General features: G+C 35.1%; 3 protein-coding genes and 1 long non-coding RNA gene across 5 annotated transcripts; 1 reads left to right on the top strand and 3 right to left on the bottom strand.

The window, feature by feature from the left end:
* Positions 1-14,838: 14,838 nt before the first annotated feature.
* On the top strand, positions 14,839-20,350 carry LOC136206458 (phosphoglycolate phosphatase 2-like). Of its 2 annotated transcripts, none has more exons than XM_065997513.1 (11): positions 14,839-15,021; positions 15,119-15,186; positions 15,259-15,351; positions 15,447-15,518; positions 15,671-15,742; positions 18,313-18,372; positions 18,472-18,524; positions 19,056-19,153; positions 19,231-19,330; positions 19,762-19,865; positions 20,069-20,350. In XM_065997513.1, exons 1-11 carry the CDS (start codon positions 14,943-14,945, stop codon positions 20,167-20,169), a joined length of 900 nt encoding a protein of 299 aa, XP_065853585.1. In that variant the 5' UTR covers positions 14,839-14,942; the 3' UTR covers positions 20,170-20,350. The 2 variants fall into 2 exon arrangements, with proteins under 2 accessions (XP_065853585.1, XP_065853584.1); XM_065997512.1 differs by having other exon boundaries at positions 15,447-15,572.
* Positions 20,351-23,155: 2,805 nt separating this feature from the next.
* LOC136205827 (uncharacterized) lies at positions 23,156-26,444 on the bottom strand. The gene is made up of 2 exons (XR_010676095.1): positions 25,438-26,444; positions 23,156-25,355 (listed from the first exon to the last, which is right to left on the bottom strand). It is a non-coding gene; the product is annotated as an uncharacterized lncRNA (long non-coding RNA).
* Positions 26,445-34,731: 8,287 nt separating this feature from the next.
* On the bottom strand, positions 34,732-40,006 carry LOC136206582 (oligopeptide transporter 1-like). Its single transcript, XM_065997691.1, has 7 exons — positions 39,647-40,006; positions 38,608-39,053; positions 38,417-38,514; positions 36,943-37,515; positions 36,601-36,859; positions 36,332-36,514; positions 34,732-35,489 (listed from the first exon to the last, which is right to left on the bottom strand). Exons 1-7 carry the CDS (start codon positions 39,714-39,716, stop codon positions 34,866-34,868), a joined length of 2,253 nt encoding a protein of 750 aa, XP_065853763.1. The 5' UTR covers positions 39,717-40,006; the 3' UTR covers positions 34,732-34,865.
* Positions 40,007-48,690: 8,684 nt separating this feature from the next.
* LOC136206747 (uncharacterized) lies at positions 48,691-56,767 on the bottom strand. The gene is made up of 11 exons (XM_065997896.1): positions 56,085-56,767; positions 55,906-55,983; positions 54,873-54,914; positions 54,691-54,793; positions 54,330-54,394; positions 54,201-54,245; positions 54,017-54,124; positions 53,824-53,911; positions 52,785-52,831; positions 49,520-49,642; positions 48,691-49,235 (listed from the first exon to the last, which is right to left on the bottom strand). Exons 1-10 carry the CDS (start codon positions 56,664-56,666, stop codon positions 49,556-49,558), a joined length of 1,245 nt encoding a protein of 414 aa, XP_065853968.1. The 5' UTR covers positions 56,667-56,767; the 3' UTR covers positions 48,691-49,235; positions 49,520-49,555.
* Positions 56,768-72,089: the final 15,322 nt, after the last annotated feature.

The raw sequence follows: 72,089 nt of genomic DNA, 5'->3' as shown, positions 1-72,089 counted from the left end.
CATGGTATTTGGTCTAAACAATGTGAAGGTGTATCGAAGTTTGAGGCCAAAAAGCATGCCTCTTATGGAAGGAAGAAAACTTGAGTCTGTCTACATAATGTCAGCATATGTAGACAAAGATAGAAAGAATGAGCCAACCAATCTATGGCATGCACGCTTGGGGCACGTGAGCTATCATAAGTTGAAGGTAATGATGAAAAAGTCGATGCTCAATGGACTTTCACAAATTGATGTTCGAGATGACATAGTATGTGCTAGATGCCAGTTCGAGAAAGCACACCAGTTGTCGTATGAAGATTCTCAGTATCGAGCAAAGGAGCCACTCGAGTTGGTACATTCTGATGTATTTGGTCGTGTGAAGCAGTCAGTGGTCATCAATATATGATAACTTTTATTGATGATTTCTCAAGGTACGTGTGGGTGTACTTTATGAAAAACAAATCAGAAGCATTTAGCAAGTTCCAAGAGTTCAAAGAGAAGGTGGAGAAGGAACTTGATCGGAAGATCTAATGCCTTCGCACTAACAATGGAGGAGAGTATACTTCGCACGAATTCTCAAGGTACTTATAAGACTGCAAGATTCGACGCCAACTGACTTGTCCTAATACTCCATAACAAAACGGGGTAGCAGAATGGAAAAATAGACACCTTGCAGAGATATGCAGAAGTATGTTACATGTGAAAAACGTTCCACCTCGATTCTGGGCTGAGTGTATGAATACGGCTGCAGATGTTACCAACAAACTACCACAAGCATCACTTGGATTCATTTCACCCTTCGAGAAATTGTGGAAGATCAAACCCACTATAAGTCACTTTCGAGTATTTGGTTGTGTATGTTATGTTTTCGTTCCTAATCATTTACTCGGCAAATTTGATAAGAAAGCTATAAGATGCATCTTCGTGAGTTATGATAATCAAAGAAATGGGTGGAAGTGTTGTGACCCAACAACAGGAAGGTGTTATACGTCAAGAAATGTGGTGTTTTACGAAGCTTCATCCTGGTGGTCCTCTCATGAAGTTGTACTACCCGATTAAAAAGAAATCAAGGAGAAATTACAAGAAAAACGTGAAAGGGACGAGGCGGCTGAAGAAATCATTCAAAAAGTGGAAACGGTAGAAGAAAACCTCGGGAGCAAGTCACCTGAAAAGACTTAATCTCCATGGCGTACAGGAGTACATCAAACACCTGAAGAAGAACGACCAAGTCAACTCGAGGAGATCATTGCTGATGATAAAACAATAGAAGAACAACAATAACCGGTACGGAGGTCAACAAGAAAAAGGAGACCAAATCCTAAGTATGCTAATGCAGCAGTGATTGAAGAACCAGTTAAGGAGCCTGAGATGTACGAAGAAGCATCCTTAAGTAAGGAGTGGAGAAAGGCTATGCAGGAAGAAATAGATGCCTTGAAGCAGAACGAGACTTGGGATTTAGTTCCCAGACCTAAAGATGTGAAGCCTATTTCCTGCAAATGGGTTTATAAAGTAAAGCAACACCCTATTGGATCAATCGAAAGGTACAAAGCTCGATTGGTGGCTCGAGGATTCTCACAAAAGTATGGTCTGGACTATAAGACATTTATTCCAGTTGCAAAGATCACTACAGTACATATTCTACTAGCACTTGCAGCTAGTAAAGATTGGAAGCTCTGGCAGATGGATGTTGTTTGTCCCTTGTGTTACAAGAATAAGTTCCTAGGGGGAGGGGGGGTTAAAGGAACTATTTAAAATTTTGCTTTATTAGGTTGACTTGTCTCAGTTATAACTTAAGATTTTTTCACTTAATTCTTAGCACAGTGATATTGGGTAAGGTCAGAGGCAGCTTTAATTGACCAATGACTAAAGCTGCTTCTAACATTGAGTCAGGAAATAGTACTTGTGAATCTATTCCCGAGCTCATCACCGAATCACACAACTCATTATTCGTTCAGTTAAGCATTTACTAGACAAAATAAAAAGCAAACAGATAAATGAGTTAATGGATAGAAAAAGGTTACTCAGCAGTTTTATCCTGGTTCGGCCTCCTACCTACATCCAATCCCCGGAATCCTTCTGAGCTTTAATCCACTACTGAGCTCTTTTGGGTAGAGTACAAACCCCTTACAATAGTCAGCAAGTATACAGAGTACCGTCCTCTATATCCCATACTCAACACTGTCTACCTCTAAGTGCTAAATGAAGGAAAATAGACAAGCCTAGGCGTAGCTGAATAATAAAATTTTATCTATTTTATCTATTTCCCTTTTCCAAGATTTGTTAATTGTTATTTCATATAAAGAGGGATAGAAAATAATACCTTTGGTGAAGAACTATCTACCGTTGCAAATGAAGTGCCCACAACTTCTTATTATCAACTCGTGAGCAACGAACGTTTTTATTCAACACAGAAAAACAAAACTAATCAGTAATCAACCTTTAAAGTATAGCAATCACAATGATTTCCTCTAACGGAAATCGATACGAGATCAAAGAGGGAGTAAAAAATAAAGTAAATTAGCCGAGACGAAAGACGGAACGATTCCTCTCCTCCTGTTCTGTGTGTGTCGAAATTTATGGGGTTAGGGAGTCTATTTATAGACTTCTCTAAACCCTAATCCCAGTTGTGTTAGGTAATTAAATAATTGGAATTTTATTCGGAATAGGATTCCTAATTAGATAATTAAATAAACACTTTACTATTATCTAAATAATAACTAATTATATCTAGATAATTATTATTAATCAAATTAATAATTAATTAATGTTAGGGATAATTAATTAGAGTTTCAATCACATAAAAACTTCTAATTAATATTATCAGATAATCTTTTAATTTAATTGATAACCATAATCAAATTATAATTATTAATCAAATTAATTTATCCCTAAATTAATACAAATTTCGGCCCATATATGTATGTCCCACTAATTATATTTTCGTCCTCCGATTCCAAGTCCCATATGCGACCCATTAGGTTCTTTATTGCCACTAGCCGTATATATCCTTTGAAATTATTCATCACGATTAATTCCAACATATATATAACGGACTACCGTCGCGAGCTGTTACTAGCAGAACCTATGATATTCCCCCAGAGCAATTAAGAAGTCAGGTTGATAACTGACGTTAACCTTTCTGCATTAGGTACAGTATGATACGATCCTTCATCAACTATATACTGTCGGTCAATTCCTTATAACCATGGAACGTGTCAAGGTTACATATAACGAAGAGTCTGGTTTTACTTGTACATGTTGAATTCACTCTGAAAATATAAGTTAAGTGAAATGTTCATTTCTACTCTTAACTGTATCACCTTGCAAGGATTTCAGTTAATTCACCATAAGCGGCAATTTGGATATATCTCCCACTTATCGGGAGTGACGAATGCTCATTCTGACATTAACTATTCTGCAATTACTTTGTGTGATACCCAACCCTGCTCTCACACACCCCAGGCTCTCACCAGTTGGATCGTGCTTGCACAGAATCAAAGTATCAGACTACATAATCCAGAATCACTAATTAACGAATGTTTGAGTCTGAGGATTAGTTATACCTACTAATACCAATGATATGAACAGTTTACACATTAGATAAATCAATCCATTCTGTTATCTCAAGTCGGGTCCCAATCCTAATGAACTCCTTCACCGGATCCATGTAACTGTCTAGATATCTGAATATCTAAAGCTTGTGAGATCAGCTTTCTGTCTCGACAGAAAACACTGTTACATGCAAGTCTCAACAGTAATATGCCAACCCCTATAACATATTACTTGACTTGGGTTTACTTTAAGTCTATTGGTTCTATTATAAAGTACAGTCTCACTTCATGCTTGTATGAACACTTTATAACTACTTAAATAAACTTAGGGTTACTTTCTTTATGAAAGATTTGTGCCTTTATATATAGTTACATTTTAATGCTATATATCTGATTAAATAAATGATCAAATAAACAATTTATTCATTAATATTAATATCCTAAAACAATTGTCTTTAGGACACTAAACTCCAACATTCTCCCACTTGGACTAAAGCCAATTGTTTCTGAAACTAATACTAGAAGAACTAAGATGTTTATCGTGAGCTCTTTATGGTAATAGCTTGGTCAACGGATCTGCAACGTTGTCCTCAGTAGGCACCTTTTCTATTCTCACATCTCCCCTGGCTATGATCTCCCTAATGAGATGATATCGCTTGAGATAATGTTTGGATGCATTATGAGACTGTGGTTCCTTTGTTTGTGCAATGGCTCCACTGTTATCACAGTACAGAGTAATGGGATTCACAATGTCAGGCACCACTCCTAGTTCTGTTATGAACTTCCTAATCCAAATAGCCTCCTTTGCCGCTTCTGCAGCTGCGATGTACTCTGATTCAGTCGATGAGAAAGCAACACTTCCTTGCTTGGAACTCTTCCAACTAACTGAACCTCCATTCCGGATAAACTGGTATCCTGATTGGGATCTATAATCATTTTCATCAGTCAGATGACTAGCATCTGAATATCCTTCAATTTTCAATTCTCCGTGTCCATATATGAGGAACATGTCTTTAGTTCTTCTAAGATACTTAAGAATGTTCTTGACAGCAATCTAGTGATCAAATCCTGGATTCCCTTGATATCGGCTCGTCATACTCAATGCGAACGCCACATTAGGTCTAATGCAAAGCATGGCATACATGATCGAACCAACCGCACTGGAGTAAGGAATTACAGCCGTGTGATTCTTATCACTGTCCGTTTTAGGACATTGATCATTTGATAACTTGACACCATGGACCATTGGTAAGTTACCTCTTTTCGATTCATGCATGTCAAAACGCTTTAGGACTTTGTCAATATATGTAGACTGGGATAGTCCGAGCAGTCTCTTCGATCTATCCCGATAGATCTTAATCCCTAAGATATAGGCTGCTTCTCCCAAGTCTTTCATGGAGAAATTACCCGATAACCAAACTTTTACTGTTTGCAACATTGCAACATCGTTTCCCATAAGTAGTATATCATCAACATATAGTACTAAGAAAATGACTGAGCTCTCACTTGTCTTCTTGTAAACACAAGCCTCTTCAAAGTTTTGCTCGAAACCAAATTGTTTTATGGTTTCATCAAAATGCTTGTTCCAGCTTCTAGATGCTTGCTTGAGTCCATAAATGGACCTTTGAAGTTTGCAAACCTTGGTTGCATCCTTCGACGTGAAACCTTCAGGTTGCATCATGTATACATCCTCAAGCAGGTTTCCATTTAGGAAAGCTGTTTTCACATCCATTTGCCAAATCTCATAGTCAAAATGAGCGGCAATTGCAAGCAATATTCTAATGGATTTGAACATGGCTATTGGAGAGAAAGTCTCGTCATAGTCAATTCCTTGCTTTTGACGATATCCTTTCGCTACTAACCTAGCTTTGTAGGTACTAACCTTTCCATCCATGTCCGTCTTCTTCTTGAAGATCCACCTGCACCCAATGGGTTTTATCCCTTCGGGTGGATCAACCAAAGTCCACACTTGGTTAGTATACATGGAGTCCATTTCAGAATTCATGGCTTTAAGCCATGCTTTAGATTTTGGACTAGCAAGAGCTTCTTCGTAGGTTTCGGGTTCATCGTCTAACACGGGAACCAGTTCATTATCTCCCACTAGAAAACCATATCTAACTGGGAGTTCACGAATTCTTTGAGACCTATGAGCGGGATATGACACTTGTGTTTCATCTAATGAAACGGGTTCGGGTTCAACTTCTTCCGCGTTTTCAACATGTGATTCCTCTTGAACTTCCTCAAGTTCAATTACGCTTCCATTTTGTGTCTCTTCCATAAACTCTTTCTGTAGAAACACTGCGTGTTTGGATACTATTACTTTCTGGTCATTTTGATGATAAAAGTAATATCCCACAGTTTCCTTTTGGTATCCAATGAAGAAACACTTGTCAGATTTGGGATCTAATTTTTCTGACACAATACGTTTGACGTATGCTGAACATCCCCATATTCTTATGAAATAGAAGATGGGTTTTCTACCAACGAACAGTTCGAATGGTGTGGAACTGGCGGATTTGGTTGGAACTCGGTTTAAGGTAAATAGGGCAGTTTCTAAGGCATAGCCCCAGAATGATTTTGGAAGAGAAGCGGTGCTCATCATGGATCGTACCATATCTAGTAAGGTGTGATTTCTCCTTTCTGATACACCATTGTGTTGTGGTGTATAAGGAGGCGTCCATTGTGAGCATATTCCACATTCATTTAGATAATTCATAAATTCTTCAGAAAGATATTCTCCACCTCGATCAAATCGAAGTATCTTAATAGTCTTTCCGGTTTGATTCTCAACTTCATTCTTAAAGCATTTGAATTTCTCAAAAGCTTCTGACTTGTGCTTCATCAAATAGATATAACCATATCTAGTATGATCATCTATGAAGCTAATGAAGTATCTGAATCCTCCTCTTGCTTAGACTGACATAGGACCACATACATCTGAATGTAATAATCCTAGAGTGTCTGATACACGCTGACCTTTATTGCTAAAGGGTGTCTTTGTCATTTTTCCTTTTAAACATGACTCACATGTTCCCATTGATTCACAATCAATTGAGTCTATAAGCCCATCTTGATGTAGCTTAAGCATACATCTCTGGTTTATATGGCCTAAACGACAATGCCACAAGTAAGTTGAATTATCTAATCTAAGTCTTTTGGTATCAATTGTGAAAGCAGAAACTTTATCATTCAAAATATAAATCCCATTTAATGATATTCCTGAAAAATAGAAAATATTATTTCTATAAAATTCACAACCATTGTTCTTAATTGAAACATGAAAGCCATCATCAACTAGACATCTAATAGAAATAATGTTACGAGACATCTCTGGAACATACAAACAGTTTCTTAATTCTATTACAAGCCCAGATGGCAAACTCAAAGTATAATCTCCAATTGCGAGGGCGGCAACTCTTGCTCCATTTCCTACTCGCAAGTTTATGTCTCCTTTCTTTAATTCCCTAGTCTGCTTTAGTTCCTGCATATTTATACAAATATGAGATCCACATCCGGTATCCAATACCCAAGATTCAGACTGAGAAATTGAGTTTATTTCAATATAAAACATACCAGAAGTTGAAGCACCGTTCTTTCCCTTCTTGAGAGAAGCTAGGTACTCCTTGCAATTTCTCCTCCAATGCCCATCTTTACCACAAAAGTGGCATTCCCCTTTGGGCTTCTTGACTTGCTTTCCTTTGGCCTGGGCTGGCTTGCCTCCCTTGTTCTTCTTGGGATATTTCGGATTGGGAAAATTCCCCTTCCTCTTCTTTGATCCCTCAATCACAAGAGCAGGTACCACCTTATCTTTCTTCAGGTTGGGCTCAACAGTCTTGAGCATATTGGCAAGCTCTTCAAGAGAGGTATGTAAGTCATTCATTTGGTAGTTCATGGTGAACTGTGAATAACTTTCTGGGAGGGATGTAAGAAGTATGTCGACACTTAGTTCATGATCCATCGCAAAGCCAATACTAGAAAGTTTGGTGATATAGCCAATCATCTTGACACAATGTGTCATAACAGATGTGCCCTCTTGCATCCTGCAGCGAAACAACAGTTTTGATATCTCAAAACGTTCACAACGAGTCTGTTTCCCAAACAGCTCTTTCAAGTGCATGACAATAGAATAGGCATCCATCTCCTCATGTTGCCTTTGTAGATCTGGTGTCATCGATGCAAGTATGATGCACCCAGCGTGTTCATCATCGGATTTATGCTTCTGATAGGCATCAATCTCTTCAATGGGTGCATCATTGGCCGGAAGAGCGGGTATTGATATATCCAGTACATACCCTATCTTTTCGAACTTCAAAACAATTTTGAGATTATGAAACCAGTCGGCGAAGTTTGAACCATTCAACTTGTTATCGGTAAGGATATTTCTTAGATCGGTTTTCGACATGATTGTTTTTAGAGTACGATTTGTTAATAACCTGAGAGTGAGAAAAGTGACGGACATTATTCATTTGTTTAATTCATTTACAATTTAAATACGTTGGACTTTTATGTTTTTAAATTGCTCCCACTATTTTACCAAATTAATAACCCTCTATATTAATTCGAAGGATATTCACAAATCCCTTAGTGAGCTAGAATCCTAACCCCTGAAATTTCACCTTGAGTTTGCTCAACAAGCTAGTTTCATTCATTAGGTAGATTCATGTAATCAATCACATCAAGCATGTGACTTCTAGGTTGTTGGGTTACTAACCACATTAGTAACTGATATGTGTTGTCTATCAATCCCAACCATATTGCCCATTAGGTTAGAACAACATGAGTTTGCTCATCCAATTATTCTAGCCTAATTTAAGCATTACCCCATATTCGTGAAAAACGATTGTTCGATAATTCAGGTGTTACCATAAGACCCTGAGCTTGAGTTTGCTCAACAACCCAAAGGCCCTCAGTACTGCCGGCTGAACTATAATATTAGGGAGGGGCAACCGATTTTAATAACTTGCTTATTTACTTAACTTTTGATTAGTGAGAGATTTTATTTAAGTCACATAATCTAACCTAGTCTTGATTTGCTTTAGCATATATCAAACATTCATACATTCAACATTGACAATTATGGACATATCTCTAAGTTTATTCCGTTGAGCCAGAAACGGAATAAAGGGTCACCCTAGGGAAATACTAACTATTGCATATTTCTCTTGGGGTCCTCCGTCTTCTCTTTGGCGCCTTGAATTACAACAATATTTAATTTCTAAGAAACTTCAATTTTCTTGAACGGATTTGGATGAGAAGAGAAATACAATAGAGAGTAAGAGAAGGCAGGACGCGCAGGTCCTATTTAAAATACCAAAAGACTGAATAACTATTATAGAGGGTCTAATATGTCCATAACGCCAAACATGTAAAGACTCAATCAAATTAAATTTAATTGGTTGATCACACAAACTGTTTGTGTTATATTTTTAGTTAATCAAATTAACAACTTAATTAATTTTACATCCAATTTTATTCTTATCAATTTTGTATCCTTTATATTTAATCAAATTGTAGCAAGTACATATTAGATTAATATAACATGTACAAAATCAGTATTATGCATACCCTAATTAATTCGTATAATTCATTTAATGCTTTGAATTACTTATATCAAATATTTAGGTAAAACAAACTTTTAAATAAATTGATTTTGATAATCAAAACAAATTATTATATTCTGAAACATATATATATATATATGTATATTTAAAACGGGTCCTTTTTTTAAAACACTTTAAAAACCGGTACCACTTATCGGGTCGGGCCGATTTAATCGGCCTGACCCCTTCCTAGCAACAGTTGCTGCCGTAGGGCAGCAGCAAGCAGCAAGGCGCTGCTGCCTCAGCGGCAGCAGCGTCCCGCCGCTGCTGGTTGCTGCAGCAAGGCAGCAACCAGCCGCAATAGCGGTTCGGGGTTGCTGCCTCGCGGCAGCGACCCCGAACAGCTATTCGTATATATATATATATATTTTTTAAATTATATATATATATAATTGTTTTAAAACAGTTTCAAAACAATTTTCAGAATATTAGAAAACAGTTTTATCTTTTAGATTTAATAAAACAAAAACGTTTTAATTATCTAACTATAAAACCTTTAGATTTTGTTTAAATGATTATCAACCGAAATAATCAGGAACTATGCATAATCAGTTTTAATTAACAAGTAATCAAAACTTATTTATCTTTAGATTAATTAAACTAACTGATTAATTAATTAACCTAACTATAAATTTATTCAATCTAATTGAAAAACTCTTTTATTTACATATATGAAATAACAGATTAACATAGGCTCTGATACCAATGAAGGAAAATAGACAAGCCTAGGCGTAGCGGAATAATAAAATTTTATCTATTTTATCTATTTCCCTTTTCCAAGATCTGTTAATTGTTATTTCATATAAAGAGGGATATAAAGTAATACCTTTGGTGAAGAACTATCTACCGTTGCAAACGAAGTGCCCACAACTTCTTATTATCAACTCGTGAGCAACGAACGTTTTTATTCAACACAGAAAAACAAAACTAATCAGTAATCAACCTTTAAAGTATAGCAATCGCAATGATTGCCTCTAACGAAAATCGATACGAGATCAAAGAGGGAGTAAGAAATAAAGTAAATTAGCCGAGACGAAAGACGGAACGATTCCTCTCCTCATGTTCTGTGTGTGTAGAAATTTATGGGGTTAGGGAGTCTATTTATAGACTTCTCTAAACCCTAATCCCAGTTGTGTTAGGTAATTAAATAATTGGAATCTTATTCGGAATAGGATTCCTAATTAGATAATTAAATAAACACTTTACTATTATTAACTAGAGTTTCAATCACATAAAAACTTCTAATTAATATTATCAGATAATCTTTTAATTTAATTGATAACCATAATCAAATTATAATTATTAATCAAATTAATTTATCCCTAAATTAATACAAATTTTGGCCCATATATGTATGTCCCACTAATTACATTTTCGTCCTCCGATTCCAAGTCCCATATGCGACCCATTAGGTTCTTTATTGCCACTAGCCGTATATATCCTTTGAAATTATTCATCACGATTAATTCCAACATATATATAACGGAATACCGTCGTGAGCTGTTACTAGCAGAACCTATGATATTCCCCCAGAGCAATTAAAAAGTCAGGTTGATAACTGACGTTAACCTTTCTGCATTAGGTACAGTATAATACGATCTTTCATCAACTATATCTTGTCGGTCAATTCCTTATAACCATGGAACGTGTCAAGATTACATATAACGAAGAGTCTGGTTTTACTTGTACAGGTTGAATTCACTCTGAAAAGATAAGTTAAGTGAAATGTTCATTTCTACTCTTAACTGTATCACCTTGAAAGGATTTCAGTTAATTCACCACAAGCGGTCATTTGGATATATCTCCCACTTATCAGGAGTGACGAATGCTCAATCTGACATTAACTATTCTGCAATTACTTTGTGTGATACCCAACCCTGCTCTCACACACCCCAGGCTCTCACCTGTTGGATCGTGCTCGCACAGAATCAAAGTATCAGACTCCATAATCCAGAATCACTAATTAACGAATGTTTGAGTCTGAGGATTAGTTATACCTACTAATACCAATGAGATGAACAGTTGACACATTAGATAAATCAATCCATTCTGTTATCTCAAGTCGGGTCCCAATCCTAATGAACTCCTTCACCGGATCCATGTAACTGTCTAGATATCTGAATATCTAAAGCTTGTGAGATCAGCTTTCTGTCTCGACAGAAAACACTGTTACATGCAAGTCTCAACAGTAATATGCCAACCCCTATAACATATTACTTGACTTGGGTTTACTTTAAGTCTATTGGTTCTATTCTAAAGTACAGTCTCACTTCATGGTTGTATGAACACTTTATATCTACTTAAATAAACTTAGGGTTACTTTCTTTATGAAAGATTTGTGCCTTTATATATAGTTACATTTTAATGATATATATCTGATTAAACAAATGATCAAATAAACAACTTATTCATTAATATTAATATCCTAAAACAATTGTCTTTAGGACACTAAACTCCAACACTAAATACCAAGCAACTCAGAGTCTCCTAACAATTTGATAATTGATAAGGTTTTTGTTCTAATAACAAAGAACTCTTTGAAAGATCTAAACTAATCTTTTACACAAAAATGAGAGTTGGTGTAACATTGCTTTACTTTGCTTTTGCACAGAACTTTAAGAGAGAATTTGGTCAGCGTTTTGACTTGTTAAAGAACTGCATCGATTGAAGCAAATGAGAGGTCTATTTATAGTGACACTTGAAGCCATCGGTCATTTCGAAATAACTGTTGGAGGAAAACAGCTCTGCTGTCCCTTTCATCCTCAGTGCTCAGTGTCGCGACCAATAGAAACGTAGTCTTCTCTATCTTGATCAGTGATTCAGTTGCTTTTGGTCAGTAAGCGTCAGATTGTCTCTCCATTTTCGGTAAAAATTCCTAGACAGCTTCTCTATTGCGTCTGAACCTTTCCTCATTTGGATAGCCTTTGTGCCCAAGTTTATCAAGTCAACTTCTGCTTTGTCTTCTTGTCCGTTGAGCTCAGCGGCTTCGTTGTGAAGGAGTTAACCAATCTTCTGGATCCTTCTACTTGTTGGGCTGAGTTGAATCATAAGCCTTTGATCTGTTTGACTTTGATTGGGCCTTGACCTTGCTTATTGGGCTTTGGGCTTTATCTTAATGTCTTTTGCACTTGTAAATTTAAATACTCCAAAAATACTCAACAAACACATTAGTAACAAATAAATCAAAGCACTTAAATTTAATGTGTTGGAATTTTATCTTAGGGATCTAATTCTAATTTAAATAGATTTGTCAAATCAAAATCAGTGTGGAAATGTGTTTCAACAGATGTGAAGAATGCTTTCTTACATGGCGGATTGGATCGAGAGATGTACATGGACCAGCCTCAAGGGTTCGAGAGCAAGGCTCAGCCAAACTATGTATGCAAGCTGAAGAAAGCATTGCATGGATTGAAGTAAGCACCAAGAGCATGGTACGAGAAAATAGTGGAGTTTCTGGTTCAAAGTGGCTACATGATGGCACCAGCTGATTCGATCTTGTTCGTGAAAGCCCAAGGTGAGAAGTTGGCTATAGTATTAGTTTATGTAGATGATCTCATCATCACAAGTGATGTTGCTGCTGAGATAAATCAAGTTAGAGCCAACTTATCGGTACGGTTTCAAATGAAATCATTGGGAGAGTTAAATCATTTCCTTGGTCTTGAAGTTGAGCGCACAAATGAAGGACTTTTCTTGTGTCAGCACAAGTATGTAGAGGATCTTTTGGAGGAGTTTGGGATGCTCGAATGCAAGTCTATTACAACTCCAGTAGAAGTATAGACAACTAGTTGGAAGCCTGATCTATCTCACTCTGACAAGACCAGACATATCATATGCAGTAAGTATGGTAAGTCGATTTATGCAGAATCCAAAGAAGCCTCATTTAGAAGCTATTCGAAGAATTCTACGATATATCCGAGGTACCATGGATTATGGTATCCTATACAATAAATGAGAAAAAGTGAGGTACGTGGATATTGTGATGTTGATTATGCTGGAGATCATGACACAAGACGTTCAACTACAAGTTATGTGTTTAGTCTCGGATCAGGACCTATATCTTGGTGCAGCAAGAGACAACCTACAGTTTCATTATCAAGTACCGAAGCAGAGTACAGAGTAGCAGTAACAGCAGCTCAAGAATGTACCTGGCTAATACAGCTTATGAAAGATCTTTATCAGCCAGCCGATTAAACAACGATACACTTGACTAAAAATCCAATGTTCCATGCTAGAACGAAACATGTCGAGGTACATTATCACTTCGTACGAGAGAAAGTCTTACGTGGAGACATCACGATGTAGTATATGAAGATCGAAGATCAAGTGGCTGACATATTTATGAAAGGACTTAACGGTGCCAAATTCAAACAGTTCAGAAGGCAGCTTGGAATGGCAACAAAGTACGAGGTACTAAAAGTCAGTGTTGAAGGGAAGTATTGAAAGTCCACCACCGACTTTGGTTGTTGACCAAAATACAAATCTAGAATTTACTAAAGAAAAATCTAGTAATAATTAAGGTAGATTTTTTTGGTCTTCCACCGACCTAACTTTGTGTGGTGAAAAATGTTTCTAACATACTATAAATATAGGATGACTTATGAGTTTTGTGTCTCTAGGAAACATAAAATAAAAATAGAAAAGTTGAGTGGTGTGTGAGTGAGGAGAGAGGCAGAATGGTGTGTGAGTTGAGTGTATGAATAATGTGTGAGTGTTAATTGTATAGTAAACCTTAGTATGGTTTTAATTTTCCTATTAATAAAATGATCTCTTTTAAATTAACTTCTCCACCCACAATTCAACATTGAGTGATTAATTGATTACATTTTACAGGAATTCAGATGGGTAACTGAACATTTTATACAAGTTTAGAGCGCTATCGGAATAGTTTGAAAGTTCATGGACCAATCAAATTTCTTTGATTGGACAAATTCAGGAGCAAATTATCTATTAAGCCAATATAAAATGAAGCTCACATGTCAAAAATAAATAAATAAATAAAGGCCTAATGCTTCCCTAGCCCTCTTAACTTGTCCAAATTGGTCATTTCACCCCTCAACTCATCGAATGTCCTATTTACCCCCCTTAACTCCATAAAAGTGATATTTCTCACCCCCTTAACTTGTCCATTTACCCCTTAACTCTATAAAAGTGGTATTTTTCACCCCTTACAATCTGTTATCGAAGCCTAAATTGATAACTTTTTTTTAAACGTTAAACCTATATTTATGCTATTTTATAAGTGGAACCTATATTGATACTTCTCCAAAAATCATAGGCATATTTTGGTACATTATCTCTACATATAATGTATTTAACTTGTTTATATTAATGTTCTTGTTATTTGTATTTTTTATTCGTTCTTTCTCTTTTCAACTTTTTGTACTACTATAATGGGATAAGAAATACAATTTTTATGGAGTTATAAAAGGGTAAATAGGATCATAAGTGGTGAGAAATACCATTTTTATGGAGTTAAGGGGGTAAATGGGATATTCGATGAGTTGAGAATGAGTAAAATGACAAATTTGAACAAGTTAAGGGGGTGAGAAATACCATTTTTATGGAGTTAATGGGGTAAATAAGACTTTCGATGAGTTGGAGGGGTAAAATAAACAATTTGGACAAGTTAAGAGGGTTGGGGAAGGATTAAGCCATAAATAAATAAATAGAAGATATTTGAAATTGTTCTCCTGCAAATGACAAGCAGATCAATTAAAGAAGGAATATTCGAAATAAAAGGAAGTAACTACTATACAACGCCATTACCTGCTGCGCTCGTATTTTGTTGGATGCTTTGGCTCTGCTCTGCACAATGACTACTACCCTTCTCTCATCGCACAATGTTACCTCTCTATTCGACTCCGTCGAAGCCTTTCTCTTCGATTGCGATGGTCACTCTTTACTCTCTCCTTCCTTTTCCTTTTTTTTTTTCTTTCTTTCAGAATCAATTGTCAATTGTGATTTGTTCGTTTTCATTTCTAAATTTAGGTGTAATTTGGAAAGGCGATAAGCTTATTGATGGCGTCTCTCAAACCCTCCAACTTCTTCGCTCTAAAGTATCTCATTTTCCCTCTCATCTACTCCATTTTATTTTTGAATGGTTTTTTTATTCTTCTCCATATTCTTAGGGGAAGAAGCTGGTTTTTGTGACCAATAACTCCCAAAAATCGAGAAGGCAATACGCTCAAAAGTTTCTTTCTCTTGGAATTTCAGTTACTGAGGTTCGTTTTGCTAGAATGTGATTCCATTCCCACATATGGATTTTGACCTCATTATTGATCTCTGAGTGTGGATTTCTTTTATTTATTTACTATAGGATGAAATATTCTCTTCATCGTTTGCTGCTGCTATGTACTTGAAGGTCAATGATTTTCCTACAGAAAAGAAGGTCGGTGATACTTACCACTCTCTGTTGTGGCAAATTCTTGGCTGCTATTATGTGGTAGTATCATCATCTACACGCAAATGCTTTAGCGTGGTTGCTTGTGTTTATGCATATTTAACATTGTGTGTACTGTTTCTTGATTGATTGCTTTATAGGTATATGTGATAGGGGGGGAAGGCATATTGGAAGAGCTGGATCTTGCTGGATACACAGGTCTTGGTGGCCCAGTATGTTCCAAACTTCCATACCTTATTATGTATTTTTCTAATATATATATATATATATATTTATCTCACTTGTTTTGTCCCTGTATAGATTTGAGCCAATAAAGATGCGATTAGCAATTTATCTTATTGATTCGTAGTTCTTTTCCCATAAAAGTTAATAGAATTGTTTCCCTTTTAGTTTAGGTATGTGATGATTGGGAAAATTTTGTTAAGATTCGTACAATTTTATTTATGTAGAGATAAGAAAATGAGTTGCAAGTTCCAACATATTCAAGGGTTTCAATCAGTCTATTTGAGTTCTTTCTGAAATTTGGAGAAGCCGACAAGGTAAAAAAACCATTTGTTGTTAGTGTAGAAAACCATGTAAATAGAGAAAAATACCTGGGATACCATGTAAATTGTAATCTGAGAGATGACATGAATATGATTTACATAAGAGCAATACAAATATATATACAAGGTTATCCCAAAATTACGACTACAACTAAGCAAACATAGAGACCCTATTAGCAGTTATCTAGCTTTCATAACAGCCTTAGCAGCCTAAGCCTGCTTACATTTATTACAGATATCACTGGTTTAAGTTCACTGATGGAAAATTCGTTCGAGTTAATTTTTAATTTTATAACTTTGCATAGTTGTTATTAGAATTGTAGAAGCGCCTAGGCGAAGCTCCAGTGCATACCTGATAGAGGTGTGGATCAGTAGATGACTGGACCTATGTGATAAAACCTATGAAGCACCGATACTTCCCGGAGGTCACCGTACGCGTATCCGATACTTCGGGTGCGGGGATTCGCCGGGGATTCGCGGGGATACGTACGGGATTCGCCTGGGAAGTATCCCCTTTTTTCTTTTTCATTTTAAATGAGGGGATACGCGGGGACACGCCGGGGACACTTCGGGGACACGCCGGGGACACTTCGGGGACACGTCGGGGATACTTCGGGGATACTTTAGGGGTTTTTTTAAAAAAACTTTGAAAGTATAAGAGTTTTTTTTAAAAAAAAACTCAGTAAATAGAAGGATTAAAATGAAATAATCCAAGATTACTGGTATTTGTGGTTTTATAATGACATGAGAGTATTATTTGTGTTTTTATAATGACTTTATGAATATGATTTGTGATTTATATATTTATGTATCTTTTGAATTTTCATTATAAATGATATATATATTATTAATTATATATAAAATTTGCCGTATCCCCGCCGTACCCGTATCTCATATTTTTTAGAAATGCCGTTTGCCGTTTGCCGTACCCGTACGCGTACTCGCACCCGTATGCGTACCCGTATCGGTGCTTCATAGGATAAAACAGAATAATTATGGCATAAACCTAGTGTAATGTTTTCTAAATGCAAAATAGTAATTTGAAGCTGCTAATGATTCCATGCCTACTTAATACAGAAACCATGAGACTTTTCTCATCAGAAAATTCAGAATAATCTTTTTTATTCATCATTATCATTACATTCAAATTGATCAATTTCAAGGTCGTTTTGTTCATTTTCTCTATACTCTTCTTGAAAATTAATAGCTTTCTCATCTCTAAGTACTAGAAGATTACTTCCATTCAAATGACAAGATGATTTTCTCTTTTCCAAATTAATTGATCTAATATGATTGCCATGCTCTTCAGCTCTACTAGCTCTAGAAACCTCATGCTATCATTCATTTATTTTTCAAAATTTGCGCTTTCAATTAATGTTACAACAACAACCAAACCTTATTCCTTACTACTTGGATTTGGCTCTTAGGTTAGGATGGAAAAATGGCAACTTTTGTCAGGATCAAAGTAGATTAACTTTATACATAATATTGATAATGCATCTAAGAAGACAATGTTGACAGGCTTGCCTTTCTATGTCTTGACCCGACCTAAAGCACATGCCTTAAAGCACAGGTGTGCTCCTCCCTTGTATAGACATCATGCCCTTTGCAATGTGGCATCCAGTTTTTACTTTTTTCAACTAGAAATCAGTGGGTGCTGGAAAAGTTTTAAATCCTCCTTCTCTAGCTACTTGTTTGACTGTTTTGTAATACTAGAGATTAGTAGCATGAATGTTCTTAGCCAATTGAATATGAAACCAGTAGCCACAGGATTTGCTCTACAAAAAGATAAGGATGGAAGTATAACGTCCCATCCAGGAAGCTGATAAAGTTAGAATCACATTGGAACAACTTTGTGGCTTGGCTTTCTTGGTAGTAGTCTAGTTGTATGGCTTCTGTAATTGCCTCATTTATTGAATTTTTTCTACTTGCAAGTTGCAAATGTAAATTTGCTTGCCTTTTACAATGTAAGAGAGCATGAGCTGTCTTTTCACAATCGGCACTTACAGCTTGCATTTCGTTTCTTTTTAGCTTTCCTAGTATAATCTTATGCTTCTAGTAGCTCAAGCGATGGAGAGTAATCCTTGTGCTTCACTGCTTGTAGTTTGCATATGGTCCCTTTTTATCTCTCCTTATGCTTTAGGTGAAAATAAATGTTCACTTCTTATATGTGATGAAAATGTATGCTTTCTGTTTTTCATCTGGCTGAGGATATTCATGGCAATCATTTGTTGCAGGAAGATGGTAAAAAGCATGTAGAGCTGAAATCAGACTCCCTGTTTGAACATGATAAGAGTGTAATGTAACATCTATGCTACAATTTATTTGAACATTTTACCTTTCTATTTATTAAATTTGACGTGTTGAAATTTAAAATACTGCAATTCCTTTCCCAGGTAGGAGCAGTTGTTGTTGGGTTAGATCGATATATAAACTATTACAAGCTTCAGTAAGGAATTCTAAATTTCCTATTTCCTTATATGTCAAGTCTTTCATGTCTTCATTTGATAATCTGGCTCTGCCCATTAAAATTCTGGGTGAAGGTCTCTTTAATAGTTTCGAACTTTTTGCATATGGAAGGAAGGTGAATGGTTTCAGTCTCGGTGTAGATATTGCTGAGTATTAGGTCTCAAGTGTTGTGTACTGCTAAATTTATTTATCTGCTCTTTTAGTATTTGTCACTAAGGTCCTATGAAATTCGGCATCATCTGAGACCTTCTGGAACTAAATTTTTGAAGGCCATCAGATATTGGAATTCGCAAAAGTCAATTTGTTAGATGTCATAGTTAATTAAGTTTGATGAAAGTGGGGGTGGAATGACTCTTGGGTTAGACATTATACTTTTTTTGAGATTAAATAAAATAGGAGGCAGCTAAATTTTCAGGATATCTTCTCTATACAGATCTTGGATTGTTGATTAGCTAGTCAAGTAGTGAATCAGAATTTGTATTTTAACTATAAGTTCTCTAATTTGTAATAGATATGGTACCCTATGCATACGTGAGAATCCCGGCTGTCTGTTTATTGCTACCAATCGCGATGCTGTGGGACATATGACTGATTTACAAGAATGGCCTGGTAAGCAAGTTAAAATTTACATGTTTATTGCATGCTTCATGATATTCTCTCTTAACTGTTTCATTTTTGGATTTCAGGTGCAGGTTGTATGGTTGCTGCGATATGTGGATCGACTGAGAGAGAGCCTATTGTAGTTGGAAAACCATCCCCCTTCATGATGGAATTTTTATTACAGAAGTAAGATGATTACTTGATTTTGATTTTGTTTTTTTATCCTTTATCTTTATTTACCCCTGTTTTGTAGTTTAAGGCTATGATATCGGTACTGGTGTGATTTAAAATAACTTCTCGTAACAATTATCAATATTTTCATAAATAACTGAAAATATATCAATTGCAATGATGTGATGCAACATAGTCTTTCAAAAAATAATTACCCGGGCTTAGTTTTCATTATACCTTAGAGGCTCATTGTAAAAGTTATCAATTTAGTAAAGTGAAAAGTGCTAAAGAGTGATGGTAAATTCTTTTGCCTCTCCCCAAATGCTATTGGACCTGTTTTTAATGTATAATATTGGTTGGATGCTAATTTTATATATTTATAATGGTATAACAACTAGTTTGGATGCTAATTTTTTTCATATATGTATAATGTTTCTCCTCTGCAGATTTGAGGTGAGTACCTCCAAAATGTGTATGGTGGGTGATAGACTGGACACTGATATTTTATTTGGACAAAATTCTGGCTGCAAAACTCTTCTTGTTCTTTCAGGTGCCTTAATTTCTCTTTTATTTTCAATGCCCTTTTGTTCATAATTAAAACTATAGTACATTTTGCTTCATTGGAGAATTTTGGTTCAAATGGTACTATAGAATTGTTCATAGAGCTATGGAATTTTATTTTCTAGATGAAATGGATAAGAATAAAACCATTGTAATTCCAAATCGATGATGTAAAAAATTCGAAAATTGCAGGTGTGACAAATCAGTCGACTTTGGAGGATCCTTCAAACCATATCCAACCAGATTATTACACGAACCAAGTCTCAGACTTACTTGACTTGTTAGGTTCTTAACATTGTTCAATGAAACATTGAATTACAATGCATTTTCTGGTACAATTCCACGCCTTTATAGATTATTCATTCATGAACTAGTTTTTGATACTTGTATTGCTCCATCCATACATTACTTCAATTTAATAAATGTTTGCATGTATATTAATTCAAATAAATTTATAAAGGTGTTGATTTTTCATGTTTAATCTCAGATTTATATTTTAATTCTAATTTTCATACCTTTTGTTATATTTCTATTAAATGTTACATTGTTGAATGACAAGATGAAAAAAAGAAAGAACATATTTTCTTATATCTTTTTACAAGTCAGAAGGCCCATCATTAGATATTCATAATCCATAGCATAAGTTAAGAATGGTTTTTACAGAAAAAGAATAAACATACAGCAGCGTGCTACTATTTCTATGAACATGTTTACAGAAGAAGAATAAACACAAACCTCTTCATTTGAAGAGTAACAGCTAAAACAGCAACAAGAAGAAAATCATAATAAACCCAAACTTAGAAGCACTGAGCATCGCAGCAGAACTGGAAGCTGCTGTTTTGCCTTTGGAACCACGGAAAACACGTGCAGTAGCACCCCTGCTGCTTCTGCCAGCTCTAGCTGCCGCGGCTGCTGATGCCATTATCAAACCAATGACTGCTAGTAAAACAATAATCTTGGTAGCCGAAAGCTTCTTCATCATCTATTATATAATGATAATACAGCAATTAAGGACACAACACCTAGGCTAAGGCTAGGCTAGAGAGTTCTTCTTTTCTTTGTTTGTGAAATACAAGTTAAGTAGAATATGCAGAGAGGAGGGGAAGAAAGTAGGAAATGGTGGCTACAAGGAAAGTGAAAGGACACGCATGTTGATATAATAATGGAGAGAAGACGTGTTGTGTTGCTGTTTCTACCAAGAAAATGGATTGTGCTCAATCAAAGTGAGGGAAGGGAAGTCAACTCAAATTTATATCAAGACTTTGTAAAATAATTGTCCCCATAAAGTTGGAAAGACAAACTTTAAACACATGCTACATTACCCATTTAATTAATTGCTGATGAGGACTCTGAGAAAAAAAAATTTGGAGGTTTTGATAAAAAAAAAAAATTGGGACCGAACCTCCAAGCCTCGCTGGTAGGTCATACGGCCTATTTTTATTCGGCTTCCTTTTTTCCTTATTCATAGAGCCGGTCCTTCGTAGTTCCTCCAGGTATGGTTAATAATTGCATGTGTATAGTAATTGAAATAAATTTGTTAATGGTGTACATTTTTCATGTTTCATAAAGTGGAGATATCATGCTTTTGTATTTCATCGTTGTGTTTTTAATTTACAGATTAATGTCCTATATATAGGAGATTTAGTTACAGAGTTAGATTGAAAGGCATAAATGTCCTTTTCATAATTTGCAGATCTAATCCTAACCACTAGATTAATCTAACACTTCTCCTTAATGCTTGATTTTAAATTTATATTTTAGTTGTAATTTCCATATATTTTTATGAAATGTTTGTTTGTTGAAAAAATAAAGAATGTTGTAATTTATTTATGAACATGTTTACAGAAAAAGAATAAACATAAAGCTCGCGCGTATGAAGAGTAGCAGCTAAAAGAAAAAGAAGAAGAAAATCATAATAAAGGGAAACATAGAAGCATCAAGCATTGCAGCAGAACTGGTGGTGGAACCACGGATAACGCGCGGACTAGTACCAGCGCTGCCTCTGGCAGTTCGAGCAGCTACTGCGGATGCCATTATGAAAGCAATGAGTGCTACCAAAACAACAGCTGAAAGATTCTTCATCCTCTATATATTTTGTTTGTTTGTTTGTGTAATAGATAGTAATGCAAGTTAAGAAGAATAAGGAAACGAAGGAAGATATTTATATACATGCAGAGAGGAGGAACAAGGAAAGTGAATGAGAAACTTGTTATAACTTATAATAATGGAAGATGAAGGAGAAAGGGCGTGTTGCTGTTTCAACAAAGCGAGGGAGTCAACTTATTTTTACATGAACAAGGATTTGGTCAACTAATTTGTCCCCATGGAGTTTGAATTGCATAATCAACCTCTACATTATCATTAATTAATCAGATCCCCACTCAAGTTTCTTTTTACTCTTCTACTACCAGGTCGTTTCTAAATTGTTTGAAATATTCTACAACTACATCTTCTCCGGATATAAATATAATATAATATAATAGAAAATAAAGATAAAATTTGATTCCAAACAAGATCAATATTCTACTTGTTTGAAGTTTGACCAAATATACTAAATTAGTAAGACCATTTTCATCCTCTTGTTAATGTGATTATTAGAGGTGGCAAAAAAAAAAAAAAAAAACCGATCAAACCGGTAACCGAACCGAAAACCGATAATTCAAACCGGAAAAAATGGTTAACCAAACCGGTGGTTTTTTTAATGGTTAAAAAAATATATAGATATCGGTTTCAGTTTCGGGTTAGAGTTTCAAAAACGGCGGTTAACGGTTAACCGAACCGTTTATTAAATATAAATTAAAAAAAATTAATATATAATTATATAACATAGATTATAAGATTAAAAAAAAAAAAATTTAACATAGATTATGATTCGGAATATGAACACGGTCCACTAGGTCCAAGACAAGCAAGGTCCTCTAAGCCCATCACATTCACTATAAATACCCCTATAAGGGAAAGGTATACTCTCTTCCTCTCTCGACACTCTACTTTATCTCTATACTTATGTACTCCTACTAACTTTAGCATCGGAGTGTACGCCGGGGACCTCCCCCGACGCAGGTCCGGCGACCAGAGCGGCATCAACCTCGCTTCATATATCCAGTCGACTATGAAGATCCAAGGTCCTCATTATTTGGTGCGGTGAACATGGACTACAAGCGACCTTTGGATTTTTCTGAAAAATCTAGATGCTACCCTTCAAGCTCGAATGTCAAAAATCAGGTTTTGGATCCTTCTCCGTATGAGTTTTACTAGCATACTCATCACAAATCCAACTTTACTAATTCCTGTATAATGGGAACACATCGATGGTGTCATTTTATAATTTCTACAAAAATATGCACATGTTTCCATTCTTTTATAAGATGAGCAACCTAGAATCTATCAACATTGAGATCTGGATGTCAAGATTGATCTACATCCGCTAGATCTATCGAAATCCCTCCGAAGTCGATCCGAATCATTGGCCTACGCTAGATGGTCAGCACCCTCTGAATATGCCAAGTCAGTGAGATCGATTACTACCCTCGGACATGTAGAAGAAAATCCGCATTTGCAGGTGTCTGAAGCCCGAGCTTCAGGGGCCATCTTAGGCATCGCCAATTGCTTCTGGTAAACCACCAATTGCTTCTCTACATAGCATCGGTAAACCATCTTGGCAGCAGTGGGCCACCTTAGCATCGACGAGCTGCATCCCGAGCTGCTTTCCGACTAGCACCACTATCAGACCCTTATTTTCGTCGACAGCACCTTGAACATCTTTGACAATGATCCATCGCTTAGTCACATCCATTTTATTCAAGCCCGTCCGACAGTTTGACCACCGGGGTGTGTTCGCATAGAACTTCTCCTTCCGAAGCCTTAGATATCTGTTCGCGTAAATCTATCCGTATAAAGCAGAGCAAAATCGGGCATCCAAAGGACATGATAAAGCAGTACACTTAAAAGGGCTTAAAGCATATAAAAGCCAGTAAAAGAGGTACCCAAATTTAACTTTTCTTTTCTACTATAATACAATCCATATGCTACTCTGGGATGGGCTCGGTTGACACGTGTTTGAGTGGTGGGAAATTTGGGACACATGTCTTCCCATGACCAAACTATACAAATCATTAAAAATTACCTACAACTTTCAAGGAAACAAGCACTAATATATCATCTATGATTGGCTTTACCATGTGTGAGTTTTACATGACCAAGGACAACACATGTTTGCACTTAAAAAGAAAAACAATTTTATGACTTATCATTTTGGCAATCCCTACAAAGAGCATGCTATTTGTCTAACAAATACAGAGACATGTCATTGATTCCATGACAAAATTGATTCCATGACAACACACATTCATACTCTCAACAATTTTCGTATGAGCAGATTACTATCCCTCTACAAGTTAAGCAATTTAAACTAGAAATAAACCAACAATAATTGTTCTAGAGTCATGCATATCAACTCAGTTCCATACTTTTCTTCTTCGGCCATGTTTTGTGTCTTTCCTGTGTAACATCTGCAGCTATTCCGAAAATGACTGCCGCACTCGGGTTAGAACCATGCTTGTGCACCTTGCAAAGTAGAAATATCATAGAAGCGATTGTAAAGGCAGAGCTTTCGGATCCCTGCCCCCCGACATGACAGAGTCGGTGTGCACTCACCAATTCCCTACCTCAAGGCTTGTTGCATTCTATCCATCCTCTCTGAATATCTATACTCCGGGCATAACGAAGTTAAGATGCGCTTATCAAAGCCTCACCTCCTGACCTGGTGAAGTCGATCCGTACTATTTGGATTCATCAAAGTCGAACAATTCAACGTATCGTCAACTCAATCAATCCCAGTCACCTTAGAAAGAATGAAGGGCCATGTCATATACGATGGTTGCCACCCAGCTCTGCGATCAAATTTCAAAACCGCCTGCTGTGTACCTGGACGGGTGTACCCACTCATAGTCCGGGATCATCCACTCAGTTCTCCGATCATATTCAGACTCCGTCATAACCAACTTTCCAATTGCAGGATACCACTTTAGAGTTCTTAATCAAATTCTATGGCATTCCACATGCCTCATCACAAAGACAACGACAATCACAAAACAAGTCGATATCATACGACTACAACACATTAGAAATTCAATTTTTCAGTTCCAGTAACATATTTGACGCATCAGGGATCTTAAAAAGTGCCATCACTCCAAATGGAGCCCAAGGCAACACTTTCAAATCAACATATTCAATCTCAGCAACAAGTATCCTCCAGATCCATAGAAATTGATTCGCATCCTTCGGATCAATTGAAGTCCATCGGCACCGTCTGGATGTCGACATTCATCCCGCACTACTCGGGTAAGTAGTCGGCCATCCCCATATTTCATGCAAAAGCTCCTCTTCATCTCACAGGCCTCATCGCATTTCAAGAGGAGCATCGCTAAGACCAATAGCAAGGCACCTGTCATCAAATCGAAGGTAGCACCAGTAGACTCTTGCAACTCAAACATAACCCCGTTAGCATCCGAATGAGAAACCTACAGATAGGGACAAAATTAAACCCATGAGTTTCTTACCAGTACATCGAGGTCACGGTTCACCTCATCCAGTTTTCAAGGATATTCGAACTCTCAAGTCCTTCCTCTCGAAGTCGAAGTCCCCTATTCCAGACAAATTCCCAAAATCGGAAGCCTCCCCCAGAGTCATTTTCGAATTTGGAAGCTTTCCTCTTAAAGTCGGCAGTTTACTGTTCACACCGGACACCCTTCTGTTCGGAAACGCAACATCGAACATCCTCCGAACGGTTCAAGAAGCTCAACATCAGCACCCTTCGATCGGAAAGCTCAACTTTAAGCCCCTCTCATGTTCGGACTCCGGTTTGATAAACTCTAAAGCTTCTCGGCAGTACCCAGAAGTCACCGATCATCTCAAGGCGCCAACTGTAACCAGGCTTCGATATCAGTGGCCCTCCTATGGGAATCAAACTCCACGAATTTCTCAAAATCGAAGTCCCTTTCATGATCGAAAGCTTTCCGAGCTCGCACGGTCGAAACTCCTGTTTAAATCGAAGCCTGATCGAAGCCCCTCCGAAGTCTCTTCTCTCCGAACTCATCTTCGAGCAGCTCCTGTTCGAATCAAAGAAGCTGCTATCTCATCTTCGAGCAACTCCTGTTCGAATCAAAGAAGCTGCTTCTCGCCGATCTCATCTTCGAGCAGCTCCTGTTCGAATCAAAGAAGTCGCTTCTCTCCGATCTCATCTTCGAGCAGCTCATGTTCGAATCGAAGAAGTCGCTTCTCTCCGAACTCATCTTGCGAGCAGCTCCCGTTCAAGTCGGAAACCTCTTCCGGACTCCTCTTTCGAAGTTAGTAACCTTCATCTTAACGATTGGAGCTTTGCCATCGAAGTCAAATGTCGAGCAGATACGTCGAGCAGTTCCTGTTTAAATTGGAGCCTCCTCCGACATCACTTTCTTAGTCAGAAGCCTTTCCCCCGTCGACAGCTCCTGTTCAAATTGAAACCTGAGTTGCTTGCGAAGTCGAGGACCTTCTCTCTATGTTGAGGCCTTACCCAATCAGCACAATCTCCTTATAATACAGGTTATCTGCGGACGCGTATATTCAGACTCACTTATTTATCGAAGGCCGTCTCCGGACGTGTACATGTTTATTTACTTGTCGAAGGCCGTCTCCGGACGTGTACATGTTTATCTACTTGTCGAAAGCCATCTCTAGACGTGTATATTTATCTACTTGTCGAAGGCCGTCTCCGGACGTGTATATTTATCTACTTGTCGAAGGCCGTCTCCAGACGTGTATATATTCATTTATTCTCGAAGATCATCTCCAGACGTGTATTTATTTCATTTATTCTCCAAGACCGTCTCCGGACGTATATATATTCATCTACTCCTCGAAGACCGTCCCAAGCGACGCCACAATTATTCACAAATCGTCCCAAGTGACGCAACCATTATCCATAAGCCGTCCTAAGCGACGCAATTATTATCCATAAGCCGTCCCAAGCGACGCAATTATTATTCATAAGCCGTCTAATTGATGCAATTATATTCGTAAGCCGTCTTAATTGACGCATTATATTCGTAAGCCATCTCAATTGACGCAATTATTTTTGTAAGCCGTCTTAATTGACGCATTATATTCGTAAGCCGTCTCAATTGACGCAATTAGTTTCATAAGCCGTCTCAATTGACGCATTATATTCGTAAGTCGTCTCAATTGACGCAATTATTTTCGTAAGCCGTCTGAATTGACGCCATTATATTCATAAACCGTCTCAATTGCCGCCATTATCTTCGTAAGCCGTCTTAATTGACGCAATTATATTCATAAGCCGTCTCAATTGACGCAATTAGTTTCATAAGCCGTCTCAATTGACGCATTATATTCGTAAGCCGTCTCAATTGACGCAATTATTTTCGTAAGCCGTCAGAATTGACGCAATTAGTTTTCATAAGCCGTCTCATTCAACGCAACCATGCTCACAAGTCGTCCCAAGCGACGCAAATATATTATCCATTTATTTCTCGGAGACCGTCATTCGACGCGTAAATTACCATTTATATCTCAAAGACCCTCATTCAACGCGTAAATTATCATTTATTTATCGAAGACCGTCACTCGACGTGTATATAGTCATTTAATTCTCGAAGGTCGTCCCTCGACGGGTACATATTCACATATCTGTCGAAGACCGTCTCTGGACGTGTATATACTATTTATTTCTCGAAGACCGCCATTCGACGCGTAAATTGTCATTTATTTATCGAAGATCGTCATTCGACGTCTATATACCATTTATTTCTCGAAGACCGTCCCTCGACGTGTATACATTCATCCATTATTATTCATAAAGTCGTCCTAATCGGCACCATTATTATTCACAAGCAGCCCCAAGCAACACAATTACGTTCATTACTACTCCTAGAATGTTGTGAACCTCGCATAAATACTCGAAAGACACTTGAAGGGGGGGACTACTTGATTCGGAATATGAACACGGCCCACTAGGCCCAAGCCAATCAAGCCCAAGATAAGCAAGGTCCTCTAAGCCCATCACATTCACTATAAATACCCCTATAAGGGGAAGGTATACTCTCTTCCTCTCTCGACACTCTACTTTATCTCTATACTTATGTACTCCTACTAACTTTAGCATCGGAGTGTACACCGGGGGCCTCCCCCGACGCAGGTCCGGCGACCGGAGCGGCATCAACCTCGCTTCATATATCCAGTCGACTATGAAGATCCAAGGTCCTCATTAGATTATAACATATATTAATATATATAACATAGATTATACTTGAATGTAAACTTGATCGATTAATGTTGTAATAAGTACTTTGACGAAATATTATTTACATTTCTTTATGTTTTAAATGTAAACTTGATGGATTATTTTTTAGTTAGGTACTTATGTTTGAATTCTGAACCTTTATATGAATTCGTTTCATTTGAATTTTTGAAATTATGTGTATTTTAATATTGTTAAAAATTTAGGTTTGGGTAAAAATTATGGTTAACCGTTGATTTTTGGTTAACTGGTGAGAATTGGTTAAAAACCGTTAACCGAAAAACCTAACCAAAATTAATGGTTAACCGGTTGTATGGTTAACCAATTGATATGGACCAGTTTCGGTTTGGATGGTTAAAAAACTGTTGATAACGGTTCGGTTAATTTTTTTACCTAATGGACCGGTTAACCGAACCGTGCCCACCCCTAGTGATTACAAACCAATTGCTGATGTTTATATGTTATTTTTTTTAAGTATATTTAATTGAAGAGAGAGTTTGCAAGCTTGCTTAATTAGAAATATATGAGAGAGAAAATGTCATAGCTATACAACAACAATAAAACTCTAGTCCTGAAATGAGTTGGGGTCGGCTAACATGAACTATCATATAAAATCGTGAATCAAGTCGTGTCAGCGACATAAATTCTCTTCATCCACTCTGTCATATCCACTACCATATTTTCCTCAATCCCCAATAAACTCATATCACTTTCGATCACCCTCTTCCAAGTTTGCATAGGTCTTCCCCTACTTCTCACCATTGCATCCCTTTGCCACTCATTAGTCCTCCTAACCAGCGCATCAAACACTCTTCGTCTTACATGGCCAAACCACCTTAGTCGATTTTCCCTCATTTTATTCTCAATAGATGTAACCCCTATTTTTGTCCTAATTATTTCATTACTCACCCGATCCTTTCTCGTATGACCACACATCCATCTCAACATATGCATCTCTGCCACCGACATCTTATGAATGTGACAGTGTTTCACTCCCCAACACTCCATACTATATAACAATGCAGGTCTAATTGCTGTGTGGTAGAATTTTCCTTCAATCTATTAGGCATGTTGGGGTCACAAAGGAAACCTTTAGCACTCTTCCACTTCGACCAACCAGATTTAATCCTATGAGCAACATCTCTGTCCACTTCTCCGTCTGTTTGAATAATAGACCCTAAATACCGGAAGCAGTCCGAGCCCTGGATAACTCTCCCATCCAGCGTGATTGTCTCTGCCTCTCTACTCCTATCGCCGCTAAACTTACACGCCAAATATTTTCGTCTTACTTCGGCTCAGCTTAAAGCCTCTACATTCCAAAGTTTGTCTCCATAGTTCCAACTTTCTCTCTACGTCTTCTTTCGTCTCATCCACCAACACAATATCATCTGCAAACAACATGCACCATGGTATACCACTTGAAGTGAACTTGTTAATTCATCCATAACGATGGAAAAAAGAAATGAGCTAAGTGCAGAACCTTGATGCACTCCAATGGTACGTACACTCATGCACGCTCCCTCATACATGTCTTTTATGATGTCAATATATTTCCCTCGAAATGTCTTTCCTTATTAAGGCCTATCAAAGTACTTCCCTTAGTTACTTATCATATACATTCTCTAAGTCAATGAAAACCATATGCAAGTCTTTCTTCTTATTTCGATAGTGCTCTATTAATTGTCTCATTAGATGAATGGCCTCCTTAGTTGATCTTCCCGACATAAAACCAAACTGGTTTTTCGAGATCTTCATCGTCCTCCTTAGTCTTTGTTCGATCACTCGCTCCCAAAGTTTCATAGTGTGACTCATTAATTTGATTCCTCGATAGTTAGCATAATCTTAGACATCGTCTTTGTTCTTATACAAAGGGATCATGATACTTTTCCTCCATTCTGATGGCATCTTATTGTTTCTCCAAATCTTGTTGAAGAACGTCATCAACCATTCGATTCATCTCTCTCCCAAACATCTCCAAATCTCAATAGGGATGCCATCAGGTCCTATTGCTTTCTTCAATCTCATCTTATTTAATGTCATTTTGACTTCACCCTTTTGAATTCTCTGCATGCAGTCACGATTTATCATATCGTGGGGGATACTTATATCTCCAACATTTTGTCCGCGATCTCCATTAAATAAGTCATCAAAATAAGACCTCCATCGTTCCTTGATATCCTTATCACTAACTAGGACTTTTTGGTCCACATCCTTCACACATTTAACTTTTCTGAGATCTCACGTCTTCCTATCTCTCATCCGAGCAATTCTATATATGTCTCTTTCCTCTTCCTTCGTATCCACTCTTGTACACATATCCTGATTCACCTTTGCTATAGCATCTCGTATGGCCTTCTTTGCTTCCCTTCTAGCATCTTTTTACTTTTCGTAGTTCCCATCACTCCTGCATTTCTCCAATAGTTTATAGGATTCTCGCTTACTCTTTATTACTTGCCGTACTTCTTCTGTCCACCAAGATGTGTCCTTACCCGGTGGCATGCTACCTTTAGATTATATATAAAAAAATAAATTATGAAAATTAATAAAAAACTAAAAGAAACATAACATTCCATTAATGAAAACAAATAAAAAGAATTATGGGATAAGGTTGATCTAATGTTCCCAAACAAGTTCAATTTTACTCTTATACACCTGAAGTTTGAACTGAATGATTTAACAGTTATTCGACTATCACATCAGATCTTCTAAACAAGTTTGTCGATAAAATAAAGCAGTTATGTGTATTTTGACGCGTTGTTTATACCTGTTTTAATAAAATAGTAAGCATTTTATGCAGTTTTTTTGTTATTAACTTGTATCTAATATACTAAAATATTGTCATTTCGACATATTATTTGTAACTGTGTCAGTAACAGAATAAATATTTTAGACATAATTTGAAAGGTTCGGTGTGATAATTAAATACTAGTATAATAGTCTGTTTAAATTTTATGTTAGATATGGATAAAATTGATCTTGCTTGACAACGTTATGCATCATTTCATACATTAATTGTAAATTTGCACTTCATTGTTCCCTGACGAGTGAGAAAAGTGCAGATTTAGAAAGGAAATTTAGGAAAGAGAGAGAAGGGAGAAAGAGTAGGAAAAAGTTATATTCTCATTGATAATCGGCTAAGCCAAAATCTCATCCTCTAAATAGAATGATGTTTGAGGCATTTATAAGGTACAAATATGAGTCATCATAACTATCATAATAAACTCACTAGAATCCAAATTAGAATAACTATTTTCCTATGGATTACCAATAGCTCAAAAGGACATAGTGTTGGGGTATGCCTTAGTCCCGAGATGTTATATTTAATGACATCGTTAACTGTAAGGAAATAATTTGTTAAGTCATATGTACTTATGCAAGATGATTGACAAAGTATCCAAGATTAGTGATCTGCACACATTTGATGGATTGAGGACCTGGTTAAGTGAAGCGGTGTGGCAATTTTGCTTCATTGGCTAGCCTAGCATCCACAAAACTATGTGTGATAACATTATCAATAAGTATAATTATAGATTTCCTATTAAGAGTATATTTGAGTTTCATGGTAGTGTCAGTTAATCCCCCACCCATAGCATTTATAAACACGAGGATTTGCTTTTCCTTAGTTGCATTCTCCTTTGTATCAGCTACTTATGTTTCCAAGTGGTGTTGGTCATTCTCCATTTCCTCCAGCTGCTCTTATGTAGTGATAGCAATAAGCTTCTTGCATTGGTCTCCAAGGTGATAGCTATCCCCACGCTTCCAAAATGCCATGGGATTCTTTTATGATTGATGAACTGAGAGATAGGCTTGTTCTCAGTAGTTTTAGGGAAAGGGTTTGATGGAGGGTTTGGTTTGGTGGGGTGAGAGCTAGTAGCTTCCAGGGTTTACTGATAAGACGGAATCTGAAGTGAGGTTTAGGTTTAATGGCTTATAGGATCTCCTTTAAGCGATTTTCCAAAAGTTTGGCATGTTTAATAGTTGTGTAAATCTCCTTGTGATCATGAGTTCTTACTGTGGCTTTCAGCTTAGGTTTGAGTCTTGCTACAAATCTCTTGGTGAAAAGGACTTTGTCAACTCAAAGTGTTCCTTCTCCATCTTCGGTTTGATTTCTTCAAATATGTCATAGTAAGCTGCTACATAAAAGCTCTGTCTCAGTTGGATCAACTGCTCTACTACTTCTGTGATTTCAGTCTCCTGAAATCTCTTTTCAACTTGTGTCAGAAATCGCTCCCAAGAGATTCCTGGATGAGTAGGAATCCAGTTCTTGAACCAACATTCTGATCTTCCTTACATATATAGCCCAACCAATTTGACTTTCTTCTCCTCCATTACTTCAAATAGTTGAAAGTATTTGGAGCACTTGTTAATCTAGTTCTCTTCTTCACTTCCATTAAAGGATGGGAATTCACCTTTAGGCAATACATTGTTAAAGTAAGGGCTCTTATGGTTATGTGTCTCTCCTCCTTGGAGAATGCTAGGACCACTGCCCAGGATTCCCCTATCAGGGTTAAAGGCGGATACAATTTTTTGAGTGAAAATGGATTGAGAATCAAGTTTGGTTTGGATGAGTTTGGCTAGTGATGTGATGGATATATGTACTAATTCCTGCATCGATTGAGTCTTTTCTAAGTTGATTTTGTTCCACTAGAATGGAATCTAGTCTCATTTGTTGAGCAACTTGCACATCTAAGAAATGATTTTGCATTTTCTCCAATTTTTCTGTTGTGGCTTTTGAAATCGCAAGCTCTTTAAGTTGTTTTTAGTGTATTTTCTTCTTTGTTGCTCTAGATCACTCATGTGGTGGTTGGAGGAAAGAATAACTCTGATACTAATGTCAAGATTGTACTCTAACGAGTAAGGGAAGTGTAGATTTAGAAAGGAAATTTAGGAAAGAGAGAAAGAGTAGGAAAAATTCCTATTCTCATTGATAATCGACTGCTCAAATCTCATCTTCTAAATAGAGTGATGATTGAGGCGGTTACAAGTTACAACTATGAATCATCGTAGCTGTCACAACAACTTCACTAGAATCCAAATTACGCTAACTATTTTCTTAAGGATTACCGATAATCCAAACGTCTACAATCCACCTCATAACTAAGGATAAAACTACCATCTAACAATGAATAAAAACGAACGAAATAAATAGTAAAGACTGATAAAATAACACATAACATTCTGAAATGGAAAATATCTATTTTAGTCCATTTTCTTCCTCTAATATGTGGCATTTCCTAAAAACATTATGGACAAATTTAAACTTTATCCCAAAAATTATAATAAAATTCAATATTAAAAATTAACAAAAAGAAAATATTACATCAATCTTCACTTTATTCTTCTAGTAGCGATTCCAAATCTCTTCAACTAAATCAATTTGTAGTTGTTGATCAATTGACCTATTACGAATTCGTACATGATTTCCGAACATATTTCTCATAGCTAGGTATAAGATTATTTGTATTATATTTTTCAATTTGGTAGTTTATCTTTGTATATTATTAAGGGTAAATTCCAAAAAAAAACCAATGTGTTTTCACTTATTGACAAAAAATGATCTATACTTTTTCTTTTGACAAAATGGAGATTGTGTTTAAGACCGTTAACCAAAACGCGGAAAAACAGCTAACCCTGTCAATTGGGCTGACGTGGCAGAGGGTATTTTTGTCCAAATTTTTTTTCTTGGATAAATTCCAAAAAAAACCCATGTGGTTTCACTTATTGACAAAAAAGGATCTGTGCTTTTTTTTTTTTGACAAAATGGAGATTGTGTTTAAGACCGTTAACCAAAACGCAGAAAAACAGCTAACCCCGTCAACTGGGCTGACATGGCAGAGGGTATTTTTGTCCATTTTTTTTCTTTCATATAAAAGGCCTCCCTTCAACTTGAACCTGAGTCTGGATACCTTGCACATCCTCTGAACCTTCTTCCGATGTTCTTCTTCGTCCATGTCGTTCGTATTGGAGTTCTGAAGCCACAAAAACATTTAACTTCATGCCCTTGATCCACGGAGTGCTTGAAGTTATATGAATTAGAGCTTGAACTCATGATCTTGGTTTGTAATCAAGTAGAATGAATGATTTTAAGGATTTGAGTTCTAGGGTTTTCTAATCTATGAAGAAATTGGGGGAAAACCCCAAATTGAATTGATGATTGATTGTTGATGGGAAGAGAGGCCTTTTATATGAAAGAAAAAAAAAATGGATAAAAATACTCTCTGCCACGTCAGCCCAGTTGACGGGGTTAGCTATTTTTCCGCATTTTGGTTAACGGTCTTAAACACAATCTTCATTTTGTCAAAAGAAAAAGCACATCCTTTTTTGTCAATAAGTGAAACCACATGGGTTTTTTTTTTGGAATTTATCAAAAAAAAAAAAATTGGACAAAAATACCATCTGCCACGTCAGCCCAATTGACAGGGTTAACTGTTTTTCCGCGTTTTGGTTAACGATCTTAAACACAATCTCGATTTTGTCAAAAGAAAAAGTACAGATATTTTTTTTTTTTTATCAATAAGTGAAACCACATCGATTTTTTTTTTTTTTTTTTAAATTTACCCTATTATTAATTACTATATATTATAAAAATATATCAATATTATACAATTGCAATTGTGTTGAGTTTGGATTCATTCATATAGATTTATGTAAATACAAGATTACTTGCATAAAAAAAACATGAAAATATGAAAATCATTGAAGAAGAGGACACCCATCAGCTACAACACCAGGAGCAGTAGGACAAGAAGCAAGAGGACAATGATCATCCAAATCCAAACCCCACCATTCAGGTCCAAGTATATTCTGATACTGTAACGCAAAATAGCATAGAATCGCCATAAATGCAACTCCTGCATCTAACCCTGCCGATAATATATAATTATGCCTTACCCACCATTTCCTGTATCTATGATAAACCACAAAGTTGAAGAATAGTGCTACTGCAAACCAACTTATATAATTCACTGATCTTGCCGGAGGCATTGCACCTGTGCCGCTTAATATCACCGGAATGTTGATCAGCTTTATCCACTTCTTTTCCGGGAATATGCGAGAAAATATCCAGACTACAAACGGTGCTAGAAATCCGATAAGGAAGAAATAGTTCATCTTAGAATATAAACCGAGGCTGCCGAACATTCTTAATGGGCCAACTACTCCCCAAATTACAGATGCGTTGTAGAAAACTCGATCTCCGGGACAAGTCCAGGGACTTCCGTGAGGTAACTTTTTCCGATCGCAGATGTTTTCGACTGAATGTAGGAGCCACCATGCTGTTCCGAAGTAGGTTGTTGATGCTATTACTGTGCCCACCAACTGTTTGTTTTATATCCATTTGGGAGTAAGGTCAATTTGCTCTAAAGTTTATTTCAATTCGACTGGAAATGAATTTTGGGTACTTCAAAATAGATGTATTTAGGGTTCGGGTTCAGATCAGGTCTAACAGACTTTTTTTTTTCAAAAAAAATCTTAGCCCATGTCATTTTAGCTCGTTATTTTAGACATGTGCAGGCTAGGTTCAAGCTTAAAATTAAACTTTAAATCCAGTCTAAATAAATTTATCAAAAAATTATATATTAGCACATGTAAAATCGAAAAATTTTAGGAAATTAATATACCCGACCAATCAATTAATATTACATGTATAATTTTTTTTCTTTACACCAATCATTCCTTATATAGTAGTGGGAAAAAAAAATATTGGTTCAGTGTATTACTTCCGAAATACTGTGAATTTCTCATATAAAATCATATATTTATGCGTAATTTTTGGAACTAATTTGATTGAAAATACCAAATAGTTCCTAAGAGAATATAAATTTTTGGAAATTAAAACATTTTTTGGTGTTTTGCAATAACACTTGAACAATGAAAAAAAAATGGGTGATTATTGTTTTCAAAAAAGTAACAAGAAATAGAATAGAGTTTGAAAAAGTTTAGAAAAATGTTCTGTTCTTTTTAAATGGATAAAATATTTTTCTCAGTTTTTTCATATACGTTGACTGACCTAAAAAATTTCTTATTTTTCTAAATAAATAAACAAAAAAAATTCTGCATAATATTTTCCGGTAAATAAACGGGACCTAAATATTGAGATACAGTTCATTTTTAAACAAATTAGTTTGGGGCCAAATTGAAAATTGACGGCAATAACTAACCTGAACGACGAACATGGACTTGGGTGGAATTTTCATATAATGACCCAACTTGAAGTCAGAAAGGAACATAATAGCTTGTGACATGCTAATGTAACCATATGTCTTAAATGTCACATTTGCTAGTGGTCTTCCCGGATACATGTACCCAATTATAAGCTCTGTTATAACATTCAATCCTGGTTGCTGCACATCCATTAAATATTCACACACACTTTTAGTCATTAAAACGAAAGCAATAAATAAGAATTCCTTGTTTTAATCAGAATTACCTGATTTGTAGTTGCTTGGATAACACCAATTGGAAGTGTAAAAAAGAAAGCCAAACTAATAGCTAGCAGAACACCCCAATATGGAAGCTGCAATTGCCTATTAAACCCTTCACAAGCAAGCATTGCAAATCCAATTACTATTATCAATATTGTATAAAACCACCATTGAGGCACTACTGCATAATTCTTCTTCATTATCCTTGTATGAACATCACCAAACTTATCCGAAAACGATGCTTTCGCCTGTGCCCAAATCGTCCTGCAAATCGAATTCATCATCACAATAAATTATCATCATCATGACCACCAAAACAAAAGTAGCCCCAAGGTTTTTACACATACCTTCCATGGAAAAATATGACATGAGACAATGTAGCAGCAAGAAGAGCAAAGCTGAGACCATAAGCATAAACAAAGAAAACACTTAAATGGACTTTACTGTATCCATTATATGCTTCCTCATTGAAAGAGAAGGTTGTGGAATTGAGAATATGGGTGACATTATAAGGCGATCCAGCAACATCAAACACATCCGGCGAGATAATAGGGAAACGTTTGGCTTCGTATGAATTTGTCCAGTAAGTTATAGGGAGGATGATGTAAAGGATAATTATGTAACCAAACAACAAGTTGACCACTGCAAAACCAGGTGTGGCTAATGGAGATGGTAAGAAGCTTGATATGGTTGACCAATCTAAGGCGAATGAGCCGATTCCGAGTCCGGAAAGACCGGAACCGATTTGTTGGGCAGTGATTGAGTCTTTCCATATCCAACATACAAAGGAGAGGGCTGTGATTGACTGGAAAAGATAGTTTGGGATGATGTAGTATGCGAAACTTGATGTGAGGACTACTAGGAAGAATTGTAGCCTTGTTAATCCTCCCTTTGGCCTTTTCTCGTCATCGTGCAAGGCTCTGCAGATTAAAAAAAGCATAAGACTTAGCAGTAGAAAAAGTTGAGGATTAAGGGTCAATTTGTTTAAGAAATTCTAATATGTTTCAGATTACTTAATAAGAGATTACATGTTGGTAGTGATGGTGAGGAATCACTGCCTGGTTCAAGATCAGTTTAGTTGTGGAGGACTCATGAGATAATATATTAACAGTGGTTTTGACATGTCAGTGCTTCAGATCAATTGGTCTTAAACTACTCAAAAAATGACATGTAAGTAATGGTACATATGGTTCAGGATCAGTTAATATTGAACTACTCAAAAGATAACGTGTAAGTAATAATATTAATGTGTCACCATCTGAATGGTTTAAGATCAGTTGGTACTAAACTACTCAAAAGATGACATGTTAACAGTAATACTGATGTGTCACTACCTGAATGGTTCAGAATTCGAACTACTCAAAAAATGACATGTCAGTACCTAAATGAAAACGGATTGCTCATCCGGAATTTTAAAAATTCATAATTTGGTTCTCAAGGCTATTGTCTCGAGATAAAGAAAAAAGATTAATTGACCTATAAGTTTGACCTACGCATGACAACTATTTTAATTTTTTTGTCATATAGACTTGATATATGAATAAATAAGGAATTAATGTTTTTCTTATTTATTTACATATTAAAACTATATAAAAAAAATAAAAATAAAACAATTATTGAATAATTGTTTACATGTCACAAGTAAAAAAAAATTATGTCTTGCAGCAAGAATTAACATATGAAACTTTTCACTCAAATGTCACCAATGAAAATTAATGGACATAATTACAAAGATTTTAGATACAAATAGGGCTTTATGAGAAATTGAAAGGCGAAATTAAGAGTAAGGTGTTGATAATAGTGTAAGGAAATAATTGATACCGAAAGAGCGAAACCTGAACCAGATTAGCAGGCCACCACATGTATGGTGAATCTACTAGAAACTTTCTGAATACTCCTGCCCATCCATATCCAAGCATCTACATACACCATTTTTAAACAACATTAACAATTTCCTACCTAATATACCCTTTAATTACCCTTTAATTACAGAGCAGACGAGACAGACATACCTGGGTAGTTTGTGTTAAGAGCAAAGCTGCAATTGGATTAATCTTCCTGTGATAGAATGCTATAATAATTGCAATTATGTTTACAGCATAAACAGAATTAGACCCTGAATTAGCAAATATGGTGATGAGAACATGCTCTTTCAAATTGAAAGGCCCTGGATTCAACGAGAATGACCATTTGGTCCCGGGTACTCGAACCACTTTATCTGGTAAAGATGCTGCCATGAATTTTCCGATTGGAAGCACAGCGATCTGAGCTGCAACTGATGATATGTAAAGAGGATTCTGACGGAAAACGAAGAACTGATTGGCAAATGCCAGAAGAGTACAAGAAATAATCCCTAAAAACCATGTTCGGAAAGTCAAGCATGGTAATTCTGGATCGTCTGTGATTGGAACTGTTAGCCTTACTTGCTCTATCGGCGAATCGTTCTCCTCTTCTCCATCTGCATATGCATTCACTTCATTTACTCAATCATTTGCTTTCTTTGGAAATCAATTACTCTAAATTTAGGGACGTATTGTATCTAGATTTCAAAGAATTTTAAAAACTTTAAAAAGTACAGAGGTATTTAATAAAGATTTAATTTTTTTTTTACTGTAATATCTGATTTTTCAAACAAGCTCATCGTAAATTAATATTTGTAATTATATGGATAATATATTAGATAATTTGATAAAAAAAATTATTAACTTATGATATTTTCAAATTTTCTTATTGGAACGTTAAGATTAAATTTTGATATTTTTTAAATTAGAATTAAACACCACTGCTAAATTCAGACTTAATCCCTCCCTTTATATCATTTTTCAAAATTTGTCTTTATATCTTTAAGATTTCCTTGGCTTTCCCTTTTTTTTTTCTCCAATTTCAATAAAAAATTTCGCTCAATGGACAGTTGAATTTTTTGGGTTATTGAATGTAAGAAAATGTTATTGAACGTGATTGAATAAGAACAACAAGTTATTAAATGCAATTGGACTATGTTGAAAAAGTGTTTTAATAAATGGATAATTGTAGAAAAGTAGTGTTGCATACCTTGTTCAAACTTCTTGGAATCTTTGGATGGATGAATCTCATCAACATCAACAGTTTCACCATCCACCATTTTCCTGAATATTTTTCAGGTGAGGTTAAACTGATGTTTGAAGAATCTAGCTAGCGAGGAATTTTAGTATATGCTAGGATATTAATTGTGATGAAGTTAGTGGGTGAGAATGGGTATTTATTTAATATTTGTTTGTATTGATAGTCAAATCCAAAGGAGTGAGTTAGGAATGATCCTTTGGAAGCTCAAAAGGGGTTTGGCGGGAACATCATACGGCTATGGTGATGTGATGTCAAACACCATTAACAGAGGTAAAGATGAGCTGTTCATTGTAGCATTCCTTAGATACGTAATGTTTTTGTTTGGTAATGCTTGGAGTTGGAAAGTTCGTCCATATCTTTTGGCTTTTATACTGAACATGGACCATTCTTGTATCTATTCGGAATAGGGCGAACTTCTTATCCTGGTCCAATCCTATCCTCAACCTTGGCCATTACCCATTCATTTCCAAGGCCATACACTTTTAGCTTGCTTCGACGGGTTGATCCAAAAACAAAATTTACAGGGGTTGGAAAAAGATGAGGGTTAAAGTGAGAGGGACCGGTGGTCCGGGGATCAAAGCAAGAGAAAGGCCGATCGGCTCGCACAAATTTTTTTTAGCACATATCTTGAAGGCTCTCTTAGGTTTTTTTTAAGTATAGATAGATATCTTAGTTCACTCTATATAAATAGGTTTAATAGGCACCCAGCCTCCTAAACTTGTAACTTTTTTTCACATGGCCCCCTCAACTTAAGGGACAACCTCTCAACCCCCTCAACTCTCCAAAAACATCACATACAACCCCTTACACCCCTATGTTCGGTCAAAATATTGACCCGTGTAGAAAACGTGCTTGACTGTTGACCACACCAATGTCACGTGTCACTTTTTTTATTAAAATTTTCCATTCTGACATAAGAATTCTGATCGAAATCCATCTCTGGTAGTTGCTCGCCAAACACAAATGGGCTTACTCGCCGAGCAGGGGTCTCAATGGAAAAATTTAATAAAAAATGACACATGGCATTGGTGTGGTCAGCAGTCAAGCGCGTTTTCTACACGGGTCAATATTTTGACCGAACATAGAGGCATAAGAGGTTGTATATGATGTTTTTGGGGAGTTGAGGGGGTTGAGAGGTTGTCCCCTAAGTTGAGGGGGTCAGGTGAAAAAAAGTTACAAGTTTAGAGGGTTGGGTGCCTATTAAGCCATATAAATACTATAAACGATTGATTCTCACTAATTTGAGGAGTAACTAAAAGATGGTTAGTTTTGATTTTTAACTCTTTCTCCTCAAATTTTAACTTAATAGCCAATTTAAGAGGCCGCTGATTTTTAACTCTCAGCTTCTATTAAGGAACCAATGTCCTAATAAGAAGATATAATGTGCGCCGCCTTTTAGGAACTAATGTCCTTATGATCGTCATTTGCAAAAAACAAAATCACAATAAAAAACGATTTTGTTCATCATCACTAAGGTGGCATCTAAGCGAAGCCCAAACGACTAAAAATCGTCTAGGAGCAAAAAACGCATAGAGGGACTAATTGAAGAAAATTGGAACAGATTCCTGATTTCGAACGCCTATTCGGAGCCCAAACGACTAAAAATCGCATAGAAGGATTAATTGGAGAAAATCGGGCGGATTCCGATTTTGAGTACCTAGTCGGAGCCCAAACAACTAAAAATCGCCTAAAGAGATTAATTGGAGAAAATCAGGGCGGATTCCAATTTTGAGCACCTAGGTAGAGTCCAAACGACTAAAAATCTCCTAGGGGCCAAAAAGATGTCTAGAGGAACTAATTGAAGAAAATCGGAGTGGATTCCCGATGTCGAGGGTTTAGGTGGTCCAAGTGGCCTAGGCAGAACCCAGACAACTAAAATCGCGTAGAAACACTACTCGAAGAAAATTGAGACGTATTCCCGATTTCGAGCACCTAGACGACCTTGGTTTTGAACGGTAGGTAGGAGTCAATGACAGTGGGTTGAAGTGCGGGTTAAGAAAAAAGAAAAATGAATTGGTAGGGCTGAAGAAACATTGTGAAATATCAAAGTAAATTCAGTATTCCCAAGATTGGAGGGTTCGACTTCATTGTTGAATGCCAAAAGGGTGACCGAAATTAAAGGTGTTATCACGACCTGGTGTAAAAATAATAGGGTTTAGACCGGTCTTTAATACCATATTATAAATTAGGAATAATATTTCTTTATTAATAATACTGAATGCACGAGTATAAATTAAGAGTTGCAACTGTCTTTTATTTCTCGTTTAGGGAACAGAGCGGCACATTTGGTAGCTAGGCAATCATGTTCCAATGCTAGCGATTTTTTATCAACCGTGATACCGGATTGGTTATCAAACGTTATTATTGAGGATGCCAATCCGAATTATATATGAAATTCTTTTTTCAGATTCAAAAAAAATTCTTTCTTCAGGTTAAAAAAAAAAAGTTGCAATACTATTAAGACTATACAAATAAGTAACTCGTCCTAAAAAACACACCAAATGATTTTTTGTTTTTTTTTTTAATAAACACACCAAATGATTTAAACATTATTTTCAGCTAAAAATTAAATATATTAAACTTATATTCATAATCACCCTCTGATATTCATTATCATCGATAAATACATAGCCATGTTATTTCTATTCTCTTTACCTAAATATCGCATACTTTTTATTAAACAAGAATGTTGAAATTTAAAAAATATTATTGCATATTAGGATAAAGGCTATGTTTACTTTGCTTTTTACAAAGTAAGTCTTACTTTGTGTGTTTCATCCTTGGATTAATTTTATACCTCATCATACAATGGTGAAAACACACCAAGTAATGGTACTTTGCCAAAAACAAAATAACCATAAAAGGCAACTACATATTAGTACTTCTTTTATGAGATTATCAAAATTGGAAGATGCGAAGATAAGAAAAAGAAGTTTCTCATAGTGTTTTTTTTTTTTTTTTTTTGTCCCAAGGGCAATTATTCTGAAAAGCTGAATCAAGGATTACTTTTTTTCAAAAAGAATAATAAGGGAAGTGCTTGGAAGTTTCTTATTTAAATGGACAAATAGATGTTATTGAAAAAGAAACATTATCATTTACCACTCTCGACTCCCACAACTATTTGTTTTCGTATGAATATGAAACTAATCCAACCAACTGTACTTAAGAAGAAAAAGAAATGGATTGATAGCATCAATGTCTTCTTAATTGTGTCCCTTATTTTCTTATCTAATCTTCTTAATTGCCAATTTAAATTGATTAGAAGAGTCTGAGCAAGAAATACCATATGGATCGGAGCTCAGTTCACAACGTAGTCTGAATTAGACCCGGATATGGGCCGGCGAGCCTGTCTGGCCAAGGCCCATTTAGCCGGGCTTGGACACATGAAATTGGTGTCAGGCCCGGCCCAAGCACAAGCCCATACAAACTCGTCCGAAATTAGGCGGGCTTGGACTATATGAATTTTCCATCGGTCAGGTCCGGCCCGATATATATATATTATAATTTATAAATATATTTTTTTATGAAATGATATATATACTAACCTTACCACCAATAGACAATAAGTTTATTAGAATTTTTCCAAACTTATTAAGTATTATGTTGTGTGTACTATTTTTTTATTAAGAAAAGTTGTGACATTTTAATTGTATTTTTTTAATACACAGATGGGCTTGGACGGACGGGTTTGGGATTCATATTTTAGGCCCGAGTCCAACCCGAGCCTGAGCATGACTCAATTTATTGTAAGCTGGGATGGGCTTGGACTCGTCAGGTTTTATTAAAAGTCTGATAGGCCCGGCCCCAGCCCGGGTCATGCCCAGATCTAGTCTGGATATGTGGAAAGAGATTTCAGGTTCGATTTTCACTAAATACATCCAAATAAAGTAGAAAGGTGGAAAACTTTAACTGTGACTAAAATCCGATCAAAATTATCTTAATAGGGTGCATATAAGTTAACAAATAAATTATATATCGCATATCTTTTTTTAGATGAATATTAAAATTATTTATAAAATGTGACCGTAAATTAAAAGGTGCATTAAATTTATAGTTCCTGAACTTTAAAATTAGATATGAAAATTCATGAATTTTGAGGTTGATATAAAAGTCTTTTATAAAAGTAAACGACTTCAAAATAATTATTGACGATGTGAAAATAGAAAATTTGAAGAATCAAGATTATTTACAACCACAATTTCTATGGAATCATGTTTACGATATTTTTCAAATTACCATTTTAGGAGTCTTCTTTATCTAAACATCCACTTTCTCATCTCTAACTAAATAATATTCAAATGATATTGAAATTAAAATTTTCAAGAATTGGAGTTTCTTAGGCCTTTGTTTAAATAGAGTGTAATTAAAGTAAAGATAATATAAAGTGGAGTAGGTGAGGTGTATGACATAACTTGTTGTGTTTGGATGGAAAATAAAGTAAGTAATGGTTTAATAATATAATTATATATAAAATTACTCTTATATACTTTCATTTGTATAAATAAAATAAAAGATAAAGGGTAATTTTGGAAGAAAAATATAGGTTCCATGATTCCCTTCCAATTTGTAGTGTAAGGAAAAGGAAAATTACCTAAAATTCAGTATCACATACTCTCACTTACTATGCTCTTTAATTATTTCTCAAAATAAACAAGTTTATCTAATTATATTTAGATCCACCTACTTTCAAATATCATCGTTCAAACAATTAGAATGATAAAAGGTTAAGAAGAAAATTTAAAGCTAACGAATTTTTGTGTCGGATTTTGAAATTTAAGAGTTGTAAGGAAAACATAAAAATAAAATTAAGAGACTATGGATGTATTTATGCTAAACTTAAATATCAAAAATTCAATGTATAAAAAGAAATGGCAAAAAACAGAGAAAATCTGTTGTTCTTAATTTGGTGTCTCCTTCTATGTCCATCTTGAGGGTGCCGCATATTTTCTCCGGCGAAAAACAACCTGATAAAATAATATAAAACTTTGGAAAGATATGAAGCTTTGATTGTGCAGTTCATCATTATATTTGAATTATTATGATCAACACGGTTAAAACTGAACACAATAAACAATTGCAAAAGGTGGAAATGTATTCATCTTTAGAAAGCAAAGTAGCTGACACTTTAAATAGCCTTCAAAAACAGAAAAGCCTAAGAAACAGTTAACGTTTCTCTTAAACAGAGATAACGTGATTACAGGGTAAATTTAGATTTAAAATGGGTGTTGTTAAACCCAGCCCCAAATTCCCACCCCTAGTCCCGTGAAAGGACGAAAATACCCTTTCATGGGTTTTGGGGAGGAAAAAGCTATTTTTTTTGCTCTCCCGACACGCGGGCGTGTGCCTATCACGCCTCACCTTGTGGTCGGGCGTGATAGCCCCATGCCTCACCGTGTGGTCGGGCGTGATCGCTACACGCCCGACCACACGGTGAGACGTGGGGCTATCACGCCCGACCACAAGGTGAGGCGTGATAGGCACACACCCGCTTGTCGGGAGAGCAAAAAAAAATAGCTAGTCCGCTATTGAATTAAATCCGTAAATACCTGTTACGTAAAAAAAATTAGTCCGCTGTTGAATTAAACCCGTAAAAAAATTAGTCCGCTATTGAATTTAACCCGTAAATACCTGAATTAACAAAATAAAAATTTAACTAAAATTAACAAAATAAAGATTTAGTTAAACTAAATTAAACAAAATAAAATTTACAACATAAAAATTTAATTAAACTAAATTAAACAAACTAAAAATTAGTCTTTTCATGGGGCTAGGGTGGGAATTCATGGCTGGGTTTAGTAATCCACTTTAAAATACAACTGACTCTAGGAAATGGTAACCACCACGAAGTCTACTTCAAACTCACGTACTCAACAAACACATGGCTGAATTTTAATTAGTTTAGACAATGATTTATTCACTTTCCAAATATATAGCTTAGGAATATCAAAACAAATTTAGATGGTTATATATGATATAAATGAAACAAAAAGATTTAATACATTATTTGCCTTCTGAACTTCTCCGAAAAATTTAATTAGCATCTAAACTTTTAAAGTTTTCGATAGTTCCCTCAACTTGCATAAAACGTCCAGTTAGCCCTCTAAATGTGCGTAAAATGTAGTCAATTAATCACTCGGTTGCAAAAAAAATTAAGTTGCATGTGAAAGATGTGTAGCGCCTTAAAATGTTATTACGTAAATTCACATATTAAAAATGAAGTTGTTACTTGCTCAACTGTAAAACTCCTTCTCTAATAAATTAAAAATGATTGTTTTACTTTTTTTTAATACATTTGCAATACATCTTCTGCATTTAACTTACGTTTTTGCAATTGAGTGATTAATTGATATATTTCACGCAAGTTTAGAGGACCAACTGGACATTTTATGTAAGATAAGGGAGGCTATTGGAACATTTTAAAAGTTCAATGGGTCAATCAAGCTTTTTAGACATGTTTAAAGGACCAATAATGTATTAAACCAAATAAAAATGATAATCATGTTAAGTGGATTGTCTTTGAAAATCATGCTATCTAACCCTAGTACGTATGTTATTAGCAATTTTCAAATTTTATTTGTTCTTTGAAATAAAGAAAAATTGTATTTATGCAAACCCAAAACAAAAGAAAAAGAAAAAATCCTCCACAAAATAATGAGATATATGTATAAAAACAACACAATGTAATTAAAAACAAAGTAAAATGACGTTAATTGCAAAGTTTAAGACAAGGCAAAAAGTTTCAAACACTTGACAAATGTTTCAAAACTATTTTAGACGATTATATTGTTCATTTTACAGATTTGTGAAATTGCTATTCATAACTTGTTTTTTCTTTAAAATAATAAAAACGGCGATGTATGCAACCTAAAAGAAAAGGAAATGGGAAATGCGTCATAAAATAACGTAATACATGTAAAAACAAGACAAGAAATGTTTTATCGTAGCTTCAGAATAGTTTCAAATGGACAAATCCTACACAGAAATAACAGAATACTTATAAAATAAAATAAAACTTGTTTGACAAAAAAAAAACATTTTTCGAGTTTGAAATAGTAGATAAAAGAAAAAGTTTCGCAATAATCATAGGATAAAAAAACTCACTTAGAGTATCTTCAATAGAGGTTGCTTTAACCTTTGTTTGGGAGGGGATTAATAGAAGTAAATGGGAGTAATGGAAGGTTAAATATTAAGTTAATCTTATTTGGCAGTTGTTTTTTTAGTTTAAATGAAGATTAACGAGGTTAAATGTTTACTTCCTCTAACCTCCAAATTGGGGGTTAATGGGAGTAACGTAAAGTTTTTTAAATTTTTTTATCTTTGCAGGGTAAATTTAACTTTCCTTCTCCTCCATATTTAAACTCTCAAACGAAGTTAAACATTTAACATCATTTACATTCTAATAAACCCTCAAACAATGTTAATTTTTGACTTTCTTTTCCATCACTTCCCTTCCTTTTCCATTACCTCTTTAACTCTCACATCCGTTAACCTCCAAACTCCCAAACAAATGCTTAAAGAGTGCCAAAACTTAACACATCATACTAAAATATACTACCACCATTCCATATTACATGTCTTTTTAGAGACTCTTTTTTGTTTCATTATACATGTCATTTTATATGATCAGTACACGTTAAGTCATATTTTTTCCTGCTATAAAACGTGACTTTATAAAAATTAATTAGAATAATGAACTTATTATAGAATAAATAAATAAATATTGGAATCAATAAATAAGGGGTAACAATATCTTTTCCCTAATATCCTTAATTTCTATATAACTCTTTAAAACGACATGTAATATGAAACGGAATGAGTAGTATTTTATTAATTTAATCATCCATATCATTTTGACAACTTTTATTAAAAAATACTCCAATAGTAAGTAATGTTAAATGTTACCACAATGACGCCACAAATTATCACTTTATACATAATTTATTTTAATTATAATTCATCAAAAAATGCACCAATAATAATTAAATAAACCACATTGGGTTGAGAGCTTACCTATGACTGTAGAGGTCATGGGTTTGAAGCACATTAAGATTGGGAGGGTTAGGGGGTTTCCTTTCTCTATAATGTAATTTTCCTTTTAAAAAAATAATTAAATAAACCACTTTTTTATATTAAAAAAAGTTTAGCAACCTTGGAGCAAGGTTGCCAAAAAAATTGGCAACCTTCTTTGGCATCCACCATCAATTGAAAGTTGGTATTCTTTTAAACACCATCTATTGGAGATGCTCTAATGTGAAGAAGGCATCTGGCACTCGTTTTTTGTATTTTAAGATATAAAAACGAAAAATGATATTTTGAATAGAATAATGATAGAACGGTTACTATTCCTTGTTTGATGATTTTTTACTATTTGCTGATTAATTATTAATGTTTGATAAAACTATATTAATCTTTTGTGATAATATATAAAATGACTAATATGTCATGTATACTAAAAGAGTTCAGGGACTAAATGAGTAATTGACCTTGCTATTTAAGTTAGTTACTTATTTGTATGTGTTTTCTTATTTCTGCATTACTAGCACTAAGTGGACATTTTAATTTCCTAAAGCCTATCTTAGAAAATAGATTCTCTAAGTTGTTAGCTATTTTATTTAGTAGTGAGTTTGTTAATATAGTTGTACCTGTTGCTAACAACTATTTGTTTTTACTTGCCTATTTAGAGTCGGAGTGTGGTATTGTTTCCTCTTGTAGAATTTTAATGAAATTTATTCATTCTTTTCTCTATTTTCTCTCTTCTTCCTCCTAAATCTCTTTGTATTCTTCCTAATTTTCTTACTCACAACTAGTTCTGACATAATATGGACATGTTTGAAATCAATCAATAAATATAATTCAAAATTAAAACTAAACTAAATAATAAATGGTTTAACAAGCAACAATTTCAACTATTATCATCTAATATGGTACAGCAATGATTTTCAAACCTATCACAAGTAGCAAACAAAATGTCCTTGAAATTATGGGGCAATCAATTCAGCAGTTCAAAGGCACAACAATCCATTGAATATAAGCTTTGGAAGTTCTACATACTTGTAACATATCAACTCCATCCAGTTTTTCAGTTGTCCATGAGGCAAAAAACCCATATAAGCTGAGTTTCATGAATGATTTTGCTTATAAAACATGGAGGACAGTCACGGAAATAGAAAAGCAACTGTACTTTTATATAGAAAAAGCACTAACTTTTCAATTTCTAAACATAAAAAGGCAAAAAGGAGTTGCACACGGGAGAAACAACCACCCTCTAAGTTCATGTTTTGAGGAGTGATTTTTTTTTTTTAATGCCATTTTGCTGAAAAACCCCATAAATAAATTCCTCAAATTAAGCTTCCCTAATTTCCTAATCTCATCAATTGTACTCCACGCCTTTCATGGGCTAAATAGTTTATCATTTCCTTTCTAGAAAACCCCAATTTGCATCCTGAAATTTATTTAGAAACTAATCCCATGTTGAGCTCGCCAGATGCCAATATATAGAGCAATGGTCTCATTCTGCCTCATCAAAAATTGCTAGCTCCTGTAACATGTAGTGCGAGAAGAAACTATCATATTTACCAAAAAAGAATATCAGGCAAATTTTACAGCTAGAATAAAATCGTCCAAGTTAGAATCACAACATTCATGCAAATGAGTGTGTATAGCATTAGAAATGGCATGGCATTGACCTTATCAAAAAGATTAGCTTCTAATTAGACAGATAATCAAGCCTGAGGTTTCTCTCAAGAAACCAAACACAAAAGTTTTAAATGAGCAAAGCCTAAATATGAATTGCAAAAATGAAAACCATACTTCAAAACTAACCGTAAAACTTTTGCTAACAACATAGAAGAGATAAAGTCATGCGCGGGATTTGAGGTAAACTTTGTCGTAGTGATCCTCAGCTTTGGACAATGATTGTATTGAAACAGGAAACCCATTTCCCATCTGCAAGAATTACATGAAATGGATTGTAAATACAGAAATTAGATATACAAATTAAACTATTTGTTCCCGTGTTTATTTAAATTAAAACAAACATATTTCACAAATGAATTCATCATGTAAGGAAGTCTTGGGTACACTCTACTCTCAATGGAATTCATAGGATTGACGAAAACTATGTCAATTTATATTTGCAGCCATCTTTTATTTTCAGTTTAATCTCTCTCCTATATTACCTACTCTACAGACTTCGCAAGACTACTCCACAGACTTCGCAAGTTAATTACACTTTTTGCTAATTATCTAGGAAAACGCAAAAAAAAAAATATTAGCTTCACATTTGGTGGAGAAATTTGAAACGGTCAGGTTTCCCATCCTACGATACTTTGAACTACTCCCAAGGGTATACATATTCCTGACAACGATAGTTTGAAGATAGATTAAGCATACCCGAATGCTGATGGGATGTCCCAATAATACATACTTTCCCTTAGGATACGTAACTTAGAAGTGCAGTCCCAAGGTCAAGTGCAGAAATCTATAAAGCTATGGCACGAGGTTTGTGAACTTTTTTGGTTTAAACACTACTAGTCTACAAAATCTATGAGCCATTGTTATTATAGTGCGATAATAAGGCCACAGTTATGTTGCTTACTATCTAATTCAACATGAATGCCCTAAGCACATTGAAATTGACTAGCCTTTATCAATGCAAAATTAAATGATCAGATTCAAGGTTGAGTATATTAATTTAAAAAGCCAATTAGCAGATGTTTTGTTCAGGGCTTGTGTAGCAGGTTGTTCCAGTTGCAAATGTAAGATGGATATGAAAGCTATGCATACACAGGGGAGTGTTGATGACTTTTATGAGCTTGGATTTTAAGAATCAACTACGCCATTCAGGTTTTGGTTGTTAGGAATATCTTTGTACATTATATCATCCTTTTTCTTTTGGTAATTTAATCGGACTACTCGACTCTAGGCTAGTCAAACACCCTTTTGGTAGTACGATTCGAGGCTAGTCAAACACCCTTTCGGTGGATCCTCAAGCAACTAAAGTTTGTTGCATGTACTAGGACTCTGAGCTCGAGATCTCTAACTTATGCGACTTGATGCTCTTAACTGCTCAAACAAACATTAATTGATATATTATATCATCTTATATATATATATATATATATATAGATTTATGGGTATAAAAATTAAAATTAAATAAAAACCTATATACCCTGCTTTCACATTTTTTTGTTCCCAAGACGCGCAAGAAAGCAAGCAGTTATGTTTCAGAAAGATCAGATTATGTTTAGATCAAGGGACCTCTCCAATGATTCCTTGTATGATTTCACTCATAGACAAGAGAGAAAGACCAGCCAACCTAGGCAGGCAACTAGTGCTAATTTTGAATTTAGGGTAATTTGATCTTGTACAAGAACAGGAGTTATGGGGTAACTTTGAACCTTATATGGACGGTCATAGACAAGAGAGAAAGACCAGCCAACCTAGGCAGGCAACTAGTGCTAATTTTGAATTTAGGGTAATTTGATCTTGTACAAGAACAGGAGTTATGGGGTAAATTTGAACCTTATATGGACGGTTGGAGGCTTTTGATAGCTTTCATAACTAGACAAATGAGCATGAGAGTTGACACAAGGCTGGAGGGGATCGGGTTCATGGCTCAAAAAGCTTAGCAACAAGCAATGTCCACACAAATCAATGAATTGGCTCACTATGTAATCATAGTAAGGGGTGGATGAATGAAAACCTGGGAAGGGCAATGTTCAAAATTATGGTTTCAAGTGCAATTCGATAATAGAGGAAATCATGTTCTCAAATTTTTGAAAATGGAGTTCCCTTGCTTTGTTCCCCAAATTGATCCGATACCATGTCTGAGCATTGTTTTAGAGACAAATGAACTCTAGAGAAAGAAAAGGTGGGTATAATTACATCTACCAAGAAGAAGATGCACAACTATGGGTCATTAAGTTGGACAAGAGTAGACCATGCTTGATTGGGAAGAACTCACTGAACAATGCAACTAGCAATTTGCCCTTCTAGTCTATGGTAACAGGTTGGACAAATTAGTTAAAAAAACACAGTTGGCATGGTGCAGCCATATCATGCAAATTGGAAAATTTAAATGCTCAAGCAAGTCCTCTTTACGTCCAAGAAAGTTGCATTCATCGTTAAAGGTTGTCCAAGCACCAAGTGGCAGATGTGGAAGTGGAGTTGCACCATCCATAACACCTTAAAAGTGCTATGGATTTAGCATTTCTGTAATATTCAAAAGGGGGTTGGAAGAAGACCAATGAAAATAGTGCGAAATAGGCTACAAAAAAAAAAGTCAAATAATATGATTAAAAGAATTAGTGCAGAACTAGCTGAGCAACGCTAAAATTCTCTGCTACAATTATTTACTAAGATGTTCCCCTTGTGAACAACAAACAATTTAAACCAAGGAAGAGATATTCATACATGAGGAGATCAATCAGTCCTGTTCGATCTTGTTCCCCATATTGAACAAAACATTGAAGTATATAGGCAACCGAGTGGGCAACAAGTCAAACAAAATGCATTATTATTCCAACCTAAGTTTTTCAGTATAGTCCAAGTTATTTGTCGAACAGAAGTCTATTACAAGACAATACTTTCTGTAAAGCGGAATAGCTCAGCCTATCTACCTATAACCAAATAGGTTTTAATTTCATCTACTTCTATGACCATCAGCAACTTTATTCTTTTAACTCTATTCTTACAACAATTACATCATAAGTTAGCAAACTGCGGAATTAAAGAGCTCCAAACGCCTGCTCAAGCCAATCAGATAATCCGCTATCCCAAAGATAAATATATTAATTAATTCATGTATAGAAACAAACCCAGCAAACTATGTTGCACGGAAACTCTTCTTCATTAGTGTTTTCACGTTTCGTGTCCTTTTCTTTTCCATTTCCATTATCATTTCCTAGCTAAATTTTCTTAGAAATAACGTTTCCCGGTCTCCGATTCAGATTCAGTTTCAGTTTCAGTTTGCGTTTCCGTGCAACATACCCAGCAAATTCTTCATGCATTCAAATCAATCCTATCAACAAACTTAAAGTACACTAGAAGTTTAACTTTCCATTTTCATTGAAAAACACAAGCTTACCGTGCTGCATATATGGAAGGTGCTCACATACCCAACATATTTGGATGCTGCAAAGAAACAGGGGAAAGTATTAGTCAAAGCCTGAAGAAAAGTAAGTCATGCAACTTAAATTGGCAGGGAAAATTTATGGATCACAATTTACATCATGTAGCAAAAAAGATGCTTCATATAAACCGGTGTTGGTCAGGTCGACAAAGAACTCAAACTCTCCCAGGTTAACAAATTTCCTTCCAGGGGATACTTACATACTTTGAAGCAAAAATCCCTAATTATAAAAATAATAAATGACAAATTCAAGGTTCTCACGAGCTGGCCGGTTATTCTATTTTCAAAATCTACTGTTTTTGCATACATAATTTACTGCACATGTATACTCTGCAAACATGATTAGCTCGATACTATTGGAATTGGGGAGCCTTCAGCAAAATTATTATCATGTGTAATTGTGTATTTTTTTTTTTTTTTTTTTTTTGTATAAATGGAACATTATATTTCATATTTGTACTCCACTGAGTTTACATTCCAAATAACGTTTTGATTGACATCTCTAACCGCAGCCAATAGGAATCTTAGTTTACTGACTGATATAAATGTGGAATACTCACGCATGCAGCTGAAAGGATAAAAGCACATGATGCTTATTTAGGTTGCTATCATGACAGAGGTTTACATGATCATATCACAGAAACAGCCTTATGCAACAGAAAGGCCACATCATTAAGCCCCAAGTTGAGATGTGGTAATTCTTGCACACTCAGATCCTGCCCCTTTTGTGTTTCATTCAGGTAATATATTAATGAAACCAAGGGGCATCCACCTGATATGACAGACCTAAAAAAACAGTCTTTTTTATCCTTGACTTTTATTACTAGGAAAATCAGTTTGGTATCAGATGCATTTCTGTGCAGGAAAAATGCCTCAGTTCAGTTTCACGATCACTGCATTTTCATGCCTTAAATAATATCATGCATATGAATGGAACATCAACAAAGGTTTATTTTATCAACGAGAAAACATTTTTATTAGAGATGTAACCTACTCTTTTTTAGGCCTGCTGGCTTAGCTTGCAAAAGTGAATTCATTAGTGCACCAACATTCTCGCGTAAAATCTCCTCTGTAAAACTTACCTGTGAAAATAATGCAACCACAACAGAACTACATAAGTTTGAGTCGGTAAAAATTGGCAACAATTCTCTTGAAAAAAAATATATATAGGCTTAAAGATCATCTACCTTTCCAAGTCCTACATGGACAATTGATGATTTATCCATTCTATATTTAATTTGTTCCTTTTTTGCTTCTTTTACAGCAACAGAAACATTACTGACCACAGTTCCTTGCTACAAAAGTTATGCATCAGTGAATACAAACACACTAATCATCCAGCAATATAACGAATGGAATGATAAAACTTACTTTCGCATCTGGCATCAGTCCATAGTTGTTTAGAATCCTTGCTAGCTAAAAAGTTCAAAAATAATGTTTAGAGCTACAATCATAGTTTTGAAGTTTTGACTAATTAGACATCCTTTCTAAATTTATCACCTTGACTACTCGAGGAAAGAATTGAGTAGTTGTGAAACACTTGTCAAAATCAACTTTTCCATCGCCTGCAAAGGTACATGGATTCAAATTCAAATATTATACTTACAAAGTTCATGTCCAAGATCTTAAAAGATAGAGTGCCATCTAAAAAAAAAAAAAAAAACAGAAGATGAGCAATTTAAATGAGTTCAGGACAAAAAAAAAAAAAATGAATTTCAATTTAAATCAAAGTTTACTCCAGAATAAGATATGGATGGGAATATCCAAAAAAAAAAAGAAAAAGGTCATGTAACACTAGGTTCCCAATATTATTATTATTACTGTACGAGTACGCCATATAAGAATGAATACAGCATCTTACGTAAAATTTCATCAATAAGTTCCGAACCACCAACAACATCAGCTCCTGCAGCTCTTGCTTCATCTGCATCTGCTCCTTCAGCAAAGACAGCTATCCTGAGAACCTAACAATCGTAACAGCAATTCACATTTTGATTTAATTGGAGTTCCAGAATTCAAAACTATTACAATTCATAAACTTACCTTCTTACCGCCATGAGGTAGAGTCAAGGTACCACGGACAATCTGCATATGGGAATTTTTTTAATATTTAATAAACGGGAAATTAAAAATACCAACTATTCGTGTCTTAAATTCAACCGGATTCTAAAACCATTGAAAGTTCATGCAAATGTTTAGCAAGCAGCTTTCTTCAAGAGAAAGAATGATAAATAAGTATAGAAGATTCCAGCTAGCTTAGATGGTAAAAAGTAAAAACGAAGAACTAAATCATTATATAACTCAGACATTAAAATACAATATACATGTAGACTTAAACATGAAACCATAACTATGAGAGCATTCCGTTGATATTTTTAACAGATATTAGAGCACCAATAAAACATGCACACTTGCTTGCACACAAGACAAAAATGAACCAAACTAAGGACAACTAGAATAAACAGGAGAACCCCAAAATTAATTGAGAAGGAAAACATTAAGAGGGAGAAAACGAGAAAGGAAAATATAAATCTTTCACAACAATCAACCTACAAAAAGGACTTGTTTAGATTTGTTTTTTCTGAAGTGCTAAAGCAATATGCTTCAAAATAAATAAACCAATTGTACTAATATATGCCATAGCCAACTTATGACAGAACATTTTCAAAATTACTTATAATATTCTCTTATAAAAGTTTAGTCTTCACTTCATTTGCAGAAACTGCAGGAACCAACAACTATTTATAGCAAACAACAATAGAACACCTACATTTTACTTCATGCGCAGTTAGTAATCCAAAGATTTCTGGCATAGCTATTATGCTTAATTGCTTAGTAACAATTTCAGATTAAAAATTAAGTATAGTTGAGATTGTACAACATCTATGTGGATTATAGAGAAGATTTGAATGAAAGTCGAAAATAGCTACTGTATTACCGTATTAAATCCATGCTGTGGCAAAAAGAATAAATAAAATAAAAACTTGCATTGCAAATGAGTGTCATTGATTTCCGAACATTTCAATGGTGAAAATGAAGCATAAAATAAATCTAACTACAGTGAACTGGAAAGTACCAGGTCAGAACGGGAACTAGGAATCCCCAATCTTACATGCGCTTCAACAGTCTCATCAAATGTCTTCCTGGCATTGGCCTGAAAAATTACTAGAAATAGAAAGAAATCAAAATGAACTCAACTTCAACCTGAACAAAGAATGTGGCGTAATTAGGAATAGGAAAAACATATGAACTGACCTTCACTTGCCGAATTGCATCCATCAAATCAAAAAGAGGCCTCTTCTCCCTCTTTTCAGACTTGATCAATTTAGGAAAAGGAGTTTTTGCTTCCTCTTCTAAAGCCTTCCTTCTACTTGCCTGATATTCAGCCTGAATCCTCCTACTCTCCATCTCCTGGCTCTGCATCGCCTTCTCATCTGGCGTTGGACTTTCTTCTTCAACCGCAACCCTATCCTCCGGAAGAGGGGCAACGCGAGCGGGATAGGATACCGGGGATATAGAAGGTGAGTCTTTTACGTATCGGATTTCCTCTCGAGTCCATTGCTGATTAGGGAAATCTGGGGGATTTGTACGAAATTGTTCAGGATGTTGTTGTGATTGGGGAAAATGTTGTGGTGGAGGAGGGGATTGATTTTGATCAGAAGTAGGCTCATCTTTAGGCTTTACTGGGTAAGAAACTGGTTGGATTGGGATAGGTTGAGAAGGTGGATTTGAATTGAATTGGGAATCAGAGGAGTACCATCCACGCCATGCTGAAAGTGGAGTGAAAGGTTTCTGGGGATAGTGGCGGCGAAGTTGAGAGAAAACGAGCTTCTTCATGGCTTGCCACTTGCCAGTTGGGGTTTTAGAGTGTATGAGGTTTTTAGGTTGGATTTGATGTATTTTGCTGTATTCCAAGTTGCCAACAGATAGTCGAGGTTAGGGCAGGGCAGGGCAGGGCAGAGTTCGGTACAAGTTGGGATTCCTGAATAATAAATTGAAATTTAGAGATTAATAAAAGGAAATCTCCAGAATTGAATTGTTAAATTGAAATTTAGAGATTAATAAAAGGAAATCTCCGGTATTAGATTAAAAGAATAAATCTTCAGAATTGAATTGTTACAAAATTTCAGTTCAGGCCAGTTCGGGGATTCGGAGATTCGATTCCGATCCAATCCAATATAATTTTCGGTGATTCGGATAAATATCTAATATTTTAAGTGCTAAAAAATAAATTAAAATTTTATTTTACAAGATAATAGAGCATAGAATTTTTTTATCTTACATAACTTGAAATGAATAATATCTATATATAATATAAAACAGTAACGATGGAGCTGAAGTGTCACTTCCTCTTTTTTTTACTGATAAAAAATATAATATAATATAATATATTAATTTTAATTATATTATTATATTTATCTATAAAAAAGATTATTTTATCCGTACTATATCTAAGAGTTCTACAAAATTTAAATTAATCCATAAAATCTCTCTAATTTTCTGCATATTTATCTATCTATCTATATATATATATATATATATAATATAAAACAGTAACGATGGAGCTGATGTGTCACTTCCTCATTTTTTTACTGATAAAAATATAATATAATATATAATATATTATTTTTTATTATATTATTATATTTATCTATAAAAATATTAATTTATCCATACTATATCTAAGAGTTCTACAAAATTTAAATTAATCCTTGAAATCTTTCTAATTCTCTGCATATCTATATATAATAATATATATAAAACAGTAACGATAGAGCTGTGGTGTCACTTCCTCCTTTTTTACTGATAAAAAATATAATATATTAATTTTAATTATATTATTATATTTATCTATAAAAAAGATTATTTAAAGTAAATGTGAAAATAAAATAATAATATTTAATTTATATAATACCTTGATATCATTAATTGTAATTATTAGATTATATTTTTGTTAATATTTATATGTTAAGATGAATTCGTGCATCGCACGGGCCAAAAACTAGTTTTTCTAGGAACTAAACAACATTCATTAAAAGCTATAGTAGACAACAAAGCTAAAAAAATCCGACAAAATTAAAGTTACAAAATAACAAATCGATAAAAAAAAAATCTTTAATTCCAAAAAGATAACACTTCATTAGTAAAATATGATCAGACCACAAGCTCTCTAATCATCATCCCAATTTGTAATCGAATCTTTTTAACACAACAAATTCCTTGTTTTTGAAAGGAAATGCAGTAAAGAAGGGTCGGTGGTGAAGAAGGAAGAAGAAAGGAAGAACATAGAGACTTTTCGTTTTACAATTCGATGACAGCTAAGGGTTATAATGTTTAATAATGATTTTTATCACTTTTCGTTTTAATGATTTTTATTTAATAATATTATACCTTATTAACCTTATTAATGAATTATAAATTTATATTATCTATACTATATATAATTACGGAAGCAGAGAGAAATGAGAAGAAGTGTTTTAGAGGTCTTTTTGATGAGTTGTCAACGTAGTAAAAAATCAGATTAAAATATTTAATTAATTAAAAAATAAATATTTAATTAATTAAAAATAACAAATTTATATTTATAATATATTAAATAATTACTAGCCTATTAATTAAAATAATAAAAGAAAGCAAGAGTTACGGGAAGATGAAAAAACACAAAGCAAAGGAAATCCAGAAGTCACAAATAAACTTCTATATAAAGCATGATAGATAGTATTCCACCATTATATTCATTGGTCACGATAGATAGTATTATATTTCTGAAGGTAAATATTCGATTTTTTTCATATGTTGTAGTTATTTTGTTCTCAATTATGTTGTTGTTTTATTTTTATTAAACAATAGTTGTTATAGTTTCATCTTTCAGATTCATTTCTGTTGTTACCCAGGTTCTATACCTCTCGCTATCTTATCTATGTTTTCTTTTTTATTTGTCCTTTTTTTTTCCAAACTGATAGCTTCAATTGAAGAAATCCGACAGAAATAGAAGATGCATGAACAACTAAAACCGGAAGACACAAAAGTGACAAAAAGTACAAGAAATTCTTATGTTTCTCAAGGTAATTATTCGTTTTTTTTCATATGTTGTAGTTATTTTTGTTCTCAATTGTGTTGTTGTTTTCTTTTTATTAAACAATAATTGTTATAGTTTCATTTTTCAGAGATGAAATTCTATTTCTGTCGTTACCCAGGTTCCATACCTCTCGCTACTTTATCCATGTTTTCTTTTTTATTTGTCTTTTTTTTCAAAATGACTAAAATAAAGATTTTGTAAATTTGTATTCTTTTTTAGTATATGTTGCTAGGTGTTATCGTTTCGATTGCTAACTCTTAACTAAAATTTAGATTTTCGGCTTTATATGAACTCAATTTTTGGCTTTCTCAATTGTGCTGTTGTTTTATTTTTATTAAACAATTGTTGTTATAGTTTCATCTTTCAGAGATGAAATTCCATTTCTGTCGTTATCCAGATTTCATACCTCTCGCTACCTTATCCATGTTTTCTTTTTTATTTATTTATTTTTCAAAATGACTAAAATAAAGATTTTGTATATTTGCATTCTTTTTAGTATATGTTCCTAGGTGTTATCGTTTTGATTGTTAACTCTAACTAAAATTTAGATTTTCGGTTTTTTATGAACTCAATTTTTAGTTTTAATTGAAGTTAGATTAATTTTTCTAATTTGGAACATGTTGAAATCCACTCATTTTTTTAGTTTGAGTTTAGCTAATTGATATGGATTGTATGTTTTTTTATTTTTATGCATTTTGGTACAAATAGATATAAAGTTTCACACGATAGTTGTTCATTGAAGTTTGAGACATATTAAATAAAATATTAAAGAGATATTGGAATATTATACTTACAATGAAGTTTATTTCAATATAAATTATGTTATATTATTATTATTATTATTATTATCAAGAAATTATTTTTTTCCAATTTTCTAGACCAGGAGATTGTAAGCGTCTAATACGCTTGATAAGATGTTTATTCTTGAAGAATGTGGATTATGATAGATATGAATTCAAAATCAAGGTAAATAAAAATAAATTTTGATGTTCAAAATCCTAAAAATGTACATTAATTATGGATATTGAGATAATTGCTTTTGCAACATTGGCTTATATAATTTTTAACTATTATATTATGGTTCGTACAAAATTGTTAGTATTTCAAGAGTTTTTAACATATGAAAATGAAATAGGATCATAGGACAAATTATTGAAAAATATTAATTAAGAAAATATTATTATTTGAATCTCTTCAAATTCTCAAATGTTGAGCATAATGATTCTAATTAATATAATTAATTTCACATATTAATTATAAAACGTTTTTTTTTTGTACTGAGTGGTTACAATTGCGATTTAATTCTATTTAACTAAAATTAATTAATGGACTTAATACTTCATTAAGAAAAAATAAAATGTTTAATTAATGGGCAAAAAATATTTTCACTCTCCTCTTTATACGCTTATGTCTCGACATTCTCTCTTATTTTCAAAAAAAAAAACCCCGAGAGGAAGATGGTTCTCTCCTAATTATCTTTTTTTCCCTTCATTTTTTTTCAATTCTTTTGTTTGTTTTCCTTACTTACAAAATTCAAGAATATATAATTATTAGAAAATATTAATGAAGTCAAATAAGTGATATCTGCGAGTATGGCTGATATTCTATATAGTGAAAGAATGAAGAACAAATTGATCGAATGTCTTGATGAGAATATTACGAGATGAAAATAGGAGAATTCATCATCTTAAACTGATTCAATTAGATATATTGGGTTATTGTAACAGAATGAATAATTGAATTCGAATACTTAGTGATCATGAAATTCCATCAACCAAAATAATTATCATCAAGATGAATTTGTGACTAATTCTTACGAATTTTATTTTTTTATATGTAACATATTGAATTGATAAAGTTTCTTCATATTCAACATTAGAAAAATATTGATTGTAATAGCTTATAGAATAATATATTGATGTTGCTTCCATTTTAACATAGATTGTAATTCTTTTGTATCGTAGATATAATATTTAATTTTAATTGTAGTTTAATTCAATTTTTGTTTAACCTATATTGTAATTCTTTTATATTGTAAATATAATATTTAATTTTAATTATAGTTTAATTCAATTTTTGGTTTTTTATTATATTCTAATATATTTCTTAATTAATCTGTTATTTTATTATTATTGTTTCACAGAATATTTGGAATATGAAAATGTATTAAAATTTCTAAAAAGTACAAATCATTGAATTGTGTAAAAATAAATAAATCATTCATCTTTAGTTAAAATTCTATAAAAAAAAAGTAGTCAATTATTTTTAAAATTAATTTAATTTGAATTATCATTAAAAAATATATATTAATTTCAAATATACATAATATAAATTTTTTTCATAGCATGATATAAAATTATTTAAAAGTAAATATGTCAATTTATTTATTTATCTAAATTATATAAAAGTTTCATACCCCGTGCATCGCACGGGTTTTCGACTAGTTGTAATTAGTTTATCAAACCTTACAAAATCTATCTATATATAATATAAAACAGTAACGATGGAGCTGAGGTGTCACTTCCTCCTTTTTTACTGATAAAAAATATAATATAATATATTAATTTTAATTATATTATTATATTTATCTATAAAAAGATTATTTTATCCGTACTATATCTAAGAGTTCTACAAAATTTAAATTAATCCCTAAAATCTCTCTAATTTTCTGCATATCTATATATATATATATATAATATAAAACAGTAACGATGGAGCTGATGTGTCACTTCCTCATTTTTTACTGATAAAAAATATAATATAGTATATAATATATTATTTTTTATTATATTATTATATTTATCTATAAAAATATTAATTTATCCGTACTATATCTAAGAGTTCTACAAAATTTAAATTAATCCTTGAAATCTTTCTAATTCTCTGCATATCTATATATAATCGAGGTTCTTGTGTGTGTGTGTTTTTTAACAATAGTTGAGGAGTTCAAATATTATAATGATAACTTCTGTTTGTTAGGAAAAATTACTTGAAGATTAAAAAGAGGTTTTTGTGTTTTTTTTAACAATAGTTGAGGAGTTCAAATGTTATAATCATAGCTTCTGTTTATTAGAAAAAATTAATTGAAGATTAAAAAATTCCAATCTACGAAAGCGTTATAATGCCAAATTTGATGCTAACGTTTTTGAAAAATGCATATTTGTTTTTGACCTATAAAATAAAAATTTGATTTTTTTAGTCTATATGGTGCTGAATTTCTCTTAGGTGTGGCAACCCGTGAGGTAACTCTTCCGGAAAGAGATCACTATATTCATCAAGCATATGTCCCACTTCTTCTGGTACTCCCCTCTATTCCTCTTTCTTATCACGAGACTTCCCACTAGACCATTTGACTCTCCTCACACTCGTTTATAAATGCCTTGTGAGTAGGATAAACGATCAAAGTATCCTTGCTCTTGGTCTTAGGCGCTCCTACCATAGGTGTAAGTACGTATCGAATACCATCCTTCATAAAGCGATAGGTATTCCTCCTTCCCACATGGGTTGCATCACGATCAAATTGCCATGGACGTCCCAACAGTAGATGGCATGCATCCATATCAACCACATCACTGTTGAAACGCCTTTCCACATGATTTTGATTTGACAAAATTACTCATGTTAATGATGAAAAATATTCTAAACACATTAAATTTAAATGCTTTGATTTATTCACACTAATGTGTTTGTTCAATGTTGAGTTATTTGATTTATAAGACATTAAGATAAAAAGCCTAAAGGCCCATAAGAGGAAGTCAAGCCCAAGTCAACAGATCAAAGCCTCACGGCCCAAGTAGACTCAAAACGCCGTCGTACTGAGTGAGACACAAGCCCATCACCAAGAAGGATCGAGAAGCCTTCTACCAATAGCTTCAAGATGAAGCTGCTGAGTTGAACGACAAGAAGTACAAGTCAGCGGCAGAACAGAATAAACTTGGAGACAAAGTATTTCTACGTTGGGTAAAGCTCAGAAGTCGCAGGAAGCTGTCTGGAAGACTTTGCCATAAATGTGGGAACATTCTGTTTCATATGACGAAAAGCTGTTGAGCACCGGCGAAGACAGAAGATACAAGAATATGATTGGCCGAAGACACTGAGCACGTACTAAGTGAAAGCGATAGGAAGCCATTTGCCTCCAACGGTTATTTCGAAATTCGAAATCACCGGTGCTTGAAGTGTCACTATAAATAGGCCTCTCAAATGCTTCATTCGATGCAGATCTTCAATTAAGTCGAAACGCTGACCAAATTGATACTTGAAGTTCTGTGAGAAAAGCAAAGCAAATCTTACACCAACTCCAATCTTGTGTAAAAGTCTAGAGTGATTTTATTCATCTAAAGTGTCTTAGCAATTGTTGTTTAGGACAAACACTTATCATTTCTAGAAGTATAGAAAGGAGAAGCTGAGTACTCGGTTATAGTACTCAGCGGTAGTAATAGGAGTGAGTAGAGGAATAAAGGAAGGTACTCTTGTATACTCAACTTCTGTTGTAAAAGGTTTCATGACATACCTTTAAAGAGCTCAGGAGAGGATTCAAAAAGCTCGGAACGAGTTCCGGGGACTGGACGTAGGCGGAGAGGCCGAACCAGGATATGTCTGCTGAGTAACATATTTCTAACCCTTAACTCCTTTACATATTGCTTGCTATAAAACTGACTTAGTAACGAACTCACGCTGAGTTGAGTGCACTGAGAAGCTGAGTTCAGGAATAGACTTTAGTGCTATATCCTGACCCAAGAAAAGAAACAGACTTAGTCACCAGTTGACTAAGCTTGTGTCTTAAACTACTCAGCACTGTTGTGCAAACCTTTTCTTAAAGAAAAGAAGTCAGCCTTAACGGACAAAATTTTTGAATAGTTCCTATCCCCCCCCCCTTGGAACTAATCTTGTCACGTTACACGGGACCAACAAGTGGTATCAGAGCTTAAAAGCTCACTGAGCAAGATATAACTATCTTGAGCTGATCCCCACAATGACTGAGAACAGCACTCGTTTCCTCCTAGGAAATCAGACAACTTAGATTCTTCCTAAGGGACTGTCCATTACTCGGCCTCCTCTGTTCTTCGGGTCTAACTACACCTTTTGGAAGAACAGAATGAAAAACTTCATTCAGGCAACAAATATGAGTGCATGGCTTTCTATAGTCCAAGGCCCATTTGTTCCTGTTGAAACTGTTGACGGCCAAACGATGGTTAAAGCTGAGACTAAGTGGACAGAAGATGACCTCAAGAAGCTACAAAATCATGCTTCGGATATAAACATGCTTCACTGTGCGTTAGATGCTGCAGAGTACAACAAAATTTCAGGTTGTGAGTCAGCACAGGAAATCTGGAAGAAACTGGAGGTCACCTATGAAGGAACAAACAAAGTTAAGGAGTCCAAGGTGAACCAGCACATGAGGTTATACGAGCTGTTTGAAATGAATGATGATGAAGGAATCTCTGAAATGAACTCAAGATTCACAAACATAATCAACGAGCTCAAAAGACTTGGCAAGATCTTTACTGAGGGAGAGCAAGTCAATAAGATACTGAGGAGTCTTCCCAAAAGCTGGCAAGCCAAGAAAACTGCTGTTGAGGAAACTCAAGACTTGACCACCTACAAATATGATGAACTCATTGGATCTCTGCTGACCCATGAGATCTCAATGAAGAACTTTGAGGTGAAGGAGAAGTCTGAGGACAAGAAGCAAAAGTCTCTTATCGTGAAAGCTGACTCCACTGATGGGAGCTCAACAGACGATGAAGAAATGGCCATGTTCACAAGAAAAATGAAAAGGCTGTTCAGAAAGAATGACAAATATTCCAAGAAGCCTTACAAAAAGTTTGATAAGTACAAAGCTGAGTCCAGCGACAACAAATACAAGAAGGACAGCTCAAAGCCCATCACATGCTTTGAATGTCATCAAACTGGCCATATCAAATCAAGATGTCCTACCTTGAGGAAGGAAAAGAAGAACAGCAAGAAGGCAATGGTGGCAACCTGGAGTGACAGTGATGAGTCATCATCATCAGAAGCTGATGCCACTGAGTCAGCAAAGATTTGCTTTATGGCTGATGAGCTTGATGAGCCTTGTGTTTCTGAGCATACCGACTCCTCCATTGCATCTGACGATGAGGCACACTCTACTGAGGTAATATCACTACCCCAGCTCAGAAATGAAATGATAAATGCCCTGAGTGACCTCTACACACTTATCAAAAAGTGTAACAAGAAAGTTAGAGCACTCAGCAAGCGATGTGACGAGATTGAAGAGGTCAAACTAAGTGACCTTCGATATCTTCTCCAAGACATCTCAACTTTGCATAGCAACGTAGAAACTATTCACAAGTTTGTCTCTGAGGTCCAATCAGATTCTAAGAAACTGAGAAAGGACATCACATCTATTCAGAATCAATTCAAGATTCCGAATAAAAGAAATATTTCTCTGAACACTCAGTACCGAAGTACTAGTCAGCAGAGATGGAATCCTCAGCGGAATGTCCAGTGTGACTTCTGTGGGAAGAAAGGACACACCACAAAGGTGTGCTGGCATGCTCAGCATTGGGGTGCTGACCAGCCAGTGAGATATCCCCAATGGAAGGTCAGCTGTGACTTCTATGGGAAAAATGGGCACACTATCCAAGTGTGTCGTCATAAGATTAAATATAATGTTTTACCTGTTGAGCCTAACAAACAAGGACCCAAAAAGACTTGGGTACCTGATGCGCATTTTACGTATACGTGCATGTGAAGGCAAGTGTACCTTAGTCGTGTATCAAGTAATAAAGTGAAAGTGGAGTATCGTTCCCACGAGGATGTTGATTATAAGTACTAATCTCTTTGCTTACTATCTATTATTTAAACAACCGAAATGTAGAGTTTGTTGGACAACCAAGCTAAGACTTAAGCAAGAAATGAAATAAAAATTACACAAATTAAGTGAGAGATTACTTATAATAAAAGAAACTAAGGCTTCTAGCTTCACTTAACCTTTTTGCTTGGTAATAACACTTAACCCCTTTTTAAGTTGTTTTATCCTTTTTAAGATGGCGATTTTTCTTATTAACTAATAGTTCTCGAGATCGGTTCTAAACTCTCAACTAATTACTTTCCCTTGTTCCGGCTCAAGTAATTAATCAAGAGAAGCATTAAGTTTTCTTAGTTCCAAACCTTCGATTTATTACTTTCCCTTGGTCCGGCTCAAGTAATAAATCTAAGATTTGTAACAAGATTAAATCTAAACCTTTTTAACCTACTTTACCTTGGTCCGGCTAAAGTGATTACTTAAGATTCAAGAAAAACCACTCGAGTAATTAGTTCTAAACTTTCGATTAATTACTTTCCCTTGGTCCGACTCAAGTAATTAATCCAAAGAAGCTTTAAGTTTTCTTATTTCCAAACCTTCGATTTATTACTTTCCCTTGGTCCGGCTCAAGTAATAAATTAAAGATTTGTAATAAGATTCATGAAAAACCTTGAAAAACCAATAAGCCACACTAAATGGTCATTAGGTCCAACTTATGAATTTCGATTAATCAATTTAATCACGGTCAATATAAACGATTAATTATATCCAAGTAGAGAGTTGGCCCATCTCCTACAAGCATTAAGAATCATAAGTTAGTTCTCAAAAAGGATAAAGATAACTTAAATAGGTTAAACGTAATTACCACATAATTAAGGTTAAGATCCACTTTTAGCCTTAGTTAAGAGGGGTTTAGCCCATCATTAGATTAAAACACACTTTATAAAGATAGATAATAGAGTTCACATTAATAAAAGAGATTAAAGTTTAGAAGAAACCGTAATGACGATTACCGAACGAACTTCTTCGGTAACTTGAAACTTACTTTTATTAGATGAACTTTTGCACAAACAACACTCTAAAAACAATAACAACAAAACAAATAACTGATTCTTAAGGAGAAGAATCAACAAAATAACATTATAGGGGGAGGAATTAAGCCTAAGCTTGGTGTGTCTTCAAATGGCACCCAAGGCCTCCTTTTATAGTAAAATGGCACACATAATTCCAAAGACCAAGTCATCCTTATGGCCTCCCACTCCTTATCATCTGAATTTAGCATTTAAGAGAGCATGGGGGGAGATTTTAATAATTTAGGAGTTGAAATGTGTAAAGATGTGAAAGGAATCTTAGGCTTCAACATATTCATCAACTTTGGATAATTTTCTGGGCCTGATGCACTTCGAATTTGGAGATGAGTATCATTAGTCATTTGTTCATCTTTCTCTTAGCTTTCCAACTTATTTTGAACCGCCTCAATCCGAGTCCGTATGAGGGAGATAAGTTGAAAATACGAAAATGTGTCAAATCTGTCCTAGTGTGAACAATTGGACTTTATCTTACAGCACCTATCCGCGACGAAGTGCACGCTGGGTGTCGCTAAAATTCCTTTTTTCTGGTCCCTTTTACTCCCGAGTTGCCGTCTTAATCCCCGACTTGGTTATTTGTGCCGAAAACCTTGCGAAAGTGCCTAGAAAACACACAAACTGGCTTAGATATATAAAATTAAGAAAATATACAAAAACCATTATTAAAATTTATTAAAATGGTACAAAATAACTAGTAATTAAATACTAAAAATGCTATAAATTACGACGATAACAGTACCTAAAGATAACTAGCTATATTGCAGGTAAGCCTGAGGTGTGCTGAGAAGTCAAAAATGTGGTACGTTGACAGCGCATGCTCGAGGCATATGACTGGTGATGAAACTCAGTTCATCACACTTGTGCATAAACGAGGTGGAAGCGTAAGTTTCGGAGACAACAAAAAGGGTAAGATAGTAGGGTCAGGAACCGTTAGTGGTAATCCTACTATTGAGTCAGTCTCCCTAGTCAGTGGACTTAAATATAACTTACTGAGCGTAGCTCAGCTATGCGATAACGGTAGAAAAGTTATATTTGATAACACTGGATGTAAAATACTCGAGGGAAAAACAAAAGAATTAATTTTAACTGCCCCTCGTATTGATAATGTCTTTATGCTGAATTTGGAAAAGAAATTTTAAAAAAATGTATGCTTAGTGTCAAAGGAAGAAAATTCCTGGCTATGGCACAGGAGACTTGGTCATGTAAGCATGGACCTCCTGGCCAAATTAGCAAGAAAGCAATTAGTTGAGGGTTTGCCAGAACTTAAGTTCGAAAAGGATCAATTATGTAATGCTTGTCAGTATGGAAAACAAACTAAAAAATCTTTTCACAGTAAAAACATTGTCTTAACCAAGCGTCCGCTCGAGTTGCTACACTTGGATCTCTTTGGACCAGTCCAGCCGCTGAGCTTGGGTGGTAGGAGATTTTCCTTGGTCTTGTAGATGACTTTTCTCGGTACACTTGGATCATCTTGCTGAGTAGCAAGGATGAAACCTTTGAGACGTTTTCAACATTAGTAAGAAAACTGGAAAATGATAAAAACCTAAAATTAGCTCACATCCGAAGTGATAATGGTGGAGAATTCAAAAATCAACAGTTTGTTGAATTCTGTGAAGCCAGCGGCATTGACCATAACTTTTCTGCTCCTAGAACGCCTCAACAGAATGGGGTAGCTGAGAGGAAAAATAGAACCTTGGTTGAAATAGTCAGGACAATGCTGAGTGAGAATAGGCTTCCGAAGTACTTTTGGGGAGAAGTTGTCAACACAGCTTGCTACATACTTAATAGGGCTCTAGTCAGACCCATATTAAAGAAGACTCCTTACGAACTTTGGAAAGGATGAAAACCCAATATTGGATACTTTCGTGCCTTCGGCTGTAAATGTTTCATTTTAAATACTAAAGACAGCCTTGCTAAGTTTGATTCAAAAGCTGATGAAGCTATCTTTTTAGGCTACTCAACAAACAGCAAAGCATACAGAGTTTTCAATAAATGAACTCAGGTCTTAGAAGAGTCCGTACATGTTGAGTTCGATGAAACTAACCCCGCAGGAAAAGACAAGCAGCTGACTGAGGATGATCCACATTCAGCACCTGCTGACCAAGAAACAGCCTCTGAGTCACTGCCTCAAGGGCTGACCAAAGGTAAAAGCGAAACTCAAATTGTCTTCACTGACCAATCTACACCTGCAGAGATTGTTGAAACACAACCAGCGCAAGACATCACTTTACCAAAGGAGATCAGAATACCAAGAGGACACTCAGAGAGTGCTATTCTTGATGCTGCTGAAAACACCCTGATGACCAGAAATCAACTCAGGAGATACCTCAGCAATGTAGCATTCGTCTCAGTTCTGGAACCAAAGAACTTCTCTAAAGCTGAGCACGATGAGTTCTGGATGGGTGCAATGCAAGAAGAACTTGATCAGTTCAAGAGAAATGAAGTATGGGACTTAGTGCCAAACCCAAGAAGCCAGAAGACCATATGAACAAGATGGGTCTTCCGCAACAAGCTAGATGAACAAGGGAACGTAGTCAGGAAAAAAGCAAGACTTGTAGCTCAGGGCTACAGTCAACAAGAAGGTATTGACTACGGTGAGACCTTCGCCCTAGTGGCAAGGCTAGAGGCTATAAGAATTTTATGTGCATATGCTAGTTACATGAACTTTAAGTTATTTCAAATGGATGTTAAGAGTGCATTCCTTAATGGAGTTATAAACGAGGAAGTCTATGTTAATCAGCCTCCAGGGTTTGAGGATCCCAAGTTCCCAAACCACGTTTATAAGCTCAAAAAGGCTCTGTATGGTCTCAAGCAAGCACCACGTGCTTGGTATGCGAGGCTGACCAGTTTCCTGCTGACTAGAAATTATGTCAAGGGTAAAGCTGATACAACCTTATTCATTAAGAGGAAGGGTAAAGATACCCTACTGGCTCAGATATACGTTGATGACATTATTTTTTTGTGCCACTAATGAGTCCATGTGCAAGGAATTTAGTAAGCAGATGCAGACTGAGTTTGAAATGTCAATGATGGGAGAACTCAACTTCTTTCTTGGACTTCAAATCAAATAAGGGAAAAATGGCATCTTTATCAGTCAAACCAAGTATGCTAAGGAGATATTGAAGAAGTATGAACTTGAGAACTGTAAGTCAATATCTACTCCAATGGGCACTGACACTGTCCTCTGCGCTGATGAAAATGGTAAGTCAGTAGACAGTAAATTGTATCGAGGTATAATTGGCTCTCTACTCTACTTAACTGCTAGTAGGCCAGACATTCAGTTCTCGGTATGTTATTGTGCTAGATATCAATCTAACCCTAAGGAATCTCATTACATAGCTGTAAAAAGAATCCTTAGATATTTGCAAGGCTCAGTGAATGCAGGTTTATGGTATCCCAATACTTATGATTTCACACTCATTGGATACACTGACGCTGACTACGGACGAGACAAGCTTGAACGAAAAAGCACCTCAGGAGGATGTCATTTCCTTGGAAGCTGTCTTGTGTCTTGGTTCAGTAAGAAGCAGTCGTCAATAGCCCTGTCAACCACTGAAGCTGAGTACATTGCTACTGGAAGCTGTGTTGCTCAAGTCCTCTGGATTAAGCAACAATTAGAAGATTATGGTGTTCAAACTAAAACAATTGAAGTCAAATGTGACAACAAGAGTGCCATTGACCTATCAAAGAACCCAATCCAGCACAGCATGATGAAGCACGTCAGCATAAGACATCACTTCATCAGAGATCATATACTCAAGGGAGAGATCAAGCTGACCTATGTCCCAACGGATGAGAAGCTTGCTGATATCTTCACCAAGCCACTGGCTCGTGAGCAATTCAACATACTTAGAGAAGCTATCGGTATGTTCAATCCACTTCAATAAAATCTAAGTAAAATTCATGCTGAGTAATGTATTACATGCTAAGTTGCTATGCATACTGAGTACTCATTACCACACAATGAACTAAAACTGCTTTATACACTCAGAACTTGAACGGATGAGTAACTATGTCGCTGAGTAATGCAGCTCGCACAATTAGGGTTTGCACGTGTATTTACGTAGTCTCTAAGATGACGTAAGCGTCATCATTAGTAGAAGCATGCGCCGCTTCTCGCAATTAATGTTAGTGATAACTGACCTTCGACGGTTCAAATTCCAACCGTTCCATCCAACCTATCAAGTCACCATCCATCGTCTATAAATAGTGAACGTTTTCTCACTATTCACTCTCTACGCTTGAAATTCGCACTCGAACCTTCTCTTTCTCTAAACTTCTGAACTTCAAATCTTCTCAAAGAAATTCTCAAGAACACCATGTATAATTCCCAGAATCTCTCTGATGACCAATATGAGGATAATCGCTCATACATCAATCCTGGCTCCCCACCTGAGCAACAATATGTTGATACTCCAGAAGATGAGGCTCATACTGGACATGGTCAGTATGACCAACCCATGGACGAGGTCAGCATTCTCGGTGTTGATCCTCACACTGAGCACTCAACTCCTTCTAAGAAAAAGAAGAAGGACAAGGGTAAGAAAACTGAGGAACCTGAGGAGAGAACATTTCGATCCGTATACTCCGACGTTGAAGGCTTAGACGTTGTAGCTTCACGATGGTTCTCAAAAAGCTTCGTAGAAATTGTGAAACCTTACAGTGACTGGATATCCAAGAACGGATGGACCAAACTATTCTCCTTAAACGGGCTTACCTACCCAAGGCTTGTAACTGAGTTCTACTCCAATCTGCTGGTTGCCACGGACGATACTGATTTTATGGTCACTTACATCAACAAGAAGCAAATCATCTTCGACCGTTCATATCTAAGCATCCTTCTAGACTTGAAGGATGAGGGAGCTGAGCTGAGAAGAACAAATGACTACAAGAAGGTTAAGTACACCGCTACTTTCTGTAAACCTGAAGGGCATGTAGGGGAAGTCTCTTGCACTTCGCTTACTCAACATCAGAGGCACGCCCACTACCTACTGACCAACTACATCTATCCAAAGGTTAACTCCACATCCTCTGCCTCCAACTTTGAACAATGCTTCTTATGGCATATGCTCAACTACAAACCCCTGAACATGCCTATGTTCCTGATCGGGGCTATGCAACGAAGCACTGGAACACTTCGAATGGGCTCACTCATTATCGAAATTCTTCGTGATCACAAAGTCAGCTTTAAGAATGAGGAAAGCATATTAGGTACGGAAATTACCATTGAAGATCTCACTAAACTTGCACACAGTCTTCCCTTTAAATCAAAGAAAGGAAAGGATGCGGTGGTTGAAACTGAAGAG

Source organism: Euphorbia lathyris, chromosome 9 (assembly GCF_963576675.1).
Source record: "Euphorbia lathyris chromosome 9, ddEupLath1.1, whole genome shotgun sequence".
Lineage (NCBI taxonomy): Eukaryota > Viridiplantae > Streptophyta > Magnoliopsida > Malpighiales > Euphorbiaceae > Euphorbia > Euphorbia lathyris.
The sequence above is the reverse complement of the archived record's forward strand: the minus strand, read 5'-3'. Positions and strand labels throughout refer to the sequence as shown.

Bases quoted from the DNA above. Each gene is read 5' to 3' on its own strand.
- LOC136206458 (XM_065997512.1), top strand. From the start codon at position 14,943: ATGACTACTACCCTTCTCTCATCGCACAATGTTACCTCTCTATTCGAC. The intron at 15,352-15,446 runs GTTCGTTTTGCT...TATTTACTATAG, and splicing joins TTGGAATTTCAGTTACTGAG to GATGAAATATTCTCTTCATC. The intron at 19,154-19,230 runs GTAAGCAAGTTA...TTTGGATTTCAG, and splicing joins TGATTTACAAGAATGGCCTG to GTGCAGGTTGTATGGTTGCT.
- LOC136206582 (XM_065997691.1), bottom strand. From the start codon at position 39,716: ATGGTGGATGGTGAAACTGTTGATGTTGATGAGATTCATCCATCCAAA. The intron at 36,860-36,942 runs GTATGTGTAAAA...TTCGATTTGCAG, and splicing joins GTCATATTTTTCCATGGAAG to GACGATTTGGGCACAGGCGA. The intron at 36,515-36,600 runs GTAATTCTGATT...ATGGATGTGCAG, and splicing joins TCCAAGCAACTACAAATCAG to CAACCAGGATTGAATGTTAT.
- LOC136206747 (XM_065997896.1), bottom strand. From the start codon at position 56,666: ATGAAGAAGCTCGTTTTCTCTCAACTTCGCCGCCACTATCCCCAGAAA. The intron at 54,246-54,329 runs GTGATAAATTTA...TGAACTTTTTAG, and splicing joins TCTTTCCTCGAGTAGTCAAG to CTAGCAAGGATTCTAAACAA. The intron at 49,643-52,784 runs GTAAGCTTGTGT...TAATTCTTGCAG, and splicing joins CCTTCCATATATGCAGCACG to ATGGGAAATGGGTTTCCTGT.